This window comes from Nothobranchius furzeri, chromosome 11, assembly GCF_043380555.1.
Source record: "Nothobranchius furzeri strain GRZ-AD chromosome 11, NfurGRZ-RIMD1, whole genome shotgun sequence".
Lineage (NCBI taxonomy): Eukaryota > Metazoa > Chordata > Actinopteri > Cyprinodontiformes > Nothobranchiidae > Nothobranchius > Nothobranchius furzeri.
The window spans coordinates 44,317,515-44,389,603 of NC_091751.1; the positions used below are offsets into that span (position 1 = coordinate 44,317,515).

Genomic DNA, 72,089 nt, shown 5'->3' on the forward strand with positions numbered 1-72,089 from the left:
GTTATTATTATTATTATTATTATTATTATTATTATTACTACTATTGTTTTTTATTATATATTTTACGTTATCATCATCAGCATTAATATTTTTATATTAAAGTTGTTTTTTTTATTATTTTTTTACTACTATTATTATTATATTTAATGTTGCAAATGATAATAATGATTATAACAACACCCTTATTATTATTATTTACTATAAGATTAATATATGCGTTTAATTACTTATCTTATCTCATACACATGAAGGCGTCATATTATAGCTACTCACACACACATCTATGGGTGCACTAAGGTTTGTCTCATGGAACGTACATGGGGCTGGCGCTAGAGAGAAGAGATTAAAAATTTTTGATCAGCTAAAGAGAGTGCAAGCAGACGTAATATTGTTACAAGAGACTCATAGATCTGCCACATCTGCAGATGAACTTAAAACACCTGAGTTTCCCAGCATGTTCTCTGCCTGCTATAACTCTAGGCAAAGAGGTGTAGCTATTTTAATACACAAAAACATAAATTTCACAGTATTGGACACAGTTTCTGATCCAGAGGGTAGATTTATAATGTTAAAAATATCTATACAGAACCAACGCTTATGTATCGTCAGCACATACTGTCCAAATATTGATGACCCTCCATTCTTTCATAATTTTTTCTCTGTACTCTCCAAACACTTTGACTGTCCACTTATACTTGGAGGTGATTTTAATTTTTGGATGAATTCCTTAACAGACAGGCTCAGTACAGCTGGGACTCAGCGCAATTGGCAATCCACTAACATAGTTAAACAGTACATGAGTGATTATGGGCTTTGTGATGCATGGCGATCTCTTCATCCTAACCGTAGAGAATATACTTTTTTTTCGCACGTCCATCACTCTCATTCACGTTTGGATTATTTTCTAGTCAGCAGCTCATTGTTGGCTGACATTTCAGACACTGAGATACACCCCATAGCTGTCAGCGACCATGCTCCGGTTTCTTTAACTCTGGTAAATAAAAAGACAATCCCACCAAGCAAAAACTGGAGGTTTAATACATCACTGCTTAAAGACGAAGGTTTTATAGAATTTTTTAAAAAGGAGTGGGCTTTATATTTAGAACATAATGACCTGCCTGGAACATCAGCATATATTCTTTGGGAGGCAGGAAAGGCAGTGATGAGAGGTAAAATAATCTCTTTCTCATCACATAAGAAAAAAACGGAAAACAAACGTATTCAGGAGTTAGAAGAAATCATCAAGTCTTTGGAGGCGTCCACAGAAGAAGAGTCAATGAGCAAATTACGTAAATCTAAATTAGAACTTCATGGAATTATTGACAAAAAGACACAATTTTTAGCACAAAGACTACGAATAGAAAACTTTGAACATAGTAATAAATCAGGTAAATTCTTAGCTAGCCAATTAAAAATAAATAAAGAGAAAACTACCATATCTGCTGTTAAAGACTCAACCGGGAATATAGTATATGATCCTGAAAGAATAAACAACACCTTCAGAGACTTTTACCAAACTTTGTACTCACGACAGATAAACCCATCAGATCATGAGATCAATGAGTTCCTTGACAGGATAACACTTCCTAAATTATCAGACAGCCAAGTTACAGTCCTGGACTCGCCACTAACATCAGCGGAGCCCCAGGAAGCCCTTAAATCCATGACTAATAGGAAAGCTCCAGGTCCAGACGGGTTCCCAGTAGAATTCTACAAAGAATTCTGGATCATTCTGGCTCCAACATTTTTCAGAATGGTGAGGGAAATCGAAGAGAGCGGCAGATTACAACCAAACATGAATTCAGCCAATATTAGTCTCTTGTTAAAACCAGGCAAAGACCCGGCATTTCCTACCAGCTATCGCCCAATTTCTCTTATTAATGTTGATCTCAAAATAATTTGTAAAGCCCTGGCCAAAAGATTAGAGAAGGTAACCCCCTTCATAATACACCCTGACCAAACTGGTTTCATTAAGGGTAGACAATCGCTCACAAATTCACGCAGATTACTTAATTTGATAGCTTTCTCTTACAGTAGAAACATAGAAACTAGTATATTATCTCTAGATGCAGAAAAAGCTTTTGATAGAGTTAACTGGAAGTTCTTATTTGCAACTTTACATAAATTTGGTTTTGGGAACTTCTTCATAAACTGGCTACAAACATTATACAGTTCACCAACAGCACGTGTCAGGACGAACGACCAAATATCAGCTAGCTTCTGTCTTCAGAGGGGGACCAGGCAGGGATGCCCACTCTCCCCCTCACTATTTGCTATCTTTATTGAACCACTAGCAGCAGCAATTAGGCAAACAACAGATATTAAAGGGATAAAGTGTAAGAAAATAGAACATAAGATCAGTCTTTATGCAGATGATGTTTTACTCTTTCTCCAGAATTCTCAATCCTCTCTCTCCCAAGCAATAGAACTGATAAACTCTTTTTCCAGAGTTTCAGATTACTCTATAAACTGGTTAAAATCCACAGTTCTACCAATTAATTTCTCATTTGTCAATTTGCTTAATACACAATTGGAGTCAGGAAATATCACATACCTGGGAATTAATATCTCTCCCAAGTTAGCAGATCTAACCAAACTAAATTACATCCCACTTTTAAGGAAAGTGGAAGATTATCTTGCTAGATGGAAATGCTTACCAATATCACTCATGGGGAGAGTTGCTACAATTAAAATGATGGTCTTACCCAGAATAAATTACCTATTCTCGATGATCCCAAAAAAACCTCCAGCTGACTGGTTTAAATCTCTGGACTCCTCAATTACTAAATTCCTTTGGCAGGATAAACCCCCACGAATTAGCTTAAAAACGCTTCAGAAGACCAAAGACAGAGGAGGACTGGATTTACCCAACTTTTATTATTATTTCTTAGCCAACAGGCTGCAATATATACCAAGATGGTTGCAAGATAACCCATTAGACGAGTCCTGGTTAGATATAGAACAAACACTTTGCAATACGATAGAGCTTTCAGACTTACCATTTATTAGCTCAAGCATAAGAAAACATGAAAGCTTCAAAAGTATTAGTATCAGCACTTCTCTGACAGCATGGTGGGAGTATCTTAAAATGACAGAGTCTTCACTAGTACCATGCAATCGCACACCTATCTGGAATAATCCTGACATTTTGCAAAACAACAAAATGATGAACCTTCCGGACTGGAAAATAAAGGAATCCTATACCTGGAACACATATATGAAGGATTGGACTTCATTCCATTTAATAAAATAGTCTCCCAATTTGGAATGGATAAGAATAGCTTTTTAGAATATCACCAAATTAAATCTGTAGTCAAACAAAAATTTAAGCTCAATAAAATAGAATTACAAACACCACCAAGAGTATTAGACTTTTATAATCTCAAACCCCCCAAACTACTGTCTAAAGTATATAAGACACTGTCCAAAATAGACGATAAAATTGCAATCCCTATTGAAAAATGGGAGGTGGATCTATCAGTCAGCTTTGACCAGGACTTCTGGTCCCAAACTTGTTTAAAAACTTTTAAAATGATCAGACACCCCAATTTACAATTAATTCAGTACAAAATTCTACACAGAGTACACTATACAGGTCATCGGATGTTCAGGATGGGGTTTGTGTCGTCTGACACCTGTACACACTGCACAAACAACATTCCTGATAATTACATTCATGCACTGTGGTCCTGCCCACCTGTCCAGGAATTTTGGGGTAGAGTATGTGAGGATCTGTCAAATTGTCTGAAATGTCATATCCCAACTTCCCCCTGTCTTTGTTTACTGGGAAACCTGGACGATGTCCCGATTGCAACATCTTTGGTTCACATGGTTCTGACTGCCATATGCATCGCTAAGAAAACTATCCTCTTGAATTGGAAGAATAAAGAAACTCTCTGCATTAACCAGTATCGAAATCTTTTGTTAGATCATATTGCACTTGATATAGCCTCTGCTTCCACTTCAGATGAATCTCTCTGGGCTCCTTTGATCGGTTCCATCACATAGCGAGGGTGGGGGGCCGTTGATGTTGTCCTGCGGGATGGTGTGGGTGGGGGGGGTGTGGGGTCTGAGTTTGGAGTATCCGGATGTTCCCTGGGGGTGGGTTCACTGGGGGTGTCTGGGACTGGGGGGCCGTTGCCCCCCTCTGGAGGTGCTTGGGTTGCCTCGGGGGGTGGACTGCTGGCGGTTGTGAGTGGGGCCCCTTGGGGATCTTGGCGGCAGCCATGGGTCACTGCCTGGCGGCTGCAATGCCCCTGGGCGGGTCTGGGTGGGGGCCTGGGGGCTCGGGGTTTGGGGGTGGCCGGCCCCGTGTGGGGATCTGGGCGGGGCCTTGGGGGTTCGAGTCCTGACATGTATGCTGCCGGGAAGAAGGCAGGGACACCCAGCAGTGCCTGGCTCGGGTTCGGGGGCCTCAGGTAGACCTTGGCTCCTCTGCCGTTCCATCACAGGGGAGGGGGAGGTCCAGGAGGGGGAGGACCCAACCTTACCTGGATGTCCCATTTCTTATATATTCTGGAAGTTGTGCAAATGCAGGGGTGGGCATAGATATTCTGCTGGGGTGGGGCTGGGTTGGAGCCCTCGGACTCCGTGAGGCTCTGTAATGCTGCTGCTTTGGGCCCTGGCAGGATGGGCTGGGGTCTCCATGCCCTGGGTGGCAGTTTGACAACAGAGGTGCCTATTGGGGCCAGTAGGGGAGCTGGCTCCCTGGAGGGCTAAGCCCAACCAGCCATTCCTCCCCATCCCCGCATATTTCTCTCCTCCTGCTCCCTCACATCATCACACAAACATACACATAGGACCTTGGGGGGTAGGCAAGTCAGGGAGTGCGGGTATGGACCCCATTTCCGCATTCCTGTGGAAACCTGCCCCCCAATTTTATTTGCACCTTATACACTTCCACTGACGACATTCCACACAAACACACACTTAGTGCCTTGGGAGTGAGCACATTCAACGGCATTTGGCAGGGGGATATTTCAGCCTCCTCCCGAGTGCCGGTGCCCACTTCCAATTTTAAACCGCACTTAGACACTGATGGCTGAGGGTGTAAGTGGGGTGGTGCAGTGGCATCAGCTGGCATATTCTGGATGATGCCCGCACTGCCCACTCACCACAGCCATGGAATACACCTCATGATCACACAAAACTATATTGGAGCAGGCGGAGGGAGACTAGGGGTCTTAGCCACCTCTGTTGTTGCTAGGCTTCCTGGGGCTGGAGGCTAGGAGGGAGATCTGGCCGTCTGGTTGGGGTCTGGGGTGGTGGGTTGCTGTGCTCAGCGTTGGGCGGGGGAGCCTGCTCATCAGCACCCCAGCAGAAAGGGTCAAACTCTGGTTACCGGTGATGGTTGTACCCAATGTGCAGCAGTACCGGGACCAGATTGAATAGGGTGTGTATGGGGAGCATGAGTGGGTGTCCGGCGTGCATTTTTGTAAGTCTTGGGTTGTATGTGCATGTGTGAGAATGAGGGAGGGAGCGTGTGACTGTGTTTGTGTATGACTGTATATGTCAGGTGGGGCCTTTGGGTCCTCCCCTCTCCTGGAACTTCTCTTGATGATATAGATCTCTGTCCCCCCTCCCCCTGCCACACCTGGTGTGGGGGCTTGTGCCTTGGTCTGCCTGAGTGTTCGTGGCAACCGGGTCTGGGGGTTGTCACCAGCATTCAGACATCAATTCTGCTTGCTTCACAGCCAGACAGGACACGTTAAAAAAAAAAAAGTGTTAGATGAGTTCGTTATAGTGGATGTTAAACATGTTTTTTTTTTTGCCGCCTCAGTTTACGGTGTTCTACTTCTGATTGACTAGATGCAATCGTGAATCTCCTCCGTGTTGTGAATCACGCGCTTGCCAAATTTAGCACGTCTGTTTATAAGAATGATCTCGTTAAGAGAAAAACGGCACAAACCCATAACTATGTTCCTCATTCAAAAAAGGACAACTCCGCAGAGAAAAATATACAGACGAGCTGTGTCCAGGTGAATGTAACGCGGCATAGTTGTACGCTTTCAATTTTTAAATACAGGAGAAAGTCAGAAAGTCCTTTTTTTAACTATTAAAAGGCTGTTTTACTATCTAACGCTGTAAAACGCCTCACAACACATTTTTGTCAAAAATAAATGATCACTGTATATTGTTAACTAATTCAAATAATGTAATATTGATTTAGTGTTGTAGTGTGTGTGCTGCTGTATTTTATATGTGTACTTAATTCAGTTTATTTGTGTTTCTTATGCAGAAAAAAACAAGCAACGATGGACAACTATGGGGAACAAGACACTCACCCCCAGCAATGCATACCACTTACAAACTCTATTCCAGATTCTACATTATTTTTTTATGGAATTTACCTCTTATATTTTGATGCCAAAAAATTATTCTGGACTGATATTTTGCACTGTTTAGCTCATTTTACACCGCTGACTGTGTTCATGTGCAATAAAATAGATTGCAGTCAACTGCACAATTCTCTTATGTTTTTCTTTTTCTTAACTGAAATGTATTCATCACTTGTATAGGTTAAATAGCTAAACAATAACAAACCGATTAATCGATTAATCGAAAAAAATAATCGACAGATTAATCGATTATGAAAATAATCGTTAGTTGCAGCCCTACAACCTACCCTCCCTCATTCCTATGCTCCCCTACTCCCAGTAAGTCTATTCTCTGCACCCACCAAGTTTAGACTTACCTTCCTGGACTCACCTGTATCTGCTCTCCCCTCCTCAGATGCTGCGCTCCCATTCTCAATCTCCACTGGGCTTTTCCAGTGCACCTTCAGTTCCCGTTTTAAAATAAAGATTCTTTTTTTTTACCATAAGATCTGTGAGTGTTTGATTCTGCATGTCTTGGGTTAAACACATTTCGCAAACCATGTCAGTTTGTGTTAAAGCATAAATGAAAATTGTAAAGAGCTTTTGTTGGAGGTGGATGAGGATGAAAGGTGCAATGTACGTGTGGCACATTTATCCTCGTTTAAATTTGCTGGATGTGTTCGGTGTTGGGAGTCATTGCAGCACGTCTCGCCAGACAAAAGAACTGACATGCAGAGGAGAAAATTGCAAATTTTCTATTTCCTTCTTTCAGTATACCTCATAGATTAAAGTCCATCAGTGGAAAAATAAACTCCAGTCCCCAAAGTGTGCAGCCTGATTTTCCACAAGCCTCAAAAAATGGATTGAATCCTGGAGAAGGTACATAGTGTGCATTTGTCAAAGTCAAAGTCATTTTATTGTAATTTCTACCACATGTGCAAGACATACAGAGAAACGAAATTGAGTTTCAGTACACACAATTCAGAGATCAGACATACATGGGCAAGACACATGACAAGAATTGGTGACTGCGGTCATTCGCAACATGAGTCGCGCTACCTTAATAGATGAGAAGGAATTACATGAGAATAGGTTGGTGGAGGGAAAAAAGCAGGCATATCATAGTTACACCCAACAGGGCGTAGCTGTACTATGCAAAAAAAACACCTCAGACGTACAAGCAAGAACTTCAACATTAACAACATGAGACACCATTAGGGGGGGGGGGGGGCTGGGATCCTGTTTTTTTTTCAGGGCCAGCAGCCACTCCTCGCTCAGCCAGTTGTGTCTACAGGAGGGAGAGAGATCTCGGGAGGGGCGCAGAGCACATTCCTGCAGGTTGATGACCTCGCTGTGAAGTCCACAATCTGAAGGCGGGGGGGGGGGGGGGGGGATGGGTTCCACAGCATCAGTCTGTATTCCTTCCTTCGTGGGGGATGATTTATTTGCAGCTTCAAGGCTGCCTGGCGTCAGATAAGGACAACAAGACTGTGTTTGGGTCAGGCAGAGATAATTTTCCCTCTGCCTTCAGTCTGTAACTGGTCATTCCAGTCCTTCAGTGAAGCCAATTCGGGTGATTAAACATCTCCACACCGTCCGGTGACCCTCTCCGAGATGACATCCATTTTGCACACTAACACCGGTAATGCAGCTAAGACATTGTCCAGCTTGCGATTCACCTCGAGTAACGTCCCAGTCTGTGAGGTCTCCGTCTGGACGGTGCCGTCCATGGGTGCGGGTCGCCCTCCAATCGCTCATCCCAATTTTTCGGAAAACCAGATATCCTCCCACTCCAATCAGAAGAAATCCAGTGATCATCAGGCCAAATATCCACATATCTTCGACGTCCTCAATGGACAGCTGAGAGAGACAGATGACATTCCACTTCTTCCAGGAATCAAGCATATATCCCGCTGCGTGTGTCCCGTGAGGGCATGAGCGAGCCCCCTCCTCCGTTCTCATCGTAGAAAAAATCTTATCAATCGCGTTGAATGACCAATTAATTAAATCCATTTCTGAAAAATAGTGATTTCCAGAGGAAATGCAGAGAAGCGCTCTGTAGACAGACAGGACAAAAGAGCCTTGGGAAAAAGGATAAGGGAGCAAATCAGAAGCGACTGTACTCTGTGAGTGCAAGGAGATTACTACACGTTTCTCCTATTTATGTTTCAGAAATTGTTTTGAAGCTGTGTTTCTCTGCACTAATGCTTGGTGTTCCTTCAGGTTATGTAAATACTTTCAGTTGCACATCAGAAATTCCTTACAGTGATTACTTTTGTCTGAGTTGATATATTAAAATGAAAACAGGGTTGTACGTTAACATTTTTAGCTTATAGCACCGGTGCTAAAACGTTTGTAGGTCTTATAGTACAGAAATAAATGTTTACAACCTAAAATAACTTTTCCCCAAGCGCGTTCTTGGCATCAAAATGCATCTTTAAAATTCACAGACATCATATGTGAAATTCATGGCACATAACAAACGGGATTAGAAAATAGTGTTTTTAGCCCCCATTGACTTGCATTCATTTTATCGTACTTCCACGGACCCATGGTCCGGAAGTAGATGGGCGTGACTTAGGCTTCCTTTACAAGTGAACCCGCGAGAACGCGCTAACATTGTGAGAATTGTAGTAGCATATATAACCATAACTATATTGATCAGGTAACACTTCACAACAGACTACAACCACTATTTGGCACAGTGGTGTGCCATGGCTTTGCTTGTTGCATCTTCCTTACACAAAAACCAAGTATCTTACATTTGTTCAATAAAGCTCTGGGGGTAAAAAGTAACTTGAAAAGATGTCGCACTAAAAATGGTTTTTCTTTGCAAGTGCAGCCCTGGAAAATGTCCTAATGAGCCTACAATACATGTTTCTTATTATCTTAACCACAAAAGGATCAAAAGTACATTTCACATGCAATCCCTTTTATTTCCTGTACAACAATTCTGCACCTGGACTGAACAAAGCAATAAGCACTTGTTTCACATCAAAGTGTTCCAGTCTCATAAGAGCAAGAAGAATTCCATCAGGAGAGTGTAAGGGCAAAGTGAATACAATCAGGCAGGTAATTCTTGCTCCGTAACGGCAGTGACAGAGCGTGGCATCGGTAATGACAGATTGCTTCTTTCAGGAAAAGACAAAAGGTGTTATTTAATAGGAATCAGTCCATAATGTTCCCTTTTTTATTTGTTTGGTGAAATGAAGGTGTAATGTTAATAAATAGTATGTTGGTTATGTTGGGGTTATTAGGAGCAAACAATTAGTAAGTGTTAACTTACTTTTGGATTCTTCAATAAATTCTGTAAATATGGGAATATTTACTGATTTATTAATTAATTAAGATATTCTTAGATATCTCCGGGGCACCACCCTTTAATTAGAAAGGGAAATGAATCCAAAACCTTATCAGTCTTTCTTGAAGTTCGTAGAATCCTTGGAGCAGAGACTTCTCTTCGACACAACAAAGCTACTGGAGACGAAAATCTGAATTTTATAACATTTAATTGAACAATTTGTCAAATGAATAAACAGTGGCATAAATGAATAATAACCATGTGATATAATAAAAGGATGTATATTCAAAATAATGTTCAAGGTGTTTTATGTGTATGTATGTGTGTGTGTGTTTCTAAAATGGAGTCTGTATACAAGATGGCTGACCCCTTTGTCTGGCTAAAGTGGGGGTGGCAACTTGCACTTTAACTTCCAAAGCACTTAGAATCAGTAGTAACTTAACCTTAAATCACTCAAAACATTTCAAAGGATCATGAAACAACACAAAAGATTAATCACAAGTTAATATCTTTTAGTTTCACCACTTGGCCATAGTAGGAAACATTTAAAGATATTCAAGCAATGATAAATAAGCAGTTTATTCTTTCAAAATGACCCGACGGACGTATTGGGAGCGAAAGAGGAAAACACGAAGCTACTTTTGAGCAATAGCGCGGTTTTATTGCTTATTCTGGACTATAGAGGAAACGGGAGAAGAAGGAGATGAGTTTCTGATCACCAGAACAGTGAAGCATCCCTCACTTATTGATTTGACGGTTCTCCGTGTTTCTCCGCAGCTTTCGGCGGCGTCCGTCGGTTTGATGCTTTCTCCGTTGTTTGGCGTTCTCCGTGAGTGTTTCTCCATGGGCTGGACACAAAGAGAACGAAGTTTCTTTTGTGCTGAGTTTGACAACTTACAGCGTCTCTGAGAGCTGGATGGAGCTCCGCTCGTTCCCAGTCAGGTCCCGATGGAGTTGGAGTGGCTTTCCAGCGGTTGCGTGGCTCAACTTGGGCACTTAGAGCTTCCGCATGCTCAAGTTGTCGGAGCGTTCGACAAGCGTGTCCTTACCGCCAGGTATCCTGGGCAAAAGAACGGAGTTTTCTTTGTTCCGTTAATGATTTATAGTCTTTGAAGTCGCGGGAAACCGTCCATGAGCTCCCGCCTCCCGCACATGCGCAGAACGTGTTTCTGGTATTAGGCGGTGACATCATCACAATGCTTCCGTGTGCAAAGCATCATGGGAAATGAAGTTTCTTTGCACTGATGTGATTATTTGCTTTTCAGAGCAATTTAAGCACAATCATTTTGGAGAAAATCACTGCATAGTAATTTCCTCATGAGGTCAGACCCTCAACAGTTACGTAAATAGCTTTAAGAGCTATTTATATTATTAACACCATGTCATGATGTGTGGCTGGAGATGGTGGACCATGTGTGGTGGTGGGTTCCGCAGGCAGAAGAGCAGGCACGGATAACGTAAAAACGAATTTAATTACAGAACGGGAACGGCAGGAACAAACACAACGGTGACAACAAACAACAATGATCTGACAAAGGACAGGAGCAAAACAGGTGGTATAAATACACAAGGCTGATTGGGAAAACATGGGCAGGTTAACGAGGGACAGGTGAAAACAATATGGACTAATCGGGGCAGGAGAAAGACACAGTCAGGAGGGAAGGGGCAGATCGTGACAGTATACCCCCCCCCCCCCCCCCCCCTCAAGGGGCGGATACCAGACGCCCACAAGGCCACACAACACTCGGGACTCGAAGACTCGACTGGGAACTCGAAGACTTGACGGGGGACTCGACGACTTGACTGGGGACTCGAAGACTTGACTGGGGACTCGAAGACTTGACTGGGGACTCGAAGACTTGACTGGGAACTCGACTGGAAACACTTGACTCAGTAGACTTGGATACACTCGGACTCGGGGAACTGGGACACTTGGACTCGGAGGACTCGGGGAACTGGGACACTTGGACTCGGAGGACTCGGGGAACTGGGACACTTGGACTCGGAGGACTCGGGGAACTAGGACACTTGGACTCGGGACACAGGAACACTTGACTTGGGACTGACTGGAACACGGGGCACAGGAAGAACTTGACTCAGGGCTGACTGGAACACGGGGCACAGGAACACTTGACTCGGGACACGTAGACTCAGGAACTCAGACACTCGGACACTGGAAACTCGAACACTGGGTCGGCAGAGCAAGGGCCTCTGATATAGGCGGCACAACTCTGGCTTCTGAGGGCTCTTTGAGTTCAGTCCTGGATGGCAGAGCAGGGGCCTCTGAATTAGGCGGCACAACTCTGGTCCTTGTGAGTTTCATGAGCTCTGGTTTGGGCTGCAGTAGCAGGATGCTGAAAAGGCTGCAGCCAGAAGGACCTGCAGGCGTAGGCCCCGCAGGCGTGGACCAGGAAGTGGGTGGGACTGCAGGAGCGACGCGAGGAAGCCCAGCTCGGCGGCAGGTACTCGACATCTGGTCAGAGCAGGTGCACTTCCCGATTTGCTGGGTCCATCAGCGGAGGCTCGGGTGAAGGGAAGCAGGAAAGGAGCAGGAAGACCAGCCCTACCACTCTGAAGAACGCTGGCGTGCGCAGGGGTGTTTATCTCACCAAAACTCCAGGATCCGCAGCTTCTGTGGGAAAAAACAGGACGGGGCGAAACAGCAGGAGAGGAGAAATGATTCTGACCACCCCGAGAACAGGTAGGATGCGCCAAAATCTCCCAAACGGGCTCGACCACCCCGAAAACCTGTAGCATGCGCCGAAGCCCCTCAGGCCGGAATCTCCCTCCACTGAAAAAAGAGAAAAAAGAAAAAAGAATCCTCCAAAAAACAGATGGTAGCTCACCACAGGTCCAGGTTGGTCAGATCATTCTGTCATGATGTGTGGCTGGAGATGGTGGACCATGTGTGGTGGTGGGTTCCGGAGGCAGAAGAGCAGGCACGGATAACGTAAAAACGAATTTAATTACAGAACGGGAACGGCAGGAACAAACACAACGGTGACAACAAACAACAATGATCTGACAAAGGACAGGAGCAAAACAGGTGGTATAAATACACAAGGCTGATTGGGAAAACATGGGCAGGTTAACGAGGGACAGGTGAAAACAATATGGACTAATCGGGGCAGGAGAAAGACACAGTCAGGAGGGAAGGGGCAGATCGTGACACACCACTTGTGACCACTAAGCTGTGATACTCTATTTAAATATAGGATCTCACTGTGCTTGGTCTTAGGATGATTAGTCAGAAGATTCTAGGATTCTTTTATTCATTAAGGGATTGTACACACTTTGTTTTGATTCAAGAAACAGTCAGGTTTATAAAAGTAAGAATTTATTTTACAAACAATTAACTTGACAGATTAACTAAGCATTTACAGTGATGGATGGAACTAAAGGTTGGTTAACTTATGTGTGAATATAATGTGTTCAGAATCTCCGTATCTCATAAATCTGAGTTCTGGATGGAAAGAATTTGGTTTGCAAATAAGCTATAAAGTTGTTATTATCAAAACCACATACAGACTCAATTTCACTGTGTTCTACGTACCCAAGTGGAGACGCCTTTCGGATACGAGATGTCAGGAGGGAGGTCGGAGACCCCCGGTACCGGAGTCCATAGATTAACCCCTAAGCACGGCCAGGTTGGTCCAGGGTCATCTCCAGGTAACAACAGCTGGATGAAACCGAGCGTCTTAAAAATAACTCTGAAGGAGTTTGCGTTAGCTTTGTTCTGCAGGTACTATCTTGTTGTTTCAGCTTCGCAGGTGCGAAAAAGGTTAAAGGTTTTGACAACGTGTCAAAATCTTTGCTGGTTAAAGAGGCTTTGCTCAGATGGCCGGTCTGAAGCTTTTCTCTTGAACCCTCGAACTGTTGAGCTGTTCTAACCGAGGTAAAAACCAGAATGACTAGTTTTAATGGATTGATGTTATGAATTGGTTAGCCAACCAAAAGTTGACAAGTTTGAGGATATTACCAAGCATCTCAGAGACACACCTTCTTTGATCTGGAGACTATGAATCTGGGCAGAAGGTTAACTATGTGTCATGCGTTAACTTAACTTTACTGTCTTTGTGTGAGTGGAAGTGGTGATGACCTCATCCAGTAAACATGCCAACCATATATCATTAAGCACAGAACGAACATTTCATTGTTTCACAATGATTCTTCTTTCTTCTGTGAATAAAGGAGTTCATTTAAAAGAGTTTCTCTGTGATGGACCTTGGAGGAGAGAATCCTATTGTTTATCTTTTATTATCTCTGTCAGGCTCTGATTCCAGCTGGTGTGAGGAGCAGGCTCTGATTTAAAGGGACTACGTGCAGACTTCCAGTCTCCTGTGAGGAGAAAATATTGTCGGTTGTGTCATAGCCAGGTTACGTTGACCTGGCTGTAGATCTTGACCTGTGGGTCTCATTGCAGGCCATCTTGTGACGTTACAAAGGCAAGGCCATTTGCCTATTGATCATATAAACGTGGTGAGGTGCTGTCAAAAGATATTGTGTTTTTGAAGTGATCACAAGCTTCGGGATCAAAAGAAAAAGTGAATTATTGACTGAGAGAGCATCATATTGGGATTTTATGTTTGATTCAAAGCCCTTGCAAAAGCTTGTTAAGAGCAAGAAAAGGCAATGTAATTTTTTTCTAAACAGGACTGCGATTGAATCAGTTGGCAACATTACTGTCACTGTTTTGTACTGGCTGGCTGCACCAGTTGGGGGGAAAAAGGGAGCGAGTCAGAGATGTAATCGAGGTATAATGGAGTTCTTCACAGGTCAGCGTGAAACTATTGACCTCTCTGTGGGTTTCTCTGTCTTCTCCTCATCTGCCACAACATCCACCACTCATCAGCAGTCCATCAGATCTGGGTTTCCAGAACGAGCTGAGAAACACGAACCCTGCCTTTCATCCAGCTGTTTCCCCCGTTCCAACAGTTCAGATCTCATTCTCTTTCAGCATTCAGTGCAAACCCTTCCTGGATGCGCTCTCATGCATCAATCACAATAGCAAAAGGCTGTCTAATGAGATGAGATGGTAGCGTATAAAATAACTGGGCAGCTTTCGAACACATTAGTCTCTGTAACAGTTTTCTCTTTATCAGCAATTTCCCTCGCTTATCATGCTCCATTTATTATTCTCCTTTTTTTCCATCAGCATTTTACACTTTGGATACTGGAGGAAGCACTAAATTACAGGATTTTCTGAACAGCCCACGCTAATTGGATTGTTCAGTTTTGTTTTTACCTTCTGCAATTTTTTCTAAGCAGCAGCTGAGTGTCTACTGGAGAGAGGTACTGTTTTAAACAACCTCCAGCACACATGATTCCAGATGATCTGGAATGTTTGTCTCAGATGCTGTTAGATTGCTCTTGATGCTTGAGTGTTACAATCAAAGTAGAAATGCAGACTCTGAAAGCATATGCAAGTGTAATTCAAGAAAAGGAATCAAATTTAGCATGCAGAGGGAGGAATATAAACAAATGTGTGATTACATTCCCAATTTTAAATAGTTAAGAAGATAGTAGGGCTGCAACAAACGATTATTTGGATAATCGATGAATCGGATGGGGTCTCGACACGATTAATCGATTAATCGGATTACATAGGGACATTTTTAAAAACTGCTAGGGAAACGTTATTTCTCTCCTTCCTTCATTATTAGAAAACAGTTCAATAGCAGAAAAGCAACATGCCATCACCTAAATTGTCTTATAAGGTGTATAGACAGAGACCCTAAGCTACACCTATCTGTGACCTAAAATGATTGGTCCAAGTTAAACAGCTTAAAGAGCAAGTCAACCCCTACCAGAGTCTAACTCCACTCCCACTTCATGTTTGAAAAATGCAACACATGCTGTTGCCTAAATACACATCATAGCATACTTCTTAGCCAATAGCGGTGGCAGATTTAAATTAAAATACAGTGCAGAGTTTTTACCTGACAACGGCACAACACTGCCAGTTTTAGGCAGAATATTTAAATTTAAACTAAGATGCACTGAAGTGCCAAATTATTGACTACACGTGTCTGCAGCACGATTAGACACTCGTTTATTTAGTTTATCAGCAAAAAAAAGTTTATTTGGGGGTGACTTGCTCTTTAAGGGCAATTCTCATCTGTTTTGTTTGATCTCATCTGTAGACATTTATTATAATTGGGGATGTCAAACAACTAATTTTTAAATGTAATTAAACATAGGCTGTGAATTAATCAAAATTAATCACTATTTCCAAAAATGACTGAAAAAATACCAAATCAAACAAAAGTAAATGAATGCCATCCTCCTTGTGATGATGCCCTGGGCAACTGCCATAAAGTCACATCAAGAAATGCTGCTGATCATTCCAATGATCCCAAATAGACTCACATTAGGCCACATGAAAGCAACTGAACTCAAAAATTATTAACCAGTATATAACTGCACCCTCACACAACACGCCTGCAGCAACAGTTAGGACTCCTTCCTCCCTTTTAAATGCATTTTCGCTTCTGAGGACATTGTGGTTGTAAAGCCACATGTTATTAGTCTGGCCCCGGTGTGATCAACCAGTTTCTGCGGGAATGTGACGGCGGAACCGGTTCGCAGCGGCGCGAGCCCCCCCCCCCCCCCCCCCCCCCCCCCCCCCCGCCTATCTAATAGTGTCACGTCGCGCTTACGATTTTATAGACTTTTTTTAGAGCTTTGGGCATGTCTAGCCTGTGTAATAATCCGGGGCTTGGGTGAATCACTTTTGAAAAGTTTTTAACTTACCCGGACACAGAGCTCTCTCCTTCCTCGCTGATGATTCTGACATGCTTGCGTTTAAGACGCTGCATCATCACTGCAGCACTCCCGTGCCATGCTAAGTCTGACCTACAAACGTTGCAGGTAACAAATGTCTTCGCCTGATTTAACTGAAAATGCTCCCAAACTTTAGAAGTTTTTACTTTTTTGGGGTCTGGCTGCTTCTGCCATGTTCCTCTTCCAAACACCTGCCGGCTCTGCGGTCTGCGCGCAACGGCGGGCGGGAGGGGAGGGGGCTTTTGGAAGAGTTGTGCAACACAACGAATCGATGACGCAATTCGTTGCCAACGCTTTTAGTAATCGATTTTCATCGAATTTATCGATTCGTTGTTGCAGCCCTAGAAGATAGGATTAAGGATAAAGTGTTACGTGTGCTACTATCACATCTGCATACGTTGGTATTTGCATTGCACCTGGTGTTTGTTCTATTCCACTGGAGAAATTGATCCCAAACACTGTTCAGTCCAAAGTAAATAGTTTAACTGGCTGAAAGCTCTTCTCAGGCGAGTACCTATTATCACAAGAGCTAAAGTTGTGGTCTAATGAGTTGGCCAATTACACAGGCGGAATGTAAACATGTGACTGAATTAAGATGATCTATACTCTATGTTTAGCGTGAATTAGACTCAGGTTTACAGAGAGATTGTTTTGCTGGGCAAAACTCAGCACAACAGATTCACACATTTTCATGGATTTCCTCATATGATGGCCACTGGGAACATCACACATTATCGTTTTTTTTAGTCATTTAAAATATATCCCTCCAACTTTAGCACCAAGAAAAATGTACTTCTAGTGTTTCTTTCTTTTTTTAATTTTATTTATTTATTTATTTATTTTTGCATTTTGTAAATGTCTTTAAGTCAATTAGGATTAATGTTTAATGTAACTAATAATAATTATTATTATTGTATTGATAATGTAATGTATTTTTTTTTCAAACACCCCTTTACTTTTTTAATTAAAGGGGACATATGCAAAACTCCCCTTTCGCATCCTTTTGGGCTGCCATGTGGGTCACCACTGCCTCTATAATGCTCCAAACGTGAAAAATCCCACCAATCAGTTTTCTGTCAATGCTCGGTTTAATAAATTATGTGTGTGAATTTCAAAAGGTCCCTGATTGTGACATCATAAATGGGGAAATCTGTAGGGAACCATCTCTCATGTGGTCTGAGTACCTTCTTAGCTTATTGACCCTGTGCACATGACGTCACGCCGCTCATGGGACCACTCCCTTTGATGGAGACCAAAAACGGGGGATGAACCTCAGCTGTCAAAAAGACTAGCAGCCCTCAAAGTATTTTTGGAAATGCTGCAAAAAAGTTTTACCTATCAAAATCGTAAAGCCAGTAATTTTAGGAGGTTGGTTCTGCAAAGATAAGCAATGTTTTGTGTTTTGTATTTGAAAGAAAACTTCACACATTGAGTTGAATGCATAAATATATTATTTAAACAATGTTTTGAGCCCATTGGTGACATCAAGGTTACAATGAACACAGAACTCTTTGTGCTGGTCACACACGTTAATGCTGCTCCCTAGTGTGGATCCACAGGTGATCTTTCAGATTCCCTAACTGACTAAAACATTTCCCACACTGGTCACCGGGAAAAGGCTTTTCTCCCGTGTGGATCCACTGGTGATATCTCAACATTGATCTTGTCACACTGGTCAGAGAAGTGCTGCTTCTTTGCCTTCTTGGTAGGTCGATCCACAGGCCTGACACTCAATTCATTCTCAGCCTTCTCCTCATTTTTGCAGGTCTGGGTCTTTGAAAAAAACAACAACATAATTTTATTACTTTCAGAAATGCTCACTCACAAAAATATTCATTTACATACATTGCATTACATTTACATGATAGTTTTGTACCAGACACCACATTTATAAATAGAAAATTATACAACAAATTTTGTTTAAAATTGTTCTAATGCTTCAGAGGTTTCGTAGCAACCAAATCTAATGTTTATGTTTATGCATCTGACAGATGTGTTTATCCAAAGCAAAACTTTGGGCCAAATTCTCAGCTCTAAGAATGAAAATCAACCAACCTCTTCCAGTGACGACATTTTGCTGTTGGTCACACTCTGATCTGCTTCTCTATCCAGGAATCACCTCTGGAATTAAAAAATAAAAATAAAAAACACAATAGCAATTACCTATGTAGCCATGATGGGCAGCTATGCACACAGTACTTTTATAATTTTAGGGTTAAAATTATTTTGGGGTTAATTTTATTTCAATCTATAAATTCCATTTAAAAATCTTACTGGCAGTCCAAATCACCCATATTATTTCCAAAGATTTGGATGACATAACCTCTAAAATCCAACGTTTCTGAAAGTCAATTTTTAAAAATCCACTCCATAGCGGCAGAAGACAATACAATCTTACAGAAATTGTAAAAAACATTATTTTTCTCACTGTTTCTTTGTAGATGATGAACTTTCCTCTGCAGATTGAAAATGTCGTCTCACAAGCCACCGAACCAGAATGGTTTTAAACAGTGCAGCATCATCTGCCTGGAAACCAGCTATGCTTTCAGATGAAAAATTCCAGAATCAATTTTAAAATGAAACCAATACAAAAAGATTTCAGAACTTTTCAATTTTGGCTTTGTTCCATGTAAATAAACAAACAAAGATGTGGTGGAATCTGTTGTGTTTTTGTACATCTTCATATAGATTTGAAAAAACAACAAATGATTTGTAGTCCAATGTTAAACCATGCACAATGTTTGGAGGAAAGAGGTTTTGTAACAAATTATTGCTCAGAGTACAAATTGGAAATTACTCCCAACCACTATGAGTCTTTATTAATAGTTTAAGCCATTTTTGTTTTTAAGGCAATTAAGAGAGAAATTGTAGAAGAAAGTAGTAGAGTGTGGAAGATGGTCAGTATGTCCTCCAGCAGTCTAAAGCCTGGGGCACACCAGAGGTGGACGCGCCATGCCGTCATTTTACCTAGAAGCCATTATAGTTAATGAGAGAGGGCACACGGGGAGTGCCGCGATCCAAAAACACCACGCCGAGGCACTAAAGATAGGCACCAGTGCTATCCCAAGTGCCGCGGCACGCCAGCATACTTTTCAAAAGACATTACGATGCGGAACGGCTTTACGGCATAAACTTAAATGCCGGTACAAACCCAGCCGCAGTTTTGATAACATGAAAGTACTATGGATCTTAAAATATTCAAATAAATTGTGTACTTACCCATTTTAATGAACTCAAGTCTCACAAAACACGATGACGAGTCTGATCATGTGTAAACAATAGTCACTTCCTGCTTTCAGTTCTCAAGTTCTCAGTTCTTTTTGTTTTCATTGACTTTTGATGTGCTAATACTAGTTTATCCGTTTAATTATAGATCCACTAGGATAAATACAATAAAGTTTATCTTTCACCGAATGCAATATTTACTAAGACATCACAATATAACTATAGACACATTACTTGTGTGTGTGTGTGTGTGTGTGTGTGTGTGCCTGCTCTGTCTTCTCGATCCCCAGTGAGTCGTGGAGGATGGCTGCTTATACTGAGCCAGGATTCTCTGGAGGTTTCTTCCTGTTAAAAGGGAGTTTTCCTCTCCACTGTCGCTGCATGCTTGCTTAGTATGAGGATTGCTGTATGCAATTTGCTGGGTTCCTTATATAGGAAACATTATTTCTGATTGGCTTAATGAACTGTGAATTGGAATGTTTATTATGTGAAGTGCCTTGAGACGACTCTTGACGTGATTTGGCGCTATATAAATAAACTTGAATTGAATTGAATTGAATTGAAAAAACCCGCGTGATGTTGTGACAATCGCACAACTTTCCAAGAAGCGCTCAGCGACGCCCTGTGTGACCACTTGACTTCTCAAAATCTCTGGCATGGTGCGCCTGACTCCGTTGTGCCCCAGGCTTAAGCCTATAACAGCATATCTACATAGATAACTCTAGATAACCTAGCCTTTTAGATGGAAGCATGTTGGAGGCAGAGCAAGGGAAAGCCGTCTTTACCGACTGTATTCTCCACTGTACACTGCACCCTCCTCTACTCCCCCACTTGTCCAAATCTGGGCTAACATCAGAATTTAACCATAGGCCCTATCAAACAAAAATGTTTTAAGCCTAGTCTTAAAAGTAGACAAGGTGTCTGCCCCACGGACTAAAGCTGGGAGCTGGTTCCCTAAGAGAGGAGCCTGATAGCTATAAGATCTGCCTCACATCCCATTTTTAGATATTCTGGGAACCACCAGTTAACCTGCAGTCTGAGAGCAAAGTGCTCAGTTAGGAACATATGGAACAATCAGATCACTGATGTATCATGGAGCTTGTTTATTTCGAGCTTTATATGTGAGAAGGAGGATCCTAAAATGTAGTCTCAGGCCCTGTCCACACGTAGCTGGGGATCTGCCAAAACGTAGATATTTTTCTACGTTTTGGCCTGTCATCCACACGAAAATGGAGTTTTTTCACACGAAAACGGATCTTTTTAAAAACTCCGGCCAAAGTGAAGATCTGCGTTTTCTCCGTTTTGGGTGTCTGCGTGTGGACGAACAAAACCGGAGTTTTAAGCTCCGCAACGTCACTTTCCGCGACAAAAAAATGCTGACATCACGTGTGCGACCTGTGTTTACACTAGCCGACAGCATGGATGCTCTCAGAGCTGCGCTGGCTTTATTAATTGTCCAAGCACTTTTTGCTTGTTTGTTTTTGCAAGCGGAATTACTGCTCCTTGCGGAAGACCACAGACGAAGGACGAGGTTAAGAACGGGGGAAGTACTGCCGCCTACAGGTCTGGCATGTCCTTAACAACGTATTTATCCGGGTACGTGTGGACAGAGTTTTTTTTTTAAACGAGGTGGTGTGGATGCAAGTTTTTGGAGGGACGAATATTCGTTTAAAAAAAAACGGCTACGTGTGGACTAGGCCTGAATTTTTGAAGAAATTCAGCTTGTATGTTGTTCCAATTAATGACTGTGTTTCAACCTGCATCTTGTATTGATAATTAGCACCTGTTTGGTATACAAGTGCGGGTCTTAAAATTAGAATATCATGACAAAGTTGATTTATTTCAATAGTTCCATTCAAAAAGTGAAACTTGTATATTAGATTAATTCATTATACACAGACTGATATATTTCAAATGTTTATTTCTTAATTTTGATAATTAGAATAGAATGGAATAGCCTTTATTGTCATTGTACAGGGTGCAATGAAATTGGTGTGCTACTCCCTTTGGTACAAAATGTAAAAAATACAAAAAATAATACAATAATGATGTAAATGTAAAATCAACAGTAATATGTACAAATATGAACACAGAGTTGTAGTATTTGTTGGGTTCAGTGCAGGTCAATACTGTATGCAGAATTTTTGCATATTGACTGAATTCAAATTGCATATATAATTGGTATTGCACGTGATCAATATTGATCAGTATATATGAGGTTTGGGTTAACAGGCTCATCTTTTTTGTGGTTGTTTATACGGTGATAGCTCTGGGAAAGAAGCTATCCCTGAATCTCTGTCTTGGTTTTATGTGACCTGTACCTTCGACCTGATGGTAGCAGGTCAAACAGATGGTTACTGGAGTGACGAGTGAGAGTAGTCCTTGTTGATATTGCCTACTCTACTGAGGTAACGAGAGTTGGCAATGTCCTCCTGGCTGGGCAGAGAGCAGGCAGTGATCTTCTGGGCTGTACTGATGACCCTCCGCAGTACTTTCTTGTCTGCAGCTGAGGCACATAATCCATGTTGGTTGTTTTTTGTTGAATGAACTCATTTTAAACCATCAACTATGATTGCTTTTGTCATGGCCTACAACTAGGTGTGACAAATCGTACACAAATATGATTTTACGAATCTCTGAAAGTCAGAGTGAAGCTGTGAGAACAACAGCAAAAAAGTGATGCATATCTGATAAAGGCATTTTTGGTGCGTATTTCATCTCTTAAATTGGCTTCACTTTAAATTGTTGTTGTTCAAAATGATCAAATTGACACACAAACTTAAATGAAATGCTTTAGCATGACACAATTTATAAAAACTTTAGTATTTTATTGAAAAATAGAAATAAAAGAGAAATATTTCTTTTGTTTTACTGATTTTAGAAAACCAGACCCTCAAAACTCTGTTTCACATAACAAACGCCCTTGTCGACAAAACGATACATATGAAAACAAAAAAGGTTAAACTGACTGATGTTGGACGAACATCCGAAAAGCAAATTGGTCTTGGATTGTTGAGTGAGATTTCGACTGAATGAGCGACACACGAGTGGAGCTCATCTGCGTTTGCTGTTGAAACAGGCGAGCGTTCAAAGACCATGACTGCTTAGAAGAGCACCAGCTGAATATTTAGAGGATAAGAGACTGGTCCATGTAGTAATTTGTTCTATTCATGCTACATTACACAAGCAGTTGTTGAGCTAAACCACTCTAAGGAATCATTTTCTATCATGTCCTCTATACTTAAGAAGTTCAGGTAAACTCACTTATAGCTGCTCAGTGACTATTGTCCCTGTTGGTAACAAAATATGAACCCCGGGTCAGAACCAAACTGGGTGAAGCTGCTTTTAGCTAATGGGGCAGCAGTAGCTCAAGAGCAAGAGCAGGTTGACCAGTAATCGAAAAGTTGCAGGTTTGATCCTGGCACCTACCAGAGAATGCTGCCGTTGTGTCCTTGGGAAAGATGCTTAACACGCCTTGCCTGCTGGTGGTGGTCAGAAGGATCGGTGGCGCCAGTGTTCAGCAGGTCTTGCCTCTTTCAGTGCACCCCAGAGCAGCTGTGGCTATATTGTAGCTCTTCATCACCAGCGTGTGATTGATTGTGTTGTGAAGCACCTTGGGGGGTTGCAAAACCCTAAGAAGGTGCTATACAAATACAGGCCATTAACCATCTACTATGTTGCACACAGATGCAATCAGCTTCCTCGTGACCTCGGCACTAGTAATTTTTAATTCAAAATGGAAAACTTTCATGTAGGGATGCACCGATATGAAATCTTTGGGCCGATACCGATATCTGAAACAGATACACAAATGGAAACAAGATGGAAAAAATATCGGTTGTTCATTTCGGCCCAGTTTTACTTATTGGACCGATACCAATAAACCAATACCAATATGTTAGAATATTGGTATCGGTGCATCCCAACTTTCATGTATTCATCATTCTCATCGTCTTTGAATGAATGTTTCTTTCGCTGCCCCTTCTGCTCTGTAACTGCTCATCCTTTAACTTTGTCTTTTATCTGAAATTTTAATCTGACTTTAATTTGTGGATTTGATTTGATCTAAATGTATTTGTTTGTTTTATTGTTGCTGTCACGTTGGTGTTGCTGTTCTTGCTCCTGGAAAGCTCACCGGACTGCTGTTGCATATGAAATATGCTAAGCTTCCTTGCCTAATTCAGGTCTTTGGATGAAGATTTTGTGTTACTGAAACATAAAATGCAACCAGAATCAGGTAGTTTTGACTTGTATTGCATTATTTGTTTCAGATGTTTAAAAGGTTACGTTTTTTTCAGCATGACTGAAGGGTGACATCATCAACAGGATGACGGGTCAGACTGTTGGCTTTAACGACTCCTCAATGTCAAACCAAGACCAATTAAACTCAATGCTGCTGTTAATTTTTTCTTCCTTGCAAAAAACCGATCCAATTATCAGTTTATCTGAGAGTATCCGAGGGATCACAACAATTGTCACTTGTAATTTTGTTGTCACTCTGATGACGAGAAATGTAACTTGGCAACCAAATGGCCGGCTTTGCTGGACGGTGACACACCAGGCTGCTTTGTTTTTGCTTTTTATTAGATCTGACAAGCATGCAGGCAATTAATGTGGTGTAATTTAAAATGTGTGGTTTGCCAAAAATGTCCCTGTTTGTATCAAAATATGACAATTTGTCAGCCACACTTTGAATTTAAAAGGAAAATATAAAACCTTACTTTGGTTTTGATGCTTGAAATGATGAATTTCAATGTAAAAAGAAGAAAACAAATAAATAATAGCTTAGAAAGGCTGATCCTGGTTCTAAGTGTGGGAGGCTTGTATGATAAATAGTTGTTTTATGAAAGAAAAAAAGCTGATTTGCATTTTCAGACCATCTCACATGCACTACAGTGTGCACAGACTTGGAGACTGACTGGCAGCACTTAGATTTTGACACACACTCAGGGAGAGTCGCTTTGTATCCGACCGAGAAGATGGTTCACAACATTGTACATTTAACCTTTTATATCCACTCTGCTTAAAAATTAGGGTTTGCCTGCTGCTTGAAACTTTGAAATGTAAAAAATTCTGTAAAACGAGAGATTTTAGGGGATTAATACAGCAAGAATGGGATTTTGTCATTTCAGGATTGTTTGCGAGCCTGACTGATTTATTTATAAAACTTAACTTTGTAGGAATAGTAAAAACTCAGGCAGATGAGTCATGTCAGGAATCTTTATAAAAGAGGAAATGTGTGAATGCACCACCTGAATGCTGCTTTCCTGTCTAACTAATGTTATGTAACCACTTAAAAGCTCCAGAGCTGCAGCTCGGGGCCTCGCTGGGGCTGCAACCAACAGCTCAGACTGATGCAAGACAGCAGCACAGTAGTCCAGCCCAGCACTAAGGCCTGCTGCAGGGGCTTTGGAGGTAACAAGTCCACCTCAGACTAAAACCATGTGAAAGGGGACCACTTTAATTCTTCTGCAGTGAAAACATGTCTGAAAACTCGTCTTTGTCAGATCCCCGTCTTGTATCTGTTGTATCATCCCACCAACCATTATGCATATTAAACTAATCTGCCAGTCTACTTCCTGCTCACCTGCGTTTGGGCCCTGTTGCAACCATCCCCATTTCATGACATGTTTACCCCCGGGGGTGCGCGAGGTGAAAAGTGTAATGGCTGCGGAGCTCAGAGAAGTCTGTTATATGTGACCATTAGCGTAGCCAGAAACTCATTTGTGGGTGGGCCAAAGAAAAAGTAAGTGGGCCCAATAAATGTAATTGAAAACAAGTATATTTGTCCTAGCTTAATAATAACAATGCTTTGAGCTTCAGCGCTCTGGCCTGCGCACGCCGATATGTTGCGTATCATTTTTAACGATGTTGGAGAAATCTGAAGGTGGTGAGCCTGGCAGATTGTAATTAACACCCTGTCTCATGCAAGTGTTCTGACATTGTAAACCTCACACACTGAACATTGTGGATGTAACAAAATAAATCAAGAAATGATTCCCATCTGAGCATTTTAGCATTGTTATTAGGGATGAGCCGGATCCGGTATGGATAAAGCATTTTTGACGAATACGAGTATGAAACGAGTAAACCTCGTAAATATCTGTAATCGTGCTGAAGGAAAATCCTCATTGGGTAACTAACTGTCTTCACGCTCTGTGGTTGGCCAGTCACATAGAGCGCCCGCCCCTCCCTACACACAAAACTCTCTAGCCGGCCAGGAGCTCAGTCAGTCCGGCTCATCCACACACACACAGACAGTAACGGATCTCGCTGTGATTGCTTCACTGTTGCTCACGTTTCTTCAGTAGTCCCTAGGTTTTCTTCACCTCGCCTCTTTTTCAGTTGAATATTTAAAGTTACTTTTTTCGTAACTTACATGGTGCATTTGACAAGACAGAGCTGACGTGCTGCATCAGTCACTCACTACCTCTGCTCCGGTCGGGTTTTTTATTTTTTTTAACTCCATCTCTCTCTCCCTCTCACCCTCTCTATCTCTCTCAGACACACACACCTTAATCAACATTGTTTTGTTTAACTTAGTGTGGGGCAAAATGCCAAGAACGTTAAGAAAAAAATCAGTTTAATCAAATTAAAATAAAAAAATATACATACATATATCTATCTATCTATCTATCTATCTATCTATCGATCTATCTATCTATCTATCTATCTATCTATCTATCGATCGATCGATCGATCGATCGATCGATCGATCGATCGATAGATAGATATGCCCTGATGTGGGGGCTGGGGCGTGCGTCGACATGGTCGGGACATAGAAGGGGGTGCGCGGCTAAATAAGTTTGGGAACCGCTGCCTTAGAGGATGTGCGCTCCTGGATGGCTACAAACTTTTTACATCTGAATGACGCTAAGACTGAAGTAATTGTACTTAGCCAAGGCATGTCTACACGCTCATGCTATGCTGTGAATCTGGGCCCTTTAGCATCTAACATGGAGACCACCATCCGAAATTTGGGAGTGCAACTGGACTCAGCCCTTAAATTCGACGCACAAATCAACCAGGTTGTGCGATTGTGTTTTTTCAACTTACGCCGACTAGCCAGAATTAAGCCCTTGCTGTCCAGAGTACATTTAGAGACTGTCACACATGCTTTTGTTCTTTCAAGGCTCGACTACTGCAATGCACTGTATGCCGGCCTTAGTCAGGGTGCGGTGGCACACTTGCAGTTAGTACAAAACTCAGCCGCTAGGTTCATGACAGGCACTAGGCCAGGGGTCGGCAACCTGTTCCCATCAAAGAGCCATTATTACCCATTTCCCACAGTAAAGAAAACACTGGGAGCCACAGCAGCCGCGGCGTTGTGGACGGGGCCTACCCTCAGACAGCAGAGAGCTGCTTTAACCAATCACAACAGGTGACAGCAGCCGGTACCGGTTGCTCGTGTACGTCAAAGTTGTCTTTCATAAGACGATAATCAATAAAACGATTTATATAAAATGGATCCAGAAGTTGTAGCCCGTCAATATTTTGATATTTTTCACCCTGTTGGTGGTTTTACTGAGCAGGTGCCACTTTTGTCATACATTTCTTTTTAAAACATGTTTAAACTGTTCAGAATACAAATCCAGGCTCTGTCACGTTTGATTGTTGTAATTAAACTTTGTAGGTGGGGAAGGTCAGAAAAGGATCCGATAATTTGTTTTTCCCTCATTTACAGTGACGGAGATAACGGCGCAGTGCGCCTGACTCTGGTGTTAATCAAGTTAAATTATATCTCTTTGCAACAATTTTCACAAGAAAACAGAACAGTTAATAGCAGGGCTTGTGTTGACCGGACAGTTCCCGTATTTGACCGTTTAGTTTGATGGAGAAAGAATAGAAAGAATTACCCCGACGCATGCAGACGAACTGACATTTTATTCTACGCACATCGCAGATGTAGCTAAATCGCTCAAGAAAAGATTCCCATCTGAACATCTGAGCTGGACACTGCTCAGCACAGCTCACTGTCAGCGTGTACATAAGGTGCATAGCGAGCTGAAGATGTGGAGAGGGGCTTGGAGCGTGTTGCAGAACCAGAGCGCATGCGGGAAGATTCCTCCGACTGAAGCAAGCGTTTTCCAAACCCTGTCTCTCAGAGAGACTTGTCACTTAGAAAATGTTCCCTGATTATGAAACTTTGGCTGAATAGCGCTTGTTCCTGTCTCCAATGTGGCAACACATCCAGGAGCCATCTGAGGAGAGTCCCAGAATCTCACGTCCTCTTCAGCTCAGAAAGCGCATGATTACGCACAAGCGTGACCCGTCAACCCGGTCTCACAGTAAGACCGGGTTGGAACTGTTCAGGTTTACGCAGACAATCTTTACATTTAGAATTGTCATACAGATGTAAAATTAATGCAGTAAAATATAAAGCATTTTATCTAAATATCCATTCATTATTTTACAAGCACCGAGAGTCACATCAGATGGATGGAAGAGCCGCATGCGGCTCTAGAGCCGCGGGTTGCCGACCCCTGCACTAGGCACAGGAAACATATCACCCCTGTGTTGGCATCCCTTCATTGGCTGCCTGTGCAACACAGGGCAAAATTCAAGGTCTTGGTACTGACATACAAGGCCTTACAAGCCCCCTCACGGGCCCTTCGCTCAGCCGGCAGGGAGCTGTTGATCGTTCCACGCACTGAGTGCAGGACGTGGGGGGACCATGCGTTCTCGGTGTTGGCACCTGCACTTTGGAACCAGTTGCCTTTGGTGGTGCGTCGGTCACCCTCATTGGGGGTTTTTAAGATTGAGGCAATCCAGGATTAGCAAATTTTACCTGGTTTCGATGCCCCGGCCTCTTAATCTTTTTCAGGGTTTTATTTTTCGCTTTTACTCTCCTCTTTTAATTCATTTTATGTTGGTTTTATGATTGTTATATTTTATTCTGATGGTTTTATGTTTTTATTTTGTTGTGTTCAGCACCTTGGGCGTCTGCAATGGTCACAGAAGGGGCTTTATAAATAAATGAAATGAAATTAAATGAAACTAAATGGCTGTATATTATTTGAGCGCACAGGCACATCTCCTGGTGTTTCGTGGAAAACTCAAAGAAAAATATCAATAAGAAATTATGTTTGAGAGTAAATTTGTGACTCAAATTAAGAGTGAAGTTTAGAAAATATTTTGAGACAATCTGGAAACTTCCTTTGAAATCCTATGCACTGATTTTTTTTATCAATAGTCAAATGAAAATGTCTTTAAAATGTCTTTAGCTTCATCATACATGCCCGCATGTTGTACATGTGCTCAAGTTTCCATAATTTACTATTTATTTTGTACTACATCTGATAAAAATAAACATTAAATCTTTAGTATTTTTTTTTATTTGTTTTGAGTTTGGTACATAGTTTTATAATTTTTGGGGAGCATTTTTTAACTACTCTGTCCAACCACAGTAATTCAGCCATATTTAATTTCCATTTCAGCTTTTCCCAAATGTGCCAATAGGGGGCAGTGTGTCCCCTGCTGTCTGATCCCAGAACTGGTTTGAGTGGTGGGTTCCAGTTCTCTGCTCTGTCACTGTGGTCTGCGACTGAAGTCGGCAGGCCCACATTATGCGTGTGGGAGAGCTGTAGACACACACCCCGAGGCGAGGCGAGGCTGCCTTTCTTACAGGCAGGAATTTGAATGCTTGGACTGCGAATCATCAGATCCACCCACACATGCAGAACTAAATGAGGGAGATGATTCTTACTGGGCACTGGCTGTTCTTATTCAGACCTGACCCGGGCCTATTACACAGAATCTCACGGACATGGTACTTAATGTAGCTCTGGGTAATTTTGCCATCTTTAACCGCTTGCTTTTATGCTCAGCTTTATTAGTTCCTCAAATTATATCTTCACATCAATATGATTTGATGGAAAGGAGGAACATTACATCAACTTTCACAAATTATGAATAAATCTCTTGAAATGTTCTCCATAAATCACCTTTGAACTTTTAGCTTTGATAAGCAACCTGATGTAATGTTTGAGTCGCAGCTCTGTGCTGCCTTTTTCAGCCACACGCCTACACTTTCTATAGGCAACAGTAGGGGAAAAAAACATCGGCTTTCAGAAGCTCTCATTCAGATGGACTCCATCAAACGATGGAGAGCTTCTCATGTAAAAGCTCTCGTGTGATCTTGTCCAGTGTTCATAATTGTTCTGATACGCAGGCCCTGGCTGATGCGTGAAAAACCAGCAGACATGTGGAAGCGTGTATATTGGGCCCTGAGTGATTACACAGTACACGCTGTCAAGCATGTTGTTTCAACTTCAGCTTAATTATGCATGCTGTCACATTTTCATGTCTCTGCGTCTATTCAAGTGGAAGAATGTATGGTTTGGTATCTAAAACATAAATAATATGCTTACCTACTGGAGGGAAAATTCTCTAAAAATTGTTGAAATTTCTGGGAGAATTAAATCCTTTTATGGATTAAATCCAAAGCCTTTTTATGTTGTTTTTGCAAATGTGTAGCATCTGCATGGATAGTACATGCTAAACCGTATTCATAGCACAAAAAATGCCCTTTGGCCTTTTTCTGACTGCATCAATTATGCATTAATTTTTGTTTATTTAAGCTGCAATTGTTGGCGACAAGTTGGACACATACTATTGGGACAAAAAATCCAGCACATTTTAATTTTGAGCATTAGAAACTACACCCCACAGCAGAACTCCTCCAGGTTTTTGTTTGAGAAGATGAAACATCAACTTTGCAGACCAAACTGAGTCAGTGGTCGGGTAGCTTTTCGCCAATCAGAGGCAAGAGGCATTTGTGAATCATGGATAATAACGAGTAAGATGCCACATCCTACCTTTTTCCTGGCTAACTTCAACTTTATGAAACAGGAGCTGAAGAGCTTCTTTTAGCAAAAAACTACTCAAAAGAGACCGTGACGTATGAATTGAAATAGACACTGCATGCCCACTTCAAAGCAACTGTTGCTGGTTAATTCCAGACGAGTTTACAAAATATCTCATGGCATGCAGTTTTATCCTAATTTTATAAATTGCCTTGTAATATTTGAGTTTAGAATTGTTTAAATAGACCAACTGTCTGAATCTCTTTCTCTTAACAGAAGCCCTTCAAAGAACTGTCTTCTAAAGGGGAGACTTTAGTTGACCCTAGCCTTGTCATAGAACCACTTCAAAAACACTCACTAGTCTTGAGGTTTTGTTTTGAAATGCCTTCTTGTTCCAACAGGAATATTTTAGTTAGTTCTTCTAGTTTAAAGGGGCATTATGGAAGTTTGACAGCCAAAACATTTATAGAAATAATACATTTCTTCTTCATACATTCTCCTGCAATGCCCTGGTCCTGTAGAATGAGCCCTGGCATTTTTACTGTGATTGCCTGTTTTTCTGTAAAATCGCAGAAAAAGAGAGATGCTCGGGTCGAGCAGGCTGCTTCATGCGCGTTCACGCTCAGGCATCGCCCGTAGCATTTGCTATCCGTAGCTTTAGTCTTTGTCGCTGTTCCTAACGCCTAGTGACAAAGCTAGCTACATTTCTGAGGACCCTTAGCTACTTTCTGTAGAACTTTCTTCTAAATATTTCCTGCAAATTAGCAACAAAATAGCCATTTTCGCTCCGAACCGTTCTTTGAACGTTGTTTCAGCTATCATCAAGGATATAAATGTTACAGATACAATAGACATCACTTAGCTCACCTAGTAAAGCAACGGACTCTCGTGCTGAAGACCTGGGTTTAATTCTGGATGTGACCATAGTTTATTTAGAGTTTTGTTTTTACACTAATGGTATATTTTTTTACAGTAAGATGCCCAAATTTTCATTTGAGACTCGCCGAACAGCATTGATTTCACAGATAAAAAAGATGTGGGTTCAACTTTCATTTTGGAACAATTTTTCAAGAGCATGCAGGAGGACTGACCCATCATAAACCTTTGTCGGCTGTGCTGAAGAGAAAGTTACAGAACCAAATTAATTAATTAATTAGCTGCACGTTCTCCTGTCCTCTGTCCTCCGGGCCATACACACACACACACACACACACACACACACACACACACACACACAGGACTGTCTCAGCTGTTATTTTCGTTAAGGAGTGTGCACGTACATCATGCGCGGCTCGTGCACGAGCCTACTATTGAAGCTTACGCTTTTGGCCTGAGGGGGCAATCGCGAGCATAAAAATTCAAAACTCCGTAAAGTCCCTTTAAGAAAGGGTGGTTTTGTTGCTTGATAATACTTGCCTGTTTGTGTGTGTGTGTGTGTGTGTGTGTGTGTGTGTGTGTGTGTGTGTGCGCGCGCGTGTGTGTGTGCGTGTGCGTGTTCGTGTGTGTGTATTACCTTAAAGTTTTCTCTTCTTCCTCTTGAAATTTCATGTCACCACACATACTCAGCATGCCCTTTTGGAACAATTCTGCCCTTTTGAACCTGGTGTTTGTGTTGGTGAAATCTGCAGAGAACCCTCAAGCCACAATCTGTCCAGGCAAGATCCCCACGGCTGAGCAGAAATGCTTAGGACTTAGAATAACTGTGTCTGCTTTTTTTCCAGACATGCCAGCAGCATGTTCTACGGGGTTTAAGATGAAGTCTCTGCAGGCCAATACACATCCCTTTTATAGGATGTGAGGATTTAGAGCATCCTTGTGTCATGCATTCATACACAAAACAGCTGTGCAGAAATACTAATATGTAAAATAATAGAGGTGAAAATACAAGAAGCTGCTTAATGAGTTTAATTTTCTAAAGTTTGCTTTGAAAATAAGATAAAGCATACCACTAGTAGTCATTTTCTACTCAAAGTACTTCAGCAAGGGCAACAGTGCAACAATTTGTCCATCATCCCCTCCATTAGCTGCAGTAATGCAGGCTATTATGGGTGGGTGAGGGGTTGAGGGGTGGGCGATTGAAAGGGATATTGTGCTTATGGGAGGACGGGTTGGCACCATTGCTGTTGCATTGACATTTAGCTGTTTGTTTTGCAGGATGGAGCAAGAGGTGAGGAAGGTAGCCATATGGTGGGTATTTATCAGGCAAAGGCTGCCAGAGTGATTGAATGTGAGCTGAAGGTGAATCTGCAGACAGCTGAGAGAGCACTGGGCCTGATGCCTGGGGTCTGATACCAGGTTGTTCATCATCTCCCTTAAAGGAAGGTCAACAGTCCAATGAATCACACTCACCATCAAACTTACAGCTTGTTCTCTGTCAGCTTTACTGCATTTTGCTGCAGTTCTTGATGCTTTAGCTAGAACCTAATCCACTCCCCACATCCCTGAAGGAGCTCGGAAACAACGGACACAACAGAGACACTAAAGCCTTTTAATTCTTATAATCTTGAATGATTCATTTAAATTAAAGCATTTTTCAAAACAGCTGGGAACGAGATAAATTTTAACCACAGATCAGTTATTTCTAAACTATGTAAGTCTCATTTTTGATTTTGGGATGGCAAAATGCCAACATTCATCTGTGTTCTATGGCTGCTTGTTTCTGTTCAGGGTCATTGGGAATTGGAGCCTATGTCACACATACACACACACACACACACACACACACACACACACACACAGAGTAAGTTTACAGTTTCAAATTCACCCAACATTCACGTTTTTTGGTCTGTGGGAGGAAACCGGTGTAGCAACACTTGCACACAGAGAACATACAAAATTCATGCAAAAAGGTTCCAGCTGGTACCAAATCTTCTTCTTGCTTTGATAATGCCACAAAGCTAACCAACTGTGCAAAAGCACATAAAAACATGGGTGAAACAGGAAACTGACACATTGTTCATTATGCATTTGGAGTCATTTAATGTCTGGAAAGTAATATGTGTCCCTTTGTACACACACTTGTACACATATTTTGCCACCATGGAGGCCATGGACAGCTCTTTTAGTAACAGACAGATATCCAAGATGTAAAACAGAATGCTGCAATAGGTCATTCATTCCCACTGCAGTAAGCGTGTATAACTCCACAGTTTAACCGGTACTGGCATTATCCCTTTACACGCTAACACCAGTGCTTTATTCAGTACTTGTGCAAGACCCGGATTCACATTTGTATGTCTCTGTCCTTTATGCTGTTTCTCCTTGGAAACAAATTTTTCTATAAATTTATTCATCATTCTTATTGCTGAATGTTACAATAATAGCCTACTGCCTCGGTGTGTTTACCTGTATTTTTTCCCCATTCTCAAACGTGTAAGTGCTGCCTTAACGAGTAAATGTCCCCACTATGTGATTAATAAAGTCTATTCTGTTCTATTCTATTTGAGCATTTTAGAGAAAACTACATGTTTTGGCCAGTAAATAAAAGTTGGTCTCTCTTTTACTTTGTACACATACTCACTGAACAGATTTTAAAATGGTGAGTGATCTGGAATGCATGGAGGAGTGTTTAACCCCTGGATGCTTCAAATTGGATGGTTACTCTTGTTTTCAGCCCAAAGGAGGCAAAATAAAAAAAAAACTCAAGAAGCCGATGTTCCTTGAGTTTTTTGTTGCATTTTATATATTTAATCTGCATTTATGGATGTGGAAACAAACTGTGCTCCCAGACCACCACATTCTTTAAGCTTAATTCTGATTTTTCATTCACTATGGATGAGGACTTTCACACAAGCTTCTAATAAGAAATGAAGCATTTTTTCACAAATCACACATAGGGGGTACACAGAAGAGGCTGAGAGGGCAGGGATTTGGGCCAGAATACTGCTCACTATGCTAAATGTGACAAGGGCATTCATGTTTAAAGGAAAATAATCTTCTTCCCTGGAAAATTGATAATATTTTCCACTTTTCCCTCTTTAATTTGCCCAGTAGAAACCAGGAACATATTAAAGTGTCAGGTGAGACATTTAGTCCCTCGAGATCCCCTGGAACTGAACAATTAAAATCGGTCAAATATTCCCAGGGTTCTATTTTTGCTTGTCTCTAATCACCTCGTGTTAACTCACCACTGCCTGTAAAATCTGAACAAGCATAAAATTTTGTTTTTTTAAAAATGATTGTTTGACCTGCGTCACGTCGCTTCACCAGTGGGCGTTAAGTAACTTGTTACATGCTGTGTGCGCACAGTGAGTAAGGCGCGCTTGAAAACACATGAATGAATAAATCAAAAGACTCAAGCTACTGATTCACGGCTAATATCTTCTGAGACAAATAAAAATGCCTGAAACTCGATAAGTTAATCCAGCAAATTTTCCCCAAAGCAAATGTGCATTTCAGCTTTTGGTTGCTGTGAAGAAGAAATGGAATAATCATGATGAAGCAGAGAATCAAAGCTATTGAACATTAATATTGAATAGTTTTACAGAAATCTAGTTCTAAAGCATAGCTAAAAACCGACAACTCCATTAAAATATGCAACTAAACACTCTTTCTTATTTCACTGCCTATTGAGGGTGGCTCTGATCAGAGCATGTAGTGCTGGCGGGACCAAACACGGACTCTCAGACCAGAGGCTGGTGCACAGGAAATAAATCAGCTCTTATCGGACAGAAGTAAAGTCCTGCAGGAGCAGAAATCTACAAACACAAACAAGGTGAAGGTGACAAAATTGTGAGGGAACGATAACTGGGATTTGAGAATGAGTTTGTGGAACACTAAAAAAAACATATTTTAATGATTATTTCTGATTATAATCAGTCACTCTGAGATTTTCATGCAGGCTGAACGTGAAAAAAGTCTCCTACACCTACCTCCTGCATTAGTTTCTGATTGAAAATAGATTGTGAAATGCTAGGACTAGAAACACTGTCACTTAACCTTCATAGCCTCGCCCATCTTGACTCACAGCAGGAAAGACTGCTGTTGGTTTAGGGTCCAGAAACCTCTCAGCTAGCAGAAGCTAACTATTAGCAATGGCATCTTCACCAAATGATACACAATCCTTCAGGCTTGAGTTATTTGTGGTGTAACGTGAGGAAGTATGGGTTTTCTGTGCCAAAGGTTGTATTTGCCCGGCTGGGTCAAAGCTTGGTCACGCAGCAACTTTCACCCACAGATTAAGACCTGAGCCGACAGCAAGTCTGAAGAATTTCACAACATCCAACACCTGCATCTCCGGAAGAAGGAATTCTCACACAGTCTAGTCATAATAAAAGAGTCTTACGCTTTCTTTGTTTATTAATGCTAAATAATCATTTTATCACTTTGCTCATTATAAATGTATTTTAATCCAATGAATCCAATGTCCAATCCAAGATTGTCCAACAAGGTTGCCAATGTTGATTATTTTTCCTATGATTGTCATTTCAAATCGTTAGTTTAAATTGAAGAAGTAAAACTCTTAAATTTCAAACTTGTATTTTCATTGAACTGAAACACAGACAAACGGATATGATCGTCAGTTTATCGATGAAAACAACCTTTGAGTCTTCTTATCTCTATAAAATGTGGTTATTAATTTATTAAAATTAATATTCCAGATTATTATGTAGGATGGTTCATCTTTCATAAAAGAGCCATAAACCATTACGCTACAGTGGAGATAAAACATCAACGTAGACACGGCTGTAATTTCTACAGTAATTTACCACATATCTTACAGTACTAAGCTGTAAAACAATTTCTAGAGTTAATAACAGTAATTTGAAGAAGAAGAAGAAAAGATCTTTTCTATAGCGCCTCTCAAGATAAAAATCACGAAGCGCTTCATAAAAACAAAAAATGTAAAAATATAAAAAAGAATTTAGAAAATGATTACAAATATATTTTAAAGGAGCAAAAAATAGACAATTGTGATTAAAAATGTAAAGAAAGAGAGAGGGTGAACAGGAAACAAAGTAAGGAACCTTGGTGTTATCTTTGACCAGGACATGTCATTCAAATCCCAGGTTTCACAAGTTTGTAGGATTTTCTTTTTCCACCTTCGGAATATTGCTAAGATTAGAAGCATACTTTCCAGGAGTGATGCTGAAAAACTAGTTCATGCATTTATTACATCAAGACTGGATTACTGTAATTCATTACTCTCAGGAAGTCTACAGAATGCAGTTAAAAGTCTTCAGCTTGTCCAAAATGCTGCAGCTAGAGTTCTAATGAGAATTAAAAAGAGAGATCATATCTCTCCTGTCTTAGCTTCCCTACATTGGCTACCTGTTAAATTCAGAATAGATTTTAAGATCGTTCTTCTCACATATAAAGCTCTTAATAATCAAGCTCCATCATACATCAGTGATCTGATTGTTCCATATGTTCCTAACCGAGCACTTCGCTCTCAGACTGCAGGTCTACTGGTGGTTCCCAGAATATCTAAAATTAGGTTGGGAGGCAGATCTTTTAGTTATCAGGCTCCTCTCCTGTGGAACCAGCTCCCAGCTTTAGTCCGTGAGGCAGACACTTTGTCTACTTTTAAGAATAGGCTTAAAACATTTTTATTTGATAGGGCCTATGGTTAAAATCTGATGTTAGCCTAAATCTGGACAAGTGGGGGAGTACAGGGAAGTGGAGTGTACAGTCGGTAAAGACGGCTCTCTCTTGCCCTGCCTCCAACATGTCTCCATCTAAATAGGACAGATTATCCAGAGTTATCTCTGTAGTTATGCTGCTATAGGCTTAGACTGCTGGAGGATACACTGACCACTTTTCACACTCTACTGCTTTCTTCCACAGTCTGCTCTTTAACTGTACTATTTTCTGCAATTTCAGCTGTTAACTTTATTTTCTCTGTAAGTGTTTTTCTCCCCAGAAGAAGCTACAACGACGTTCTGCTGAGCTGTGGTGGCCTCATGGAGGGGGCCATCGACTAGCACACTGCTGCTAACCACTAAAACATTCTCCTTCTCCTGATAATAACTTTTTGCTTTCCTTGACGTTGGATGTGCTAATACTAGTTTATCCATTTAATTATAGATCCACTAGGACAAATACAATAAAGTTTATCTTTCACCAAATAGAATATTTACTAAGACATCACAATATAATTATAGACACATTACTTGTCTTTGTGTGTGCGCGTGCGTGCGTGTGTGTGTGTGCGCTCTGTCTTCTCGATCCCCAGTGAGTCGTGGTGGATGGCTGCTTATACTGAGCCGGGATTCTCTGGAGGTTTCTTCCTGTTAAAAGGGAGTTTTCCTCTCCACTGTCGCTTTATGCTTGCTTAGTATGAGGATTGCTGTATAGTCACTGACACTAGTCAGTGACTTGATGCAATTTGCTGGGTTCCTTATATAGGAAACTTTATTTCTGATTGGCTTAATGAACTGACCTGAATTGGAATGTTTATTATGTGAAGTGCCTTGAGACGACTCTTGTCGTGATTTGGCGCTCTATAAATAAACTTGAATTGAATTGAAACAGGGAAATCAGTGGATCCTGAGAAAGGTGGAATAGGTAGGGAGAGCAGAACAAGGAGAGTGGTGATGAAGGTCACACAAAAGCCAGCTTGAACAAGTGAGTTTTCAGCTGCTTTTTGAAGGAGACCACTGAGTCCACTGATCTCAGGCTCAGGGGGAGAGAGTTCCAGAGTCTGGGGGCCACAGCAGCAAATGATCTGTCATCTTTGGTCTTGAAATGAACCCTGAAGTTGACTGGCAGCCATTGATGCTGGAGGAGAAGCGGGGTGATGTGGGTGTGTTTGGAGGACTTGGTCAGAAGCCGAGCACAGGCATTCTGAACCACCTGTAGGTTCAGGGAGGTTCTGCTCAGACACGTGAAAAGAGAGTTACAGTAGTCTAAGCGTGAGGAGATGAAGGTGTGGATAACTGTCTCAAGTTCTGAGTGGGACAGAATGGGACTCAGCTTAGCAATGTTCCTGAGATAGAAGAAGGAAGAGCGAACAAGAGAACTGACATGAGAATCCAGGGTGAGAGCTGGGTCAAAGGTCACGCCAAGATTTCTGATGGAAGGTTTGGTGTGAGAAGCAAGCTGACCAAGAGAGTCTCTGACTTTGGGAACCAGCTTGTCTGGGGCACAGATGAGGATCTCAGTCTTATCTTCATTCAGCTGAAGAAAGCTCCCAGCCATCCAGGTTTTGATAGAGTCTAAGCAGGTGTGTAACAGCTGCAGCTTAGACATCTCATGGGGCTTAAAGGAGATGTAAAGTTGGATGTCATCTGCGTAAAGATGGTAGGAGATTCCTTTGAAGGAGCTCAGGATGTGCTGAAGAGGGAGCAGATAGAGGAGGATGAGCAGAGGTCCCAGCACAGAACCTTGTGGGACACCAACGGTAAGAAAGATGGTGGAGGACCTAAACTTGGAGACGGCCACAGAAAAGGAGCGCTCAGAGAGATAAGAGGAGAACCACTCCAGAGCAGATCCTGATAGGCCTACCCAGTCTCTGAGCCTCTCCGGTAGCAGGTGATGGTCAACAGTGTCAAAGGCTGCTGTCAAGCCCAGCAGGACCAGAACAGAACAGTCCACTGCATCACTGTGAGTCAGAAGGTCATTAGAGACCCTAAGAAGAGCTGTTTCAGTAGAATGAGCTCTACAAAAACCTGACTGTAAGCAATCATAGATGTTATGTTCATCAAGAGCAGTTGTGAGTTGTTTAGCCACAACCTTTTCCAAGATCTTGGAGATGAACGGAAGTTTAGAGATGGGTCTGAAGCTGCTGTGGAGAGAGGGGTCAAGACTCTGTCTTTTAAGAAGCGGGTGGATTACAGCGTTCTTAAAGTAAGCAGGGACCTGACCAGAGAAGCATTAATTATAGAGAGCACGCTGGGACCGATGGACAGAAACACACTTTAAACAAAGATGAGGGTAAGATGTTGAGGGGGCATGCAGAGGTCTTCATAGAGTTAACTAGTTTGGTTAACTCAGGCAAAGAAACAGGAGTAACGCTATCTAGGATGATGGTCCTGGTTGGAGTCGGGAGAGGCAGCGATAAGGCTGAAGGAGAGATGCTAGATCTAACCTTATTTACTTTGTCCACAAAGAAAGACAGAAAGTTCTCACAGTCTGTAACAGAGTGGATGGAGGCTGTAGGAGTAGCAGGAGAGACAATGCTGCTGATGGTGTTAAACAGCACCTTGGGGTTCCCTTTGCTCTGGGACACCAGGTTGGAGAAATAGGAAACCCTAGCGTCTCTGACTGCAGAGTTAAAGGATGTCAGAAGATCCTTTAGGTACAGCAGATGGACGTGGACATGGGTTTTCTTCCACAAACGCTCAGTTTTTCTGCATTGGCGCTTCAGGCTGTCATTAAACCAGGGAGTAGGGTTCACTGCAGGAACTGATCTGGTTCTGACAGGACAGATGTTGTCCAGAATAGAGAGGCAGTGCTCATTAAACTGAGAAGTTAAGGAATCTGGATCGTTATCAGAACAACAGGGTGGATCAAAAGCATCAGAAAATTTGCTAGCTGTGCTCTCATTAAGAAAACGAGAACTAACCAGACGGCGAGCAGGAGATGGGGACCATCGACATATAAATACTGGACAATCAGAGGTAGAAAGTGACGAATTACATTTACTCACTTTACTGTAATTGAGTAGCTTTTTTGTATATTTATACTTTTTAAGTTGTTTATAAAATCTGTACTTATACTTTTACTTGAGTAAGTTTTTAAAAAAGAATTTTTATTCGCTACATTTTAAATCATATCCGTTACTGAGTAAAAACAAACTGTAGGCTTAATAAATTAAAAACCTTACGAGTAGCAGCGTCGGAACAGACAGAGACACCTGCATGAGTGCCGCGTCTAAACCGTGGGGGGTGCGGGTGTACACTTCTGCTCCAAAACATCAGTTCAGTCCCCGTGATCCACTCGCTGTTAACCTCCTCTCTCCCTCCTCTAACCCTAACCCTACAGATACAGATAGTGGTGTACTCACTCATCCCTACTGGCAACCCACAAAGTATTTGTGGAATTACAGCTTTTACACTTTTAACATTAATATAATTCATAAGCAAGCCAAGGACCGACCGTGATGGACCTCAAGTGACAAATGTGATGTGCATATATTATCTATTCAGTATTGATAATCTTATATTTCACTATGGTGGACGTGCATTTCTGTTCACCATAGTGAAATGCTAGATATTAATTATATTGTTCCTACATAGGTTTAGGTGTGTTAAAATTACATTATTTATATGTAATGATGAGCTTCTCCATTATAAGATATCTGTTTCCCAGATATGAGAGTAGCACCTGGTCCTGGTGACCCAGCCAGTTACAAAAACCAGTAGGGATCCTAACTTTTGTAAATTTGTAAATCATCCAGTGTAATCATATTACGGTATAAATCCTCCCAGGTGAATTCTGACTAAATCAACCACTTGTTCAAATCTATGGACCCTGGAGCATGGGGAAAGTAAAGATCGGATCCCAAGCTAGCTAACTAACTTTTGTAACTACCATACTCAGTTTGCCCCAACTAGTGGACGCCAGGCTAACCTGGCATAAAGAAAAGCAATCTAAATCGCTACTTTCCCCCTCCGTTGAATATTCGTGTAACTCACTATTGACATCCACCATGACAGACCCTACATCAGGTGACGTGGCTGAAAAGGGTCAAAATGACTCCATCGTAATGCTGATGATATTAATGTGTAGATAAAAGACGGAAAGAGGAAAACACTGACTGTCTTTGGAGGACCACTATCCTGGTGGGTGAGCCAATCCTGGAAGTCAGAACAACAAACAGATTGAGAGCTGTTTTAGTGAAAAATGACAGTCTACAAGCAAAATAAATCAGTTCCACCCTAGAATATAGAAATATGTCAATTTTGCAGCACGGTAAAATTTGAAACTACACAAACAAGCCAATTAAGTGACAAATGAGGCTAACTAGTGAACAGTAAAGCTGCAATGGCAAATTTAGAAAACAAATTAGCTTAAAACATTTTTTCATGCCTTTTAAAAATGTTCTAACATAATAAAACAAATAGTGGAGATTAAAAAAAATCAATAAAGTGGTTCTTTGGCATTTATCTAAAATCCTTTGCCAATACCACGTTTCAGACCTAAAGCAATTATTGGATCATCCGGATGTCAGACTAGCCAAACCACTGCACTTCCCAGGGACCTGCATTCAAAACACACTCATGTATTTATCAACAGAACACCACTGGTGTGAGTTTCTCAGTTCAATAATATCAGAGAAGGAGAAACAGTCGGCTGCTACCACTTCTACTTTAGGACTAACTACTAGAGTCCCTATAAAAAAACACCATTTGAAGTCACGGACAACAAAAGACATTTGGACCTAGAAAACGGTGATGGGTGTTTAGCTCCATCTCTTTTCCTCTGGCGTTGTGGGTTACTAGTTCTGACAGAAGCGTCTCAGGGAAGATACCCGCCCAGAGGAAAAGGAAATTAGAAAAGAGATCTCAAAAATGTTTCCTTTTGTTCTCCTAGACAATATTGAGATCTGTGTGAAACCAAATGGAGTCATTCGCATATTTCTCAATTTTTTTCTCCAAAACTGAAAGATGCCGTAAGTCTCAAATTAGCCTTGTTTTAAGTTTCAAAGGAGTGCGCACTAAACTTTCGATTACTTCTCAGATTTACTTCATTTTCATTCCTCATTTTGGACTCATGTAGAGAAATCAAATAGGTCAACTCTGGAACTCATTCTATTCTCCTACCCCACCCTTTCCTACTTTTAGAGATCCTTGAACATCTCCAACATAGACTTTCTTATCATTAGTCGTGTCTGTGCATTATGGGTTTTCACATTTCCATCCTCCAAAAATGACATATCCAGCTTCTGAATAGAAGTGTCTGGTTTAAAAAACAGACATAACAGGGATATTTTTAATTATGAAAATGTGTTTAAACTAAAGAGAACATGAATGCGTGAAACATGACATGCACATGAAAATTATGTAAAAAAGACATCTTTTACATTTTCTAATTTTTAATGTTCATCATAATAAAGCATATTGAAGGTTTTAGTTACATTTGACATACAGACAGCTCAATCTCAGTTATGTCAGCATTTGACAGCAAAAAGATCAGACATGCACCATTTACAGACTTTTTTCATTTAATCAAATAATTCATTTCACAAAAATATCAATATATATTCTCAGACAAAAGTACAAATACAGTTGGTTTAATCACATTAAACATGCATCACATTCAGACGCATGGTTGGTCTTTTGGCAATCACACAAATTTCTGTCAGATTCGTCCAGGTCAGTGTTGTCATCATCTCCCAAAGCAGAAGAGCATGGACCTCCTTCAGTGCAGGTGTCATCTAGCCTCTGGGTCATTAAAAGCAAAGGGAAAATAAGTCAATAAACTGCAGTAGATATGTTTGCATCCAACTATCATTGTTATTAAAACTCAGTTAGAGACATTAATGCATAAAGGTTGTCAGGAAAGTCTTTGAAATGTACTATGATGAAGAAGAACACAAACAACAGACTATGGAAATTGTATTTATTAGAATGTTTTTGGCCTGTGCTGAGGGCAAAGGAAAAACAAAAATGGAAAATGACATAATAAAATAGCCTGGCCTGCCAGACTCTCTCTCTGTGTAATTCTGCACAGAGAGAGAGTTTGGTAACTCACAGGCAGAGAGGCACTTGAGGGGCAGGACTAGGCAGCTCAAAAGTGACCAATCAGAAAAAAGACGGAAATCCCGACTGTACCGCACAACGCTGTGTTTTCTAGCTGTAGTAAAAAAAAAGGCATCTGGCAACGGCGCAAACATCTTTTATTTATTTTTTTTAGAAGGAATGCTTTTAGAGCATCTACTTGTGGTTTTAAAGACATTTGAGTCATTTAGAACAGAGAAAAGAGTCGCAGCGAACTCTGCCGCTCTTATGAGAAACTGAGCGTCACTGTGTGTGACGTTCGCGACGCTGTAGTTTTTTTTTAAGCTGTAGTAAAAATGGAGACTGACGACAGCGCAGACATCTTTGTTTAGAAGAAAGGCTTTCAGCGCTTCTACTTGTTGTGGTTTTAAAGACATGTTCAAATCATGTAGAACAAAGGAAAGAGCCGCAGCGAACTCCACTTCAGTCACCATATTTATGACAAACTTGGTGTTATGGTGTGTGACGTACGATACTCAGCGCTGATTGGCTCGGTTAGAGTTCTCACGGGGTGGGGTTATTTGTTTGGAGAGTTCCCAGACTCTTTCTCTGTGCATAATTAAACAGAGGAGGAGTCTGGCAGATCAGGCTAATAATAAAAGGCATCAGATCAGAACTCAAAGGTATTGGCCAGAGGCAAAATTCCTTTGAATGGCATGTGTAAATGTGTATTAAAACCTCAGATGAAAAAGGTTTTTGGATTTTCATGGCTGGAATTTAAAGAAAATCTGATGTTTTTTACTGGCGGGGGAAAAACAGAAACTTCCGGTCTAAGCCCTGGGCAGCTGGTGACGTTTTCTTTTCTTTCTTTATTGAACATGCATGCAAATCAATAGACAACCCAAAGCATTCAAAAAGTATCCAAAAAGAAACCCACACATATGTATATGCATATATATATATATATATATATATATATATATATATATATATATATATATATATATATATATATATATAGAACATGTAGAACATGTTCAATGGGAAGGGAACGAAGCTCTGGTAGCTTATATAATCCCCCCCAAATCAAATTTCAAGAAAGATAAAACAAAAAATTTATATATTTTCCCTACACTGAGTGTCATTGCACTGTGTCATTGCCATTTTCACAAGGCGCTCTGCTGAAACAGCTGTAGTAAACAACGCTTGACTCCAGTGTTTCTGCTAGGGCTGCAACAAACGATTATTTGGATAATCGATGAATCGGATGGGGTCTCGACACGATTAATCGATTAATCGGATTACATGGGGAAATTTTTAAAAACTGCTAGGGAAACGTTATTTCTCTCCTTCCTTCACTTTATTTAACACAACATTATTAGAAAACAGTTCAATAGCAGAAAAACAACATGCCATCACCTAAATTGTCTTATAAGGTGTATAGACAGAGACCCTAAGCTACATCTATCTGTGACCTAAAATGCTTGGTCCAAGTTAAACAGCTTAAGGGCAATTCTCATCTGTTTTGTTTGATCTCGTCTGTTGACATTTATTATAACTGGGGATGTCAAACAACAAATTTTTAAATGTAATTAAACATAGGCTGTGAATTAATCAAAATTGATCACTATTTCCAAAAATGACTGAAAAAATACCAAATAAAACAAAAGTAAAAGAATGCCATCCTCCTTGTGATGATGCCCTGGGCAACTGCCATAAAGTCATATCAAGAAATGCTGCTGATCATTCCAATGATCCCAAATAGACTCACATTAGGCCACATGAAAGCAACTGAACCCAAAAATACATTAACCAGTATATAACTGCACTCTCACACAACACGCCTGCAGCAACAGTTAGGACTCCTCCCTCCCTTTTAAAAGCATTTTTGCTTCCGAGGACATTGTGGTTGTAAAACCACATGCTAGTAGTCTGGCCCCAGTGTGATCAACCAGTTTCTGCGGGAATGTGACGGCGGAACCAGGGCCAGATTAACACTTTGTTGTACCCTGGGCAACAATATTCAAGGGCTCCATCATCACGACCAGAGGATCACCATAATGTGGTCACATACAGAATATTTTACTGTAATATGCAGTAAATATACTCAATACTTGAATGCCTGACAACACGTAACCCGCCCAGAGTAACCTTTGACCCACCCTGTGTGGACTGACCATTGACGACAGGGTCTTAACTTGAGGCCCTCTCTTCATTGGTCAGTCTGCATGAGACTGACTCTCAACTGACGTTCAGTCATAGGCAGCGAAGTGTCTCTGTGCAGCGCAAAAGCCCGGGTGGACAGTTTGTTGAATATAGGGTGACCATATTTCCATTTCCAAACAAGAGGACAGGGGATCTGTGCCAATGACGTCACACTATGGCAACGCCACACAAACCATGTTGGGACCCATTTTTTGTAAGAACTAAATTAATATCAGATTCTGCCAATAAAAGGGCTCTAAAACAATTCATATGTAAATATTTTGCATATTTAATGCAAAATCTCATTTTTCTGCTTTAGTGCTGCAGCAAGGTTTTATTAATAATAAATTATTATAACTTTTGTTTTACTACAGCATTGGTAAGCTTCCTGTGCACAGATTATTAAGGATGCTTGTTTCAGCTGTGAGATTAGACGATAGGATCAATGATAAAATAAGTTGTCCCACACTCCATGGAAACTTTCAGAGAATCCACAAAAAGTGGCTTTCAAATAGTTTTGTTACTTTTTGCAGGTTTAGAAAAGCAGCAGATGAGACAGCATGTCTGATAATTTAGTTTTTCATCTGATAATATTAGAACATGTCAGTAATGTCTGAGGGGCTTTTATAAACGCTGTATAACTAACACTACTGGAGAGGGTATGAATTACACAGAGGCTTCTGGGGAGCCCAGTTATGGGGGGGGGGGGCAATCTTGCCGTGGCCCCCAAAATGTCTTGAAACGGCCCTGGGTGTGTGACTGAGTTTTGAAGGTGATCTGAATTGTATCAGATGTATAAATATGACATGTGTATAACTTATTGTTTTATACAGGTAAAAACGTGTAGTGGGGATAAATCTACCTACATTTTACTTTTCAACTCTTTGTTTTGTTTTCTTGTTTTTATTTAACTATTTTCCTGTCCTGTCTGTCTCTCATCTTCCTGCATCTCCTCTTAATTCTCCAGAAAATCTGTTGCCTGGATTCTTACTTTTTCACCTCATCAGTTACTTTTGAGCAGATCAAACCGCAAAGCAGAGCGCGTTTTCGATGCGTGAGGTGACATCACCACACAGGTGATGAGCTCCGCAGTAGCGCGCTTCAGGCACAAATAAGACAGAAAATAGAGAACATGTGCAGACATGAACGATCGTGTGCTAATTATAGTTTTTTGGTTGCGCCACTTTGAGAATGGACCGTGCGCTGGACGCAGCTGCCTGGATCGCTGCGCAACAATGCGCTGTGCCGCTCTCTGCTCAAAAGAGTCCAAAAATGATATAATATAGAAAACTTTTTTCCGGCTCCCCTGATGTGTAGGATATACAGCTCCCCCATAATTCGATCCCTGCTCCTGGATGAAAAGCCAGACATTTTCATCAATACAAGAACCCGCAGTCCGGACGCCCGGACAGAGAGTGAAAAGTGGACATGTCCGGGGAAAACGGAATGTACGGTCACCATAGTCCTCATAAAGCAGGAAATTATAGATACAGTATTGTGCTCGTGCCCTGGGCCCTTTAGAGTTCGTGGGCCCTGGGCAATTGCCCAGTTAATACGGCCTTGGGCGGAACCGGTTTGCAGCAGCACAAACCTTTCGCTGATCTGCCGGCTCTACCTCGTGCTGATCTGCCGGCTCTCCCTCTCGCTGATCTGACTTGCTCTGCGCGCAACGGCGGGCGGGAAGGGGGGGCGCTTTTGGAAAAGTTGTGCGACACAACAAATCGATGACGCAATTCGTTGCCAACGCTTTTAGTAATCGATTTTCATCGAATTTATCGATTCGTTGTTGCAGCCCTAGTTTCTGCATTAGCGTTATAGCAGAAAACAATGAGTCATCAGTCAGATGTAGCTTCTGAAGCCTCTGCTAGTTGGTCAGATTTGTTTTTTCCTCTGGGATACGGCGACAAGAATGGATATTGGATTACCGGAGACGTTCAACCAAACTACGTGCCCTGCAGCTGGATATCAGAACCACAGGTGCAGACATGCTTTGGACCGTTTCACTCAGAAAACCTGCGGCCCGATTGGGACACCGGGGAGGATTCTGTTCCTCTTTGGAACCAGAATCGGTACAGTTTATTAAAGTTTGTTAAACATATCATGCCTGTGCTCCACCGGTAGCTTTCAGTTCTCAGCTGATTAGTTCCATCATGTTGTCCTAATACAATTCAGTAATCTACAGATGAGTAAAATAACATGTTGCCAGCCGCTGTGTGTATTTATTGATATAACATCGGAAAATATTTAAACGATTGCTTACCAGAATAAATCTTCCTGATGCCAACTCGCTAGCTCGGATCGTTTTTTTCTAATCCAGGATGTCACGCAGTTTCTACCGGTCCTATAGGAGGATCTATTGTTGAAAAATGGGGATCATCTTTTAGATTTTATCTCTCTCTCTCTCTCTCTCTGTGTGTGTGTGTGTGTGTGTGTGTGTGTGTGTGTGTGTGTGTGTGTGTGTGTGTGTGTGTGTGTGTGTGTGTGTGTGTGTGTGTGTGTGTGTGTGTGTGTGTGTGTGTGTGTGTGTGTGTGTCATAGCTTTCACAAATTACTTGTTCTTTACCGGAGCTAACACGGTTAGTGCTGCGGCAGTCATGCTAACGGAACTCGCCTGCTGGAGTCCAGAAGTACCGGTGCGGTTCTAAATGGATTTATAGATGTAGGTTATTATTTTAGATCAAACCTATGTTAGTTAAAAATACGTGTAGGACATGGACATATGGCTCAGACCTTTAGCTTCAGCAGTAAACACAATTTTCTGTTTAAATTAGGAACACGATAGTAAACTAAATACAGTGATTTACCGTGCTAGCAACAGCAGCTACCTAGTATGTGTATGAGTGGCATATGCAAAACACGGTTCTTCGCTGCCTGGAGGAGAGAATTTAGATTTTCTGTAATGATTTATGACTAAATTCCTTAACAAAATGAAAAACTGAATCCAGTTTGTATTTATATAGATGGTAAAGTGTAGTTATACTATATTTCTACAATTTCAATGCTGGGTCTGGCCACTACCTTTAACTTGGGCTTGAAGTTGCAGGAACTTTTATCTTCTATACAGTTTACATTGTGTGATGTATTTCCTGTTCCTTTTTTGGGGCGCAAAAATCTTTACCGTAGGCCAGGAATGTCCAAATTCTTCAAGACGACGGCCAAAATCATAAAGTTAAAGCTCCTCACAGCCCAAAAAATCTTATTTTTTAAGAATGCTAAAATTATTTTATATTTTTCATTTTTCATTTGTTCTGCTCAAAAAAGGTGTAAAATAAATATACTAGTAAAACATTTTAACATAAAATATTACAATATATGGATGTATATCAACAGCCTTCAAGAAAGAAATAATTCCACAATTCTAAAAATGTCTGTGAGGGCAATGCAAAATCACTCTTGAGGGCCACACATAGGCGTCATTTTAACCGGGGACGCCGGGGACATGTCCCCGGCAAAGTTTGTGATTGGCAGCTGTGTCCCCCCCACTTTAAAAAAAGCCTGCTGATGAGTTTTTTTTTTTACCAGCTCAGATCTTATACCAGGGGTCGGCAACCTGTTCCTATCAAAGAGCCATTATTACCTGTTTCCCACAGTAAAGAAAACACTGGGAGCCACAGCGGCCGTGGCGTTGTGGGCGGGGCCTACCCTCAGACAGCAGAGAGCTGCTCACAACAGGTGACAGCAGCCGGTACCGGTCGCTCGCATGGGCGTCGCACCTGTGGGGGATTCAACACCCACACTTTTCCAGCAGTTTTGCTCACCTCCACACCAGTCTGGTTTCTTTATGTCGCACTCTGTTTGCCTCATCTCCTTCTTCACCTCCCGCTTCTGACAGCCGATGTCGGGTTTCCAGGAGAGCAGGAGAGGGAGGGACGGAAGAGATCAGACTGAATTCATAATTTTACATCTTGACATAAGCTGTACAAAGTCTGAGTTTGATCAGGTGAAGAACAACCATTTGCAGAGGTTTATAACAGGTGCGGCGCCAGGTTTTCATTTTTGGGTGGGCCTCGGTAATTTTGGACGGACCTTAATAAGCAGTGACTTAAGTGAAGCAGGCAGGTCGCGCTAGAACATTTCGTTTAAAAAGACGTCATAAATGTGTTCCCCCGTCATTTTTATTTCTAAAATATGAAGTAAAAACTCACAATTTAATTTTCATTCATTTGTCATTAATATGTAGTCTACACCCGTGCATTAAGTGGACCATCTTCCAGTAAAAGCAGCATCCAGCCCACCTCTCCAAATGCGTAACATGTGCATCAGCTGCTAGTTAGGCGCGCCGCGCGCACCGTCAGCTACGTCAGCCCAGACAAGAGCAGAGCAACTAGAGAAAGAATAGAGGATAATTGTGTCTGGATGTGGATGGAGATTACATTTTACAGCAGCCTGATCATCATTTAAATATGTAACCCATCACATGTCTTCTAGTCCACGCTATCAGCATTATTTTAACTGGTGTGTGTGTGTGTGTTTTCCACTTCAAACACTGGTCTAACCAACCAGACCAGCGTGTCCAGTAACATATTAATGTTACAATTAAACAGTTTGACTTCATGTAGGAACATTTCACCTGACGTGGCCCGACCACTTCTGCTCCACATAAACTTTGTGCGTGATCAAATGTCTCTACAGGTGCTTTATGAGCTGAAGAGCTATTCTGCCTCAGACTGGATGCGTCATGCGTCTCCATATTAGAGACGGGAACAAGCGCTGTTCAGCCAAAGTTTCATAATTTCATAAAAAGAACATTTTTCCAAGTGACATCCCTCAGAGAGACCGGGTTTCCAGAACGCTTCAGTTGGAGGAAATTTTATCGCATGCACTGTGGTTCTGCACTGCGCTGCGAACCCCTCTACAGATCTTCAGCCCACTGCCCACCGTGGGCACTCCGAGCCACACTGAACACAGTGTCCAGTATAAAGCTCTGATGTTCTGATGGGAATCAAGTTACCTCTGCGATGTGCATAACGATTAAAATGTCAGCTCATCCATGCGCATCAGTGTGCGTCGGGATAATTCTTTCAAAACAACCAACATCCTTGAGTTTATCCGTCAATATGTGGCAAGGTGGAGAAATGAGGGCCCAGGCGGGATTCGATCCCCAGACTCCCGGGTGAGAGTCATACGCTCTAACCAGTCAGCCAAAAGGACATCCCCTTGGCCAAGTAGCCAGGGCGCATGATCTATCGGGACACTGTGACAGGACACTCACACTGCCACACCTGATTATGAAACTTTGGCTGAATAGTGCTTGTTCCTGTCTCCAATGTGGCGACACATCCAGGAACCTGTCTGAGGAGAAGCCCAGAATCTGACATCCTCCAGCTCAGGAAGCGCATATGATTACACACAAGCGTGACGTGTCAACCCGGTCTCACATTAAGACCGGGTTGGACCTGTTCAGGTTTACGCAGACAATCTTTACATTTAGAATTGGCATACAGATGTAAAATTAATGCAGTAAAATATGAAGCTTTTTATTTAAATATCCATTCATTATTTTACAAGCACAGAGAGCCGCATCAGATAGATGGAAGAGCCGCATGCGGCTCCAGAGCTGCCGACCCCTGTGCTAGCCTACTTTATTGTCCCCAGCAATTTTTAAACCCCACTCAAGTGTATGGTTATTGTCCCCAGCAATTCTGAAAACAAACTGACGCCCTTGGGTGCAGGTCACGTTGACATGTAGGTGTGCAGTCAGGGAGGAGTCCCAATCCGTTGTTTCAGTTCCAGTTCTAGTACCCCCTCAAATGCTGCTGTCCCAGTTGTACCATCAGGTGCTGAGAGGCGGCCCAAGTGCAGGGCCATAAACATGCACCAACATCTGCAATCAAGTCAAAGTCAAGTCAAAGTCATTTATTGTCATTTCTACCACATGTGCAGGACATACAGAGAAACGAAATTGAGTTTCAGTACACACAATTCAAAGATCAGACATACATGGGTAAGATACATGACAAGAATTGGTGACTGCGGTCATTCGCAACATGAGTCGCGCTACCTTAATAGATAGATGAAAAGGGTGTTACATGAGGATAAGTGGGGGTAGGTAAAAAAAGGCATAGCAGAGTTATACCCAGCGGGGAGTAACTCTATTATACAAAAAAACTCCTTAACATGGAAGCACAAACAGCACAGATACAAACATCAGAGTCCAATGGGGAGGTGGGGATGGGCGGGATCCTGAAGCCTCCAATGGGAGCTGCCACTGCAGCGCATCAACCAGCTGCAGACCAACAGGTGGGAGGGAGAGATAAGGAACAGAGAGCACATTGAGTTTCCCACAGACGTTCAATCTGAAGGAAGAGGGTGAAGGTCGGGACACAGCATCTGTCGGCATTCCTCCTTTCGTGGGGATGTGTTGAAGCAGCCTTGAGAGGCTGCTATGGCATCAGATAAGGATTAAACATGACTTTGTTTGGGGCAGGCAGAGATAATTTTCCTCTCTTCCTTGGAGTCTATATGTGGTCATTCATGTCCACCGTGAAGCCAATTTTATGTGTTCTAAACATCTCCACATCGTCCGGCGACCCCCTCCGAGATGATATCCATCTTGCGTACTAATACAGGCAACGCCGCAAGGACATTATCCAGCTTACGGTTCACCTCGAGTAACGTCCCAGTGTCAGAGTCCAAGCCCCCAGGCCGGGCTCTCCCAGCTGACCGGCTTCCATCTTGGACCACATTACCCAGCATGCCCCTTGCGGGGATTCCCTCCACGTTGCACCTGCGTCAATCCAAGTCTATATATGGAAGACGCCACACCGGCTCTTCACTCAGTCACCGTTCCACCGTGATCCATGATCAGAGTATTCCGAAGCTAATACAGCTAAACCTCTACCTTTCCTCCTCAGAACTCATCCAACCGTCAGCCTTTCCAGCATCGCTTTCAGCCAGCAGTCTGTAATAAAAGCTCTTACTCCCAAACCCAGTCTTCGAGTCTGACAGGATGACTGAGTCCATTAATCCAGCGGAGTTCGAGCAGATGAAGAGAAAGACGGAGCAACTGGTGAATGAGAACGTTCAGCTCCACGCCCAAGTCGATCGGCTTAACACCAGGTTGAACTCCCAGACCGATCTTTCCATGCAGTTGTCTACTGCCGTCACGGCACTCCAGCAGAATGTTCATGCTCTCCAGCTGCAAGCCCTCACTCCACCGACGGGAGAGCCACACTTCAGTCTCCCGGAGAAGTAGAATGGAGAGACGGGGAGTCCAGACGGTCTGCTCGCTAACCTCGACATGCAGTTCGAGTGCCACCCGGGACGCATCCCCACTGCGCGCTCTCGGGTGGCACAGCTCACCTCCCTGCTCACCGGACGCGCGGCAGAGTGGGCCGCTGCGCTCTACTATTCCAAATCACCGGAGTGCAATGACTACGCTGCATTCGTGGCTGCCCTCAGAAAGACATTTGTTCCACCCAGCAGCGAAATGGGGGAAGAGGCATGACTCCTAAAACTCCGTCAGAGGGAGCGCTCTGTGCGCATATGCGTCGGAGTTCCGCACCATCTCCGCCAAGCTGCGGTGGGATGACTCAGCCCTTCGAGCCGTCTTCTTGGAGGGACTGGCAACCTACATACGGGATGAGATGGCCGGAAAGGAGCTACCCCAGACCCTGGATGAAGTGGTGGATCTGGTGTTGTGCATAGATCAGCGGGTTATGGTTCGGCCCAAGCCCCTCATTCGCCCATCCAGGGCGCCTGGACCTTTTCCTCGTCCTCCCACGCCTGCTCTTGGACCCGTTGCTACTGAGGAGCCCATGCAACTAGGCCACTTTCCTCCAGAGGAGAGACAGCAACGGTGGCGCGAGGGTCTCTGCGCCTATTGTGGCTCCCCCGACCACAGACGCATGAACTGCCCACTCCGTTCGGGAAACGAAGGAACCCACTGAGTCTCGGGGTCGCTCAGCCTGGGTTGCCTCCAGCCCCTGCTCTTTCCAATCGGCTCCTTCTGCACGTCACCCTCCTATACGGCGAGACCTCGCTCCAGATGCACGTGCTGGTGGACTCGGGTGCCGCTGACAATTTCATGGATGTGGACCTGGCTAAACGCCTACTGATCCCCACTACTCCCTTGGAGAGGGTTGTACCAGTGACTACGGTGGACGGCAGGCCCCTCCAGCCTTACCCTGTCCAAAACCGAACGCAGTCCCTCCAGATGACAGTCCAGGGCCACCGGGAAACCCTTCATTTCCTGATCATCCATGCTCCCTCCTCTCCTCTGATCCTGGGGTTTCCCTGGCTCCGCCTCCACGACCCACGGATCTCCTGGTCTCAAGCTCGCCTTCTGGAATGGGGGGCCCAGTGCCGGACCCACCTCTCTCCTCCTCCACCCTGACCTGACTGCCTGGAGGGTGGCTCCGGTTCTGCACCACCCAATCTGCCACTGCCCTATCAGGACCTGGCCGCGGTTTTCGATAAGCAGCGAGCCACCGCGCTGCCGCCTCACCGTCCATACGACATGGAGATCTAGCTCCAGCCAGGGACCAGTCCACCCCGGGGGCGCCTTTTTTCTCTCTCTCCTGCCGAGTCCAGAGCTATGGAGGACTATATCGACCAGGCCCTCCAGCAGGGTTTCATCCGACCCTCGTTGTCCCCAGGTGCCGCAGGCTTCTTCGTGAGGAAAAAGGAGGGTGATATCCACCCCTGTATAGACTACAGAGGACTGAACAAGATCACAGTCAGAGATCGCCATCCTCTGCCGCTCCTCACGTCCGCCCTGGATGCCATCTCCCAGGCGCGGATTTTCACCAAGCTGGACCTCCGGAGTGCCTACAACCTGGTCCGTATCAAAGCTGGGGATGAGTGGAAGACGGCGTTCATCACCCCCACCGGTCACTGGGAGTACCAGGTCATGCCCTTCGGACTGTGCAATAGCCCTGCCGTTTTCCAATGCTTCATCAATGATGTCCTCCGTGACATGTTGGGACGGTGGGTGTTTGCCTACCTGGATGACATCCTGATCTACTCCAAGTCAGAGGCCGAACACCACCACCATATTCGCACTGTCCTGACCCGGCTCCTGGACAACAACCTGTTCTGTAAGCCCGAGAAGTGCTCCTTCCACCAGCGGCCCGTTTCATTCCTGGGCTACCTGATTTCGGATCAAGGTCTGACTATGGACCCTCAGAAAGTCCAGGCGGTGAAGGACTGGCCCCTACCAACCAGCCTGAAGTAACTGCAGAGTTTTCTGGGTTTCTGCAACTTTTACCGTCGATTTATCAAAGACTTTAGCACCATTGTAGCACCTCTCACCTCTCTCACCCGACCAAGCCCACCTGGTCAACCGTTCCGGCTCACCCCAGAGGCCGTTCGGGCCTTCCACTACCTAGTCGCTCGTTTCACATCGGCTCCTATCCTGCGCCATCCGGATCAGGCAGTCCCTTTTGTGGTCGAGGTCGACGCCTCGGATGTCGGCGCCGGCGCCATCCTGTCCCAAGGCGGCCCAGATGACAGTCTACATCCCTGCGCCTACTTCTCCAGGAAGTTTTCCACCACCCAGCAGAAGTACGGCGTAGGGGATCGCGAGCTGCTGGCCATAAAATGGACATTGGAGGAATGGAGGCAGTGGCTTCTGGGCACCACTCAGCCGTTCACCATCTGGACTGACCACCAGAACCTAACCCACACACGGTCCGCCAAGCAGCTAAATCCTCACCAGGCTCGCTGGGCCCTCTTCTTCGAACCCTACGAGTTCCATCTCGCCTATCGCCCCGGAACAAAAAACCAGAAGGTGGACGCCCTCTCCCGCCAGTTCACACATTCAGCGCCCACGTCCGAGCCGGCGCCCATCCTCCCGGACCACCGTTTCGTGGCCCACCTTGGGTGGCCATTGGAGGAGGCCATCCAAAACGCCCTCCAGGATGACCCACCGCCGCCAGAGCCCTCCGCCGGTCGGCTCTACGTCCCCACGGCCTGTCGCAGTGAGGCATTAGCCTGGGCCCACTCATCACGCCTGTCTGGTCACGCGGGTCTCTCTCGGACTCTCAAGTTCCTGAAACGGGCTCTCTGGTTGCCTCGTATGGAGAGGGACGTTAAGGAATTCACGAGTGCCTGTGACGTCTGCGCCCGCTCTAAGGCATCCACCCAGGCTCCGGTTGGCACCCTCAGACCTCTTCCGGTGCCAAGCCGCCCCTGGTCCCATGTGGGGCTGGACTTCGTCACAGGTCTCCCGCCGGTCAACGACCTCGACACCATCCTGACGGTCACTGACCGGTTTTCCAAGGCGTTTCACTTCATCGCCCTCCCGGGCCTCCCCTCGGCCCGACGCACTGCTGAACTGTTTCTGGAGAAAGTGGGGCGTCTCCACGGGTTCCCGGTCGACGTGGTCTCAGATCGTGGCCCCCAGTTCACGGCCCGTTTCTGGAAGGCCTTCTGCCATCTAGTGGGAGCTTCTGTCAGTCTATCTTCGGGCTATCACCCACAGACCAACGGTCAATCGGAGCGGGTGAACCAACAGTTGGGCCGGTACCTCCACTGCTTTGTCTCGGCCCAGCCTTCGCAGTGGCCTAAGTACCTCCTCTGGGTGGAACTGTCTCATAATCTCCACTCCTCCTCGGCCACTCAGATGTCCCCTTTCGAGGTCTGCTATGGCTATCAGCCCCCAGTCTTTGCCCACCAAGAACCCAAAGTCGCGGTGCCGGCCGCTCAATCCCTGGTGAGGCGCTGCAAGAACGCATGGATCAAGGCGCGGGCCTCCATTACCCGGGCCAACGCCTGTTACTCACACCAACACCTCCGCAGGCACCGCCCGGGTCCCTCCTATGCTCCAGGGGACAAGGTCTGGGTGTCCACGGCAGGCCTCCGGATCCGCGCCGGTTCCAGGAAGCTCACTCCCCAGTTCCTCGGGCCCTACCCCGTGCAGAAGGTCATCAACCCGGTCACGTACCGGCTGCGGCTGCCTACAAGTCTTCGCGTCCATCCCACCTTCCACACCTCCCGGCTCAAGCCTTACGTGGAATCCTCCCTCCTGCCGCCTCAGGCTCCAGCGCCTCCGCCGGCCCGCTTCCTCGATGGTGAGCCCATCTACACCATCCGGCGCATTCTGGACGCTCGCCGCCGGGGTCGGGGCTGGCAGTACCTCGTAGATTGGGCGGACTACGACCCCGAGGAACGCTCCTGGGAGCTGGCCTGCTCCATCTTGGACCCTGCCCTCATCTCGGACTTCTGGGCCCACCGAGGTGGCCCGGGGACTTCTGGAGCCGTCCCTGGACCGGGGGGTCCTGTCAGAGTTCAAGCCCCCAGGCCGGGCTCTCCCAGCTGACCGGCTTCCGTCTTGGACCACATTACCTAATATGCCCCTCGCGGGGATTCCCTCCACATTGCACCTGCGTCAATCCAAGTCTATATATGGAAGACGCCACACCGGCTCTTCACTCAGTCACCGTTCCACCGTGATCCATGATCAGAGTATTCCGAAGCTAATACAGCTAAACCTCTACCTTTCCTCCTCAGAACTCATCCAACCGTCAGCCTTTCCAGCATCGCTTTCAGCCAGCAGTCTGTATTAAAAGCTCTTACTCCCGAACCCAGTCTTCGAGTCTGACACCCAGTCTGTGAGGTCACCGCCCGACCGGCACATTCCATGGGCACGGGTCGCACTCCAATCGCTCCCGTCTTCCCAAATTTCCAGAAAACCAGATATCCTCCCGCTCCAATCAGAAGAAATCCAGTGATCATCAGGCCGAACATCCACAAATCTTCCACGTCCTCGATAGACAACTGAGAGAGGCACACGATCCGCCAGACCTCCCAAGAATCGAGTGCATATCCCGCTGCGAATGTCCCCTCGGGACATGTGGGAGCCCCCTTCTCCGTTCTCATCGTAGAAAAAATTTTGTCAATCGCGTTGAATGACCAGTTAATTAGGTCAATATTTCCAAAAGAGTAGTGGTTTCAGGAGAAATGAAGAGAAGTGCTCTGTAGACAGACGGGACAAGAGCCTTGGGGAAGCCGATAAGGGAGCTGAGAAAAAAAGCGTCTGTACTCTCTGAAGGCTGAGAAGAAATGCGGTGAAACCAGCAAGCTTGAAGCAGATCTATATCTTTATCTTCACCGGTGTTGAGACATGAGTACGTATTGTTACCATCATGCCTTTGAAGCCAGACTTCGGTGTGCTCTAAAAGTAGTTTGTTGACGTCGATAAGCTTGCAGTGGGATAGATGAATCCAAGATGGCCTCTCAGCAATCTTCACAGCAGTAGGAGTGGTGAGGGGTACTTCGAATGGACCTTCTCACCTCTGGCTGCCCCAATTGTCTTGTTCCAGCACCTTCATCAGAACCCAATTTCCTGGTTTCACGACCTGTGGGCGAAAAAGCACAAGAAAATTCTGGGAGATCACTGTTGATCTTGACTTGTTTTCAGCAAAAAATCTTATCATCCAATATTTAGTGTTTAAATCCATGCAGTGGATATATCAGACATCGCTCCTCTTCAGTGTTGCCAACTTAGCGAATCTGTCACCATTTATAACGACTTTTCAGACCCCCTTAACGACTGTTTTTCAAAAAAGCGACTAGCGACAATTCTGGTGACATTTCCGACCCTCCTCAGCTACTTCGACTACAACTTTGTTGCCGAGATGCCGACTTTACCTGCAGATTAGAGATGCATTTGAAGCGACAGGACCGTGTCCTTCCTCCAGATGATCAGAAAGAAAATGATCTGCGCATGTGCATGCAGCATGATCATGCTACCCCCGTTGACCAATCAAACCATTTGTGGGTTTTCACCCTCCAACTAATAAATTTGTTTTACAGAGAAAATAAATTTAATTGTACAAAAGAAATATCCAAGTATTTAAGACCAATTTTTTCCTTTTGTTAGTCACACACTGGCCACCCACCAACAGATATCCACCTATTTTCAGACTTTGTATCAGTTCTATAGAGAATTGAACATACATTAAACAGCCTTTTTAAAGGCTACTTTACACTGTTTACTTTTGCTTAGAAAGCAATAATTTCTTTAATTCCTATATACGTTTTTTCATCTTTTAAACATTTATTTCTCCTTCCTCTTTCTAAAGTGTCCCCAGCCTTTTTTTATTGCTTACCATTTATTAATTTCTCAGTTCACCTCACATTTTCCCCAACTCAAAATTAAAAAAATTGTTTTTACTTCTTTCATCCTGTCCCACCTCCTTGTTTTCCCTTCATCATAATGACACAGATTTCGATAAAAAACAGACATTTAACATTTTATTAGACAAATTGGCAAAGTAAATACATTACAACAATGACACAACCAAAATCCTATTTCCAAAAGTACCGCAAAGAATGGGAGTCACTACCTGAATTTAAAGGTTGGCTGAAACCACATGCAGGTAGTGACATTAGAGCTACCTGCATGTACTGCAAAACAGACCTCTATGCAAAGTTGTCAGACATTAAAAAGCATGCAGCTACCCAGAAGCACATCGAGAAGGCTAAGCCTTACAATCAGGCAAGCCAACCCAAACTGACATTCGTTGCCAAAAAAACGGACACACTGAAGCAGGCAGAGGCCACAATTGCTTTGGCTATCAGTGATCACTGCTCAATTTTGTCATGTGACCACATTGGTTTAGCATGCAAAGCAGCTTTCCCTGATTCTACTATTGCCCAAAATTTTCGGATGCACCGTACCAAATGCACTGAGATGATAAATGGTGTTTTGGCTCCATATTTCATACAGCGGTTGGTGGCTTACATTGGCAGTAACAAATACAGCCTTTTGCTTGATGAAAGCACAGATGTCAGTGTCTCCAAATATCTGGGCATTGTGGTTCGCTATTTTAGTGAGGGAAAGGGACACGTGGTGGACACCTTCCTTGGCCTTCTTGAGCTGGAGGGAGGGGATGCGAAGAGCATCGCCAAGGCAGTTCTCTCCTTTCTCCATCAGTCTGGCCTTGAGAAGGAGAACCTGCTTGGCATTGGAACAGACAATGCATCAGTAATGACAGGGATATACAATGGTGTTCACAAAATTCTTAAAGAAGAAATAAAACACCTTGTTCTCATCCGCTGTGTATGTCACTCCTTGCAACTGGCTGTCAGCTCTGCTTCCAAAACCACTCTTCCTCGCAGTGTTGAGTTCCTGGTCAGGGAAACCTACAATTGGTTCTCCATCTCCCCTAAAAGAAAAGAAGCATACAGGACAGTTTATGAAACCATAAACTGTGGCGAGAGGCCATTGGCCATAACAAGAGTCTGTGCCACACGCTGGCTTTCAATAGAACCTGCTGTATCAAGACTACTCAGTCAGTGGGAGGAGCTAAAGCTCCATTTTAGTCTGACCAAGACAAGCGAGCATTGCTACATGGCAGACGTTTTGCATTCAATGTATGCTGACCCACAGAACCTACTGTACTTGACCTACCTGAAATCAATCCTTGGTGAGGTGCAGGCTGCAATGAAGGCCTTTGAGGGAGAGCAAACAGATCCTCTCAAGCTCCTGGACTGTTTAATTCTACTAATTAAATCTGTGTGCAGCAGAGTTCTTCATCCTGGGGCTACAATTGACATCCTGAAAGACCCAATAGAGAACCACATCTCACCCAGGCCGTATCTTGGCTTTGCATTTGAGTCCAAAACAGCAGAGCTTACCATCTCCCCTGAGGATGAGGACTGTGTGAGACGGAGGTGTATTAGTTACACCGTTGCCCTAGCCAATGAGCTTCGAGCAAGACTTCCGGACAGTCTGGAAATTCTTCAGCACATGTCATTGTTCAGCGTCGGAGAGACCCTGAAACAAAACAAGAACCCAGATGACATGGCAAAGCTGATGGTCTTATTAGGATATGATCCTGAAACAACTGACCGCATAATTAATCAGTGGAGAAGTGTCCATTTTCAGAGATGGGAGGAAACAGCCAACACCACTGGGTTCTGGTTTGAGGTCAAAAAGCACAGGGATGCAGCAGGCCTTAACCCATTTGAAGAGTTGGCGTCTGCAGCAGTTGCAGTTCTTTCGCTGCCTCACTCAAATGCTGCAGTAGAAAGACTCTTCAGCCAAATGGGTGTCATTAAAAACAAATTAAGAAGCCGCATGTCCCTCCAAACTCTCACCTCCATCCTCCACATAAGATATGGCTTAAGACTAGCTGGGAACACGTGTTATGAGCACAAGTTGCCAGATAAGGTGCTAAATCTCTTTGCCACGTCTGCTGCCTACTCTTTTAAAGCAGACAGTTGTCCAGGTCCAAGCATGCAGTCATCCAGCACTGCTTCTCAGAGGGAAAGCACTGATAGTGCTTGTATAGAGGACATGGAGTTCTGCCTCAGGGCCCTCGATGATCTAGAGTAAGCAGATTTAAAAAAAAACATTAAAATTAGTTAACTTTGTAAATATTTGTCAATAGTTTATGTGATATGTTAATAAAAAAAAATAAATTGGAACTCCAATTAAAAAAAACTCTGTTAATATTGTAAATAAGTCAATAGTTCATGTGATTGGCCTTTAAATCAAGCTGTATAATAGCTAATTTATTGTAAGTAAAAAATATCAACTGGAACTACAATAAAAAATCCTTTTTGTTAATACTGTAAATATGTCAATAGTTCATGTGGTTGGCCTTTAAATAAATATGTTAAATAGTTAATCTATTGTTAATAAAACATCTGAACTGAAACTAATAGATAAAACTGTTTCATTGTTGTTAATAGTGTAAATATTGAAATAGTTACAGCTTTGCAGGGTGATGATAAGTTTTCTTACCTTTTGAGTTTGTGCTCATCTTCGCTGGGGCGAGGTAGTCGTCGTGAGTAGCTTTGTTAGCTTTGTTGTTAGCTTTAGCCATTTTCTTCTTCCTTTGTTGACTCACACACACTTTACGTTTTGCTGAAACTCCTTCGTCTGGTTGTGAAGGGTGATATAATATGACCAGTGAGTTTTTTTCTCTCGCATGCAAATAGTTTATTAACAAGTTCATTATTTAAGATAGCCACCGGAGCTAGATAAAGGGCAACCACTCCTTCCGCCATCCTGCCGCATTTCGGCAGCTGAGCTCAGTTGGCACTGGTAGGCTGACCGCAGGGCAGCGTCGCTATCGCACATGGCTGCTGGCTTCTCACACCCATGTCGATGCTCGCACCACTTGTGGTGCGATCAAGGAACATTGGAACTCTATGATGAGTTCATAAACATTGCACATTTTAAACTTTTATAAAAAGGTGCTGTTTTGTATTCTATGGGTTTTTCATTTTAATAAAATATTAAAAAATAAATTAAATACATTTTTTATAAAATCACGTGGGTTTTATTTGATTGATTTACTCTACAAGACCGATTACGTCACGACGCAGACGTGGTGACGTCATCACGTCTTATGCAAATGAGCACGTGACGTCATCTGGTGACATCTAACGTCTTTCGGGGGGAACTTCAGCTACTTTCAGTCAAAAACAGTTGGCAACACTGCTCCTCTTGAGACATGAGATAACTCATGGCTCACCAGAGCAAAAGAGGCAAAAAGGGACATAAGCAAAACAGGTCAGATACAGGCAAAAATTGCGTCAAACCGATGCAAAAGTCAGATCCCACATACATGCTTCCTCTAAAGGCTAAAACGCCTGACCAACCGCCCTCAACATGTCCGACTGGATAACCGCTGCTCATCAACAATCACAATGAACACTGGTGTACCACTAGGCTGTGTGATGAGCCCTTTCCTCTACTCCCTTTTCACCCACGATTGCAGACCTGCTGATGGTTCCAACACCATCATTAAGTTTGCAGATGACCATGGTGATTGGCCTCATCAGTGACAACGATGAGACTGCCTACAGGGAGGAGGTGGACCGTTTGACTGAGTGGTGTGACACAAACAACCTGCTGCTCAACACTGAGAAGACTAAGGAGCTCATCGTGGACTACAGGAGGAATGCTGACCCACATCCACCCATCCACATTAAGGGGACGGCAGTGGAGCGTGTGAGCAGCTTCAAGTTCCTGGGAGTCCACATCTCTGAGGATCTCACCTGGACTACAAACTGCTCCAAGGTGGTCAAGAAGGCTCACCAGCGCCTCTTCTTCTTGAGGACTCTGAGGAAGAACAACCTGTCCTCAGACATCCTGGTGAACTTCTATCACTGCACCATCGAGAGCATCCTGGCCAACTGTATAACACAGGGTATCCGCGGGTCCTTAAAAAGTCTTAAAAAGTCTTAAATTTGCTTTTCCAAATTTAAGGCCTTAAAAATCCTTAAAAATGACAAATAATCCTTAAATACAGTCTCCAGAGGTCTTAAATTACCAAAGACCCAATAAACAAGACTATTTTATTTCTGTAAAATTTTTTGTGAATTTCCAGTTAGTGGTTTCCTCAGCTGGGGCTGCCTGTAGCGCTCAACCAGCTGGCTCCGCAGGTGGGAGGGAGGTCATGGGGAAGCACAGAGAGCAGTGAGTCCTTTAGCTTAATGACCTCGGTAGAGACCACAATCTGAAGGCGGGGGGGTGGGTGGATAGAGTTTCACAGCATTTGTCTGCATTCCTTCCATCGTGGGGTTTTTTGCACGCAACTCCAAGGCTGCTTATGGCGTCAGATTCGATAACAGAACTTTGTTTGGGTCAGGCAGAGATAATTTTTCCTCTCTGCCTTAAAGTCTGTATTGATCATTCAAGTCCTCCAGTGAAGCCAATTAGGTGATTAAACATCTCCACACCGTCCGGTGACCCTTTCTGAGATGTTATCAATCTTGCGTGCTAACACCGGTAACGCAGACATTGTCCAGCTTGCGATTCACCTCGAGCAACGTCCCAGTCTGTGAGGTATCCACACGAATGGTGCCGTCCATGGTTGCGGGTCGCCCTCCAATCGCTCCCGTCATCCCAATTTTACGGAAAGCCAGATATCCTCCCATGTCTAATAGAACTTGCAATGTGTTCACCATGTTTTGACGACAAGGTCCTCACACCTGCTCCACACAATAACAAGTACGGTTAAGTTAAATGCTTGGCACATAAGTAACCTTTTGCCTAGATTCAGAGTCTCTCCATCACAGAGGGTGTGTTCTGAAATGCTTGGCAACATCCTCAATGTGCCAACTTCTGGTTGGCTATTCAAGATAACATCAATCCGTTAAAACTAGTTTTACTCTGGTTTTTCCCTAGTTCAATTTCAGACAAAACAGTTCGAACAGCTCAACTGTTCGAGAGTTCGAGAGCAGGCTTTAGAACGGCCATCTTTAGCCGACCTCTTTAACCAAGGATTTTGACACGTTGTCAAAACCTTAAACCTTTTTCACACCTGCGAAGCTAAGAACAACAAGACAGTTTTCCTGCAGAACAAAGCTGGCTCAAAACTCCTTCAGAGTTATTTTTAAGACGCTTGGTTTCATTCATCTATCGTTGTGACCCGGAGACATCTGAGGACTGATTTGGTCGCATCGAGGTTTCTCTATGAACCAGGTGCAGTGGGGTCGTCGGCTCCTGGACATCTCGGATCCAAACGGGGTCTCCAAAGGGGTGAGGTAGAGCACAACGAGATAGCGTCTGCGTGTGGTTTTGATAATAACAACTTATAGCTTAATGCAAACCAAATTCTTTTATATCCAGAACTCAGCTCTGAGAACGGAGATTCTGAATACATTATATTCACACATAGGTTCCAGACTATCCTTTAGTTCGCATCCACAACTTCAGCAGATGATACGGTGGCTGGTAAGGGTCACCGCGCCTACACCGCTGACATGGTAATCCACGGAGATAATATATTTTTTAAAAAACAAGACGGTTATTATTATTGTCAACTTTTTTACCGGGGTTTATCGCTACACCGGTTACCATGACAACCCTAGTGCAGAGCAAACAGAGTAAGTGGTAGAGTAGCGTTGCTGTTATCCAATCAGCGGCAAGATGTCCAAATATTAGGAAGTAAGTGTCCAAATCCTGCCGTCGTAAGCTTTTGTCTTATGTGGCAGACTTGTCCATTCTGATGCAGATGTTTTTTGCCTTTTTATTGCCCCAAGTACAGCTTCCAAGTCATTAATTCCTACCTGAGACCACTACACATGTATTGATTAAAGCCACGCCATGTACCTTTTTCATATTTTTAAATAGTTTTCTTGAACCAGTATGTGCTAAAATGACACTTTACAAGGTTATGAAATGTCACTCAGACCCCCACCTCCCTCTGTGATAAGAATGCCGCACTTGCAACTTCAGACTGGTGGGCTGTTACCTGTTGGAGGCTGACATACCCGGCGCTGCAGTCTGCTTCCAGCAAATTCCCTGCATGTTTTAAATAAAAAAAAAGGCTGATTTGCTTAATTTAGTGATGAATCCCTCCTGTAGACACTAATGAAGGCTGGGGAGACATTTCAGCTGTTAGATTAATGTGTTAAAAAGATGAACGCACAGCAAAGAGATAGGTTTTAATTTCGGTTTGACCACAGAGATTTAATAACGGACACTAGGGGGTGTTAAAAGCAAGCAAAACTGCCAAGTGTGCCTTTAAATGAGTTTCCCACACCTTTTAAGAAATGTCAGGGATTTATTTATAAATGAGGTAAATATAAAGTGAATAAATCTAGCAATAAAGACCAAAGGAAAATAAGATTTTAAATGTCTTTGTCAATAATAAAGTTAGGAATAGAGTTTCGTTTTGTTTTCCTAAATGTAGTATTTTCTGTTTATTTTGTGTGTGTGTTTTTTTTTACATAAACAGTTTTCAGTCATGTCTAAAAGGAAAGGTACCCCTTCTTCCCACTTGATGCAAAAGCAGAGTGTAACATAATAGAGGCATTTTACCCACGAGCTCCCTTCCATCTGGGAGCATTTCAGATGCGAAACGGGAGCGAAAGCGTTCCACTCCGCTGGTCCCGCAAAGTCACAAAATCACGGGAGAAATGAAAAAACAAGCGGTGAGAAAGAACAAAAAGGTCTGTAGTGTATGTTCTGTTTACCTGGCTACAGAGGTTTTAACAGGAAATTAACAACTTTTATCTGCACATGACTTTTACTTTGAAAGTTTCCGAATATTTTACACTGCTTTTGAGTTATTGTCTGGCCTGATCTAAACTACGGAGAGCATAATGATAGTGTCCCTTTGCTTCAGGGACATGTTCAAAACTTTATATTTTGCTACTGTTGGAAAGGAACCCGTCTACTGTAACGGTGGCTAATTGCCCCGTAGGATGTTTAGCTGCCGTTTCGTGATGCTTTCATGTCCAGAAGAAAGAAGGGGTCAGAGTGGAGGGCCTAGATCTGTAATGAGCCAGATATTTTTGCAGTGGGGAAATAAGCTCCTAAAAGCAAATAAATTTTTATGTCATGGTCTGCGTCTCCCCTCATGTGTCTCTTTGTGTTCCTCATGTGTCTCCTGTTTTGCAGCTCTCTAGATCATCCCTCCCAGGTCCTTTATTCCTTCAGTCATCCCCAGCCCCTCCAGGTGCCCCTTCAAGTTCCGTGTCCTTGTAGCTCCTGCCCTTTTTGTCCCCAGCTCCCTCCTGGTTTTCTTCATGTTCTCTTAGTCTCCCCACCATAGTTTCTATAGGTATATTATTTCAGTTTTGTGTGTGTGTATGTCCTTCTCCAGCTAGGTGTGTGTGTGTCCTTCCCCAGTCAGGCCCGGTGTCCTCCCCTGCTCCTTCCTCCTCCTCCTCCCTGATTAGTTATTGCTTTCACCTGGTTCTCTCCCCACACACCTGCAGCTCATCTGCCTCCCATCATGCCCCAGTGTATTTAAGCCCTGTCTGTGTCTCATTGTCTTGTCGGCCCATTGTGTTGTTGTCAGCATTGTTTTGGTGCTCTGTGTGAGCTTTGTGTCTCGTCTCCAGGTTTTGTGCTCTATGTGATTTTTTGTTCTCCTGATTCAGGATTTTTGTTTGTGGCTTCCTGCCCCTTTGGATTTTTAGTTCATCATCCTAAATAAAGGATTTATTTTTGAAATGCTCCTGCCTCGTGTCATCTGGGGTAATCTGCATTTTGGGTCCTAACCTCCTCCTAACCTGCAACGTGACAGTTTAAACCAATTTTGCATTTCAGTAGCATTTAGCAAGGGAGGGTCAGTGCAAGGAAGAGTAGCTTGCTTTTGTCTCTTTCCATTATCTTCCTCTTTTTCTTAACATTCCCAGAGACTTTTGCACAATGTGTGTTGTGAGTTAGGTGTCAGTTTCACTGTGCAACACAATGGGAGGTTTGGAATCAATACACTTCCACAGAGCATGTGCGTTTGAGAAAACAGAGGCTTTGCATATATCCAACCGAGTGGAGAGAGTAATTTCCTTTCTCTGGCACAAAGCACTGATCCCTGGAACATGGTTCAGTATTTAGGCAGAAAGCACACAACATTTTACACTCCATAGCCTCTTTATTGAGGATAGCTGACCAGCTCCAGATTGGATTCTTTTCCCACCAAAAGAAAAACATTGAATCTTTTAAGTCATTCATTCAGAAAAGTTCCTCCAAAAGTAAACAGTCTTGATCTCCTCTGACTGCTCTGGTGTGCTGATTTATGTGTTTTATTCCACCCATAATGTTACTGTACGCTTTACCCTAAAATTACAAAGCCTTGCATGTTCAGTTAATGCATCTGTTTTAACAGAGTAGTAGCCTTTGCACCGAAGTTGATTCTAATACATTCAGATTCAGCTCCTTCATCTGTGCATGAGTGAAACCACACGTTGCCTGTTTTCTTGCACGTCTCCTCTGTTTCGGTTGAGAAACATTGGCTGCAGGCTGCCTTGTGTGTGAGGCTGAAACTTGTGCTCTAGTGTATTCTTGTGCAGTTGTGCATTCATGTGCTCTTGAAGCCTCTGATTTAAAATATTTGACAGCCAACTGTGGGAAGAGCAGCAATATTTAATGTACGACACGCTATCTATACAGCCTTTTTGATGACGATCACGTTTTTTCTTTCTCATTGCTTGTGTTTGATTTTCTGACAGAGAAGCGAGGTTGCTGACACTGAGGATTACAAACAAATGCACGGCTACAAAAATAAACACAACTCTGCTGTGTCTTTTTTTTTATAAATGTGTTCAAAGTGACTACCAAGTCCACTTAGCCTCTTGGCTCATTCTTAGTGAACATACAGATTTATAACTGCACTGGCCCATTCAGGAGCATTGCATGTTAACTGTGAACACAGGGTCAGATGGTCTTTTTCCACTTGGCCTTCCTGCTCATATCTTTGCTTGAAATGATCTCCTGCTGTCTGTCCCTTTTTGATTACTGGTACCGAGCATCTCTTGTCCACCATCTGTTTACACTCACACTCCCATATGTGCATCGAACATCAACTTTTGCTGTTCTTCCATTGTCAATCAGTGAGCCATTTTAGCACGGAGTGCAGCGATTAATGTTCTGGTGCACCAACACACATCATCATCATCATCATCATCATTTGGGGCAGCAGTAGCTCAAGTGGTAGAGCGGGTTGTCTCATGATTGGAGGGTCATGGGTGTGATTCCAGCTCCTGCCAGGGATATCCTGCTGTTGTGTCCTTGGGCAAGACACTTCACCCAACTTGCCTGTGTTAGTGGTGGTCAGAGGGGCCGACGGCGCCAAATGGCAGCCTTGCCTCTGTCAGACCGCCCCAGGACGGCTGTGGCTACAAGTAGCTTACCATCATTAGCAGTGTGTGAATGTGAGAGTGTGTGAAAGCGTCTTTGGGGGTCTTGAAAAGCGCTATATAAGTTCAATGCATTATTATTATTATTATCACTCTTTACGTCTGTGATCCCTTCACATGTTTCATTCAAATTCAAAGACACTTTATTAATCCCAGAGGGAAATTAGAGTTTCAATCATCAATACCAACATGCTCTGAAATGTATGTGTTTAAGCTTTAGGCACGCATTAGTCTACAGGAGCATGTTTTTTCCTCCCATGTAACCATCAAGACGTGCCTGATGGAGTCTGTGTGTGTGCGCATGTTCGTTTGTTTGTAAAAGTGAGTTTCTTCTTGTTGCAGCCTCAGGGGTTGACGGTTGAGCTGCTTGGGAGGGGCGCTGCACTATTTACCACCTGCTTTGAAATAAGCCTCCTGTGCAACTGTGATAGTGTCATGCGAAGTGAAATGAAAGTGGTGCCTCTGCATTTCAATGGCTCCTGTTTTTAGAATAATCTTTTCAAGGCATTCCTACTTTTATTAGATTGCCCACAAGTGCTGAGTGTGGAGGCAAAGAGTGGAAACAGAGTAGGGTTGACAGGCAACAATTGTCATGTTCATTTCTTTCTGACACGTTGCTGGCTCCCTGGGATATTTCCATTCACGTGGCAAATAGACTCGGCTAATGACCATGTGTCAGTATCAGAGCATGCCAACAAAATCTGAGGAGCTTATTTCTGAATTCCTTCCCGACACATGCATCAAGAATTAACACGGTCCATGTCTAAATTTGGTTTTAAATACATTGAAAGTTGACTTTTGTCTTTCTACTGTTTTTGTTTAGAAGTTTTGTTGGCAAGATGCTGCAGAAATACACAAGATCTCAGTTGAAAAAGCAAACTCTTGCAACAATACTCCATAGTTATTCCATTGTAGAGCAAGTTTAGTTTTCTTTTTTTAAACCATATTTTCTGTAAACACATTGATAGTCTGAAACTTTTAGCTCAGCAGCGTAAACTGGATGCACTTCACACACCGACCCCCTGTGGTGCCCCGTCTGCCGAAGGTGTTCCCAAAGATGTGTCAGACAACAAATTATTTTCTTGTAATTTTTTTTTAAATCATTTTACCCACCTTATAAGAGCCTAATGCCCCACAGAATGAGAATGGTGGAACATATTTCTTCTTCCATCTTGTCACATTTAACATAGTGAGCAGTATTCTGGCCTAAATCCCTGCCCTCTCAGCCTCTTGTGTGTACCCCCATGTGTGATTTGTGAGAAAATGCTTCATTTCTTATTAGAAGCTTGTGTGAAAGTCCTCATCTATAGTGAATGAAAAATCAGAATTAAGCTTAAAGAAACTTTGTCTGGGAGCACAGTTTGTTTCCACATCCATAAATGCAGATTAAATATATAAAGTGCAACAAAAAACTCAAGGAACATCGGCTTCTTGAGTTTTTTTTATTTTGCCTCCTTTGGGCTGAAAACAAGAGTAACCATCCAATTTGAAGCATCCAGGGGTTAAACACTCCTCCATGCATTCCAGATCACTCACCATTTTAAAATCTGTTCAGTGAGTTTGTGTACAAAGTAAAAGAGAGACCAACTTTTATTTACTGGCCAAAGCGTGTAGTTTTCTCTAAAAAGCTCAAATAGAATTGAATAGAACAGAATAGACTTTATTAATCACATAGTGGGGATATTTACTGGTTAAGGCAGCACTTACACGTTTGAGAATGGGGAAAAAAATACAGGTAAACATACCGAGGCAGTAGGCTATTATTGTAACCTTCAGCAATAAGAATGATGAATAAATTTATAGAAAAATTCGTTTCCAAGAAGAAACAGCATAAAGGACAGAGACATACAAATGTGAATCCGGGTCTTGCACAAGTACTGAATAAAGCACTGTTGTTAGCGTGTAAAGGGATAATGCCAGTACCGGTTAAACTGTGGAGTTATACACGCTTACTGCAGTGGGAATGAATTACCTATTGTAGCATTCTTTTTTACATCTTGGATATCTGTCTGTCACTAAAAGAGCTGTCCATGGCCTCCACGGTGGCAAAATATGTGTACAAGTGTGTGTACAAAGGGACACATATTACTTTCCAGACATTAAATGACTCCAAATGCATAATGAACAATTTGTCAGTTTCCTGTTTCATCCCTGTTTTTATGTGCTTTTGCACAGTTGTTTAGCTTTGTGGCATTATCAAAGCAAGAAGAAGACCGGCCCGTGTCCGAGGTAATTACACAGTCATTGGCCCGAAGCCTGGCCCTCCGGCCGTCGGGCCGGGCCGAGGGCCTAGGGCTTCAGTGCAGGGCTCTACCGCATATAACGTTTAGGGCAGAACATTAGCCCAGAGGTTTACTGATCGAGCGGACATGTGAGAACATGTGTAATGACCGCTTAGCAATGGGGCTACCTAGTGGCTAATGGTAGCTGGACTGCTAACTCTCAAATACACTGGTTGTAGTTATATCAATAGAATAGTTACAGAGTCATCTTGCCTGAAATTAGATTGATATTTTTCTAAATCAAGCAAAAAGTCCAGTTAGTTTGTTTGGTTTTACTTGAACAGACCGAATAAACTACAGTAGGTAAGCTACCATGCGGTAGCTATTGTTTGAGGGCAGATACATGCTATAGAGCTCCGGGAGTTGACGTCACTTCTCCCGGCATGCAACAGTTCAAATCGAAATGGTGCCATCTTGGCAGGCAGAATCCCGCAGCTGGGCTATTTATTATTGTCAGAAAACTCAATCTGTATTTCTTAGCACAAACCACGTTATTGATTTAGCAATGCAGCTTAATTTCAGATGCTTTAAGGATGATACTAACTTGTGTTATAGATGGAGAAGTAGCACAGAAATACACTTCTAAGTGAGGGAATAAGGAAAACTGCTGATGACCAATGCCATATAATAATAATAATAATAATAATAGCCTTTATTGTCATTGTACAGGATACAACGAAATTGGAGTGCCACTCCCTTGGTGCACAATACAATAATACCTCTAAATTTAAAGGTCTTCTAAAACAAAACAATAGTCAGTAACAAAACAATAGTATTGTATTGCCCACATACACAAACAAACCTGTAACTGCAGTTTCGTTATTTATGAATTAACCTTAAGTAGTGAATTAATTCTTAGGATTTCTGGTGCTAGTGAGGTTCTTAAAGGAAAAAGGAAAGGAAATAAGAAAGAAGGTTCATAATTGGGGCGAATAGTAAGGGACATTGGAAAACCTGAAACTATTTTGTTGAATTGATAGTAAAGTGGTTGTCCTAATTTTTAATTGGAGAGATCACACCGCAACATGAGTTCAGAACAGTAATTATGGGAAGTTTTGTTGGATCAATTTGATCACACGCTTCAGGTCTTATTCTTTTCTTTCCACTGATTTAGTGTTCGGTTCATTTAAACCAAGCGGAGACACAGACTTGAGAGAATAAGTAGTTTAGTTGTGCGTGTCCCGCTCTTGCTGTTTGAGCATTTTCCAGAAATAATCTAGGTGTTTAAGAAGTGTAAGGAAGCTCTCGATGTGATTACTAACATGCATGAGGAATTTCAAACTTTCGCTTAAGTCTGACATTTGCTTGGTGTGTGAGGGCACAGAGACGTGTATGGACCGTGTGCTTGAATGTGTTTGTTTTGTTTGTTTGTTTATTTATTTATATGGGCGTGGCCGAGCCTTGAGAAACATCAACAAAGCCATTGGACTATTCTGAGTAAATTAACCAATTCAAATTCAAATTCAGGATCCTGAAACAATTCGGTTGTAATCTCCAATTGATGAAGACCATCTTAAGAATCCATTGCACAAGGCATCGTCAGTGTTACTGGAACTGGTTAATAAAAAATAAAAATAAAAAAAATAAATAATAATAAATAACCATGCATGGTCGTATATTTTAGTTGAATCATTTATACTCATTGAATTATTGTTGTTTGCTTTATGTTTTAATTTCTTTGCAATTTCTCTCTGTGACACAGGTGGAGATGCTGGTGGCAAAGTGGATCCCACTTATTTTTTTTCTTCCACACACACATTCTTGCTCTCTCTCTCTATCTCTCTCTGTGTGTGTATGTGCATGTGTATGTGTTTGTGTGTCCGTGTGTGTCCATGTCATGATGTCACTGTACCTTTAATTGCGCTTGCTGTTTGTAACTGTATGTGTCTGATGTTGAAGGTATCAGAGGCTAGGGTCAGAAAGAGTTAGGTCATTTTTGTGCATAACCATTAATCCCTAGGCGATCGGCTCGGGGGACGTCTGGTCCGGCCGGAGTGCGAGTCTTCCTGGTGTTGCAA

At 43.0% G+C, this 72,089-nt stretch overlaps 1 long non-coding RNA gene across 1 annotated transcript; it reads right to left on the reverse strand.

Moving 5' to 3' along the window:
• Nucleotides 1-17,885: 17,885 nt before the first annotated feature.
• LOC129163439 (uncharacterized) lies at nucleotides 17,886-18,937 on the reverse strand. Its single transcript, XR_008563358.2, has 3 exons — nucleotides 18,830-18,937; nucleotides 18,457-18,522; nucleotides 17,886-18,174 (listed from the first exon to the last, which is right to left on the reverse strand). It is a non-coding gene; the product is annotated as an uncharacterized lncRNA (long non-coding RNA).
• Between the last annotated feature and the right edge of the window lie 53,152 nt (nucleotides 18,938-72,089).